The sequence below is a fragment of the Simochromis diagramma genome, unplaced genomic scaffold (assembly GCF_900408965.1).
Source record: "Simochromis diagramma unplaced genomic scaffold, fSimDia1.1 OVJJ01000477.1, whole genome shotgun sequence".
Lineage (NCBI taxonomy): Eukaryota > Metazoa > Chordata > Actinopteri > Cichliformes > Cichlidae > Simochromis > Simochromis diagramma.
This window is the reverse complement of record NW_024387300.1, coordinates 210,699-282,787: the sequence shown is the minus strand read 5'-3', so window position 1 is coordinate 282,787 and position 72,089 is coordinate 210,699. Positions and strand designations below refer to the sequence as shown.

The 72,089-nt window shown below is 40.1% G+C and overlaps 3 protein-coding genes across 6 annotated transcripts; 1 reads left to right on the top strand and 2 right to left on the bottom strand.

Annotated features, from left to right (window-relative positions):
* Positions 1–20,004: 20,004 nt before the first annotated feature.
* On the top strand, positions 20,005–24,636 carry atpaf1 (ATP synthase mitochondrial F1 complex assembly factor 1). Its single transcript, XM_040004091.1, has 9 exons — positions 20,005–20,234; positions 20,849–20,957; positions 21,171–21,233; positions 21,606–21,668; positions 21,763–21,813; positions 23,096–23,143; positions 23,491–23,586; positions 23,904–24,011; positions 24,155–24,636. Exons 1-9 carry the CDS (start codon positions 20,020–20,022, stop codon positions 24,335–24,337), a joined length of 936 nt encoding a protein of 311 aa, XP_039860025.1. The 5' UTR covers positions 20,005–20,019; the 3' UTR covers positions 24,338–24,636.
* A 2,891-nt stretch (positions 24,637–27,527) lies between these two features.
* rhpn1 (rhophilin, Rho GTPase binding protein 1) lies at positions 27,528–45,838 on the bottom strand. Of its 4 annotated transcripts, XR_005691978.1 has the most exons (17): positions 45,371–45,591; positions 45,079–45,178; positions 42,227–42,342; positions 36,903–37,031; positions 36,250–36,325; positions 35,799–35,876; positions 35,502–35,626; positions 34,867–35,033; positions 33,664–33,851; positions 33,425–33,581; positions 32,752–32,877; positions 32,407–32,601; positions 32,247–32,323; positions 32,007–32,153; positions 31,390–31,542; positions 30,605–30,912; positions 27,528–30,396 (listed from the first exon to the last, which is right to left on the bottom strand). XR_005691978.1 is itself a non-coding variant. In XM_040004090.1 (16 exons), the coding sequence occupies exons 2-16, from the start codon at positions 45,166–45,168 to the stop codon at positions 30,700–30,702; spliced, it is 2,037 nt and encodes a 678-aa protein (XP_039860024.1). In that variant the 5' UTR covers positions 45,169–45,178; positions 45,603–45,838; the 3' UTR covers positions 27,528–30,699. The 4 variants fall into 4 exon arrangements, 3 of the variants coding, with proteins under 3 accessions (XP_039860024.1, XP_039860022.1, XP_039860023.1); XM_040004090.1 differs by lacking the exon at positions 45,371–45,591 and adding an exon at positions 45,603–45,838 and having other exon boundaries at positions 27,528–30,912; XM_040004088.1 differs by having other exon boundaries at positions 27,528–30,912.
* Positions 45,839–53,585: 7,747 nt separating this feature from the next.
* LOC120716548 lies at positions 53,586–63,138 on the bottom strand. Its single transcript, XM_040004069.1, has 3 exons — positions 60,761–63,138; positions 58,986–59,039; positions 53,586–54,930 (listed from the first exon to the last, which is right to left on the bottom strand). Exons 1-3 carry the CDS (start codon positions 61,173–61,175, stop codon positions 54,707–54,709), a joined length of 693 nt encoding a protein of 230 aa, XP_039860003.1. The 5' UTR covers positions 61,176–63,138; the 3' UTR covers positions 53,586–54,706.
* Between the last annotated feature and the right edge of the window lie 8,951 nt (positions 63,139–72,089).

Sequence of the window (72,089 nt, the reverse complement as noted above, 5' to 3'; positions counted from 1 at the left end):
TGGCAGCGTGGCGCACAGACAGAGGCGAGGCTGCCGGACACTGGCACCAGGCCCTCTGACCACCAGTAGGTGGGCAGTAGGCAACCAGTAGGTGACCAAGACTGTCGGAGCTCAAACCAGCAACCTTCCGATTACAAGACAAGCTGCCAACTCTTGAGCCACGATCGTCCCCTAGAATTCAAATATGAATGTTATTGTATTTCACTGGTAGTCTAAGTCTGAAAAACCAAACAAACTAATATGTAGTTGTGTGTTTCATAATACATGTATGAAAAATGACCACATGTTAAACATGAGCAAACACAAAAGCTCAGAGTATTTAAAAAACAAAATGAACAAAACAATGGAAAAGGCTCATGGTAGTCAATTACTCTACGTTATCGTGTTTTACTTACACTTTCAGTTGTAGTTGCTGACAATAAATAATATTGATTTGGATAATTAATGATTTTAGTACAAGATACTGATGAGTATAGATACCTATTTCTCAAATATTTTGATTCAATTTTAAACAAAAAATATTAAGTACATGCAAAGAAGGTATTCTGTGAACCACATACTGAATTTTTTTTGTCTGAGATAAATGTAAATAAATACCTTAATTTAACACAAACACATACGTTAAGATTTTAGACATTTATTTCAACTTATCAAACTCAAATAATTACTAAAAGGATATCCATAGATTTTATCAGGCTCATCTAACTTATATTTATAGTGATATTTACTAAGCCTCTGAATTACTTTTTAGAGTGTATGCTTATATTTTGCTCATTCTCTCTCTCTTACCCTCACACTCTCTTCCTGCCTCTCTCTTGCTCTGTATGTCTCAGAGGGTCATTTGCCTGTTCAGATGAGATTATGAGCTATAATGGAGGAGGTGTGGAGTGCTGAGACAAGGAAAAATGGCCTACCGTGCAGATAGGAGATTTGATGGTTAGTCAATAGCTTTTTTTCTGTCATCAGAGAGAGAGGGGAGGAGAGCATGGAGACGAGCATGCATGGACCTTGATTCTGTATAGGAAATGCATTATTTTCTTGAAGACTACCTGAAACGGTCTCAGAAAATCATTTTAGCATGAACTAACCTTGAACATTCCCATACTTATGTAAATGATCATTGTCAGTGGTAATCAATGAATGGAATAGCCTTGAGGTTCTTAAATGTTATTGAGAACATTTTCAATTTAAACAGCATTTCTTTGTCAGGTTGGTTATAAAAGCCTTGTAGACAAGATGAGAGGTCACATTGTTACTCCATCTTTACCTTCTGTAAAGCTGTCTTACAGTTTTACAGTCTATGTGCCAGACTGCTAGTTGGCCACAAACTTTCATGAAGTCTCTGCTGGCTGTCTAACATTGTCTCAGTGACCATAAAGGTCAAATAACTGGTGGTGACACAACGAGGGTGTGAGCTGAGATTAGCTTCCAGCTTCCAGGAGAGCAATTGAAAATCTACCTGGATCAAAGTCCATTTAAAAACCTCCATTTAAAATGAACATCAGCTCTCAAAAAAAAAACAAGTCATGACTTTCTAATGCATTTTTCTGGTATCATTCTTTGAAATATTTATCTGTTAAAAAGGTGTCTAAGACCAGGACTGTGGTAGTGAACTCTTTCTGTCCTCTGGAATATGGACAGGGCATTTTTTAATCAGTCATACTGAGGACACTTGATAATATTGGTGACTGGTTACCTTGGAGGCCTGATCAACACCTTGGACTTTTTTTCATAGTCTTTCAGCATTTGCTGATTTTTTTTTCCTGTCCTGTGGCCACAGGATGCTGCCTTTATGTGTGCCATTGCCATGGACAGGACCATCTGTGGTGTTTAATAATCGATCAAACTTCTAAAGTCAACAATGGAAGTGAAACAAGGACTCTTTCCAACCATAAAGGCAACAAGCTGGAAATGAATTATTGAATTTTTAATTCAATTCATTCTGATTTATATAGCACCAAATCAATTTTATATTGTAGTATAAAGATCCTACAATAATACCAACAATTGAGCATATAAGCAAAGTGAGTTGATGCAACACTCTGCAGACTTTTAAGAGGACTAAGTTGGAAGTTTGGTCCTATTTTAGATGCTAAGAGTGCTGATGAAGAGTAGAATGATAGAAAAGAGTAGCCTCTGTGCCTGCAGAACACACTGAAAGAAAATCACATCACAACAAACTACCCACTATTCAATATCAAATGAAAGGTAAGTTTGCTTTTAGCTCAGTACATGGTATGAGAACACAAGAGCAGATAAAATACACTAGGAAGCATTGCTTGCCTGTGAGGTGTCAGTCCACATCTGGACTGGACTGTGTTGTGAGCTTTACCTTATGACTGTCCTGATAACGCTCGTGTCTGAGTGGAAATGGGAGAGTGACATGAAGCACTTGAAGGACGAAGTCCTCAGTCAGTGACAAAAAGCATGAATGACACCTGACACACGGCTGACCTCAGAGTGCTGTCTGCTTCTAACAGCTGCTCAGAAAAAGACGTGTGATTAACCGGACCTGACACAAACACAAGTGAACACACACCCACACACTCGCACCCAGAGCCATGATAATACAGCTGAGGGATAAATGTGGCTCAATCACACGAATTTCTTTCTGATAACAATGATACCACTGCTGCTGCAACTGACTCTTATAGTCACATTGATTTATGATACTTTTATACTTTCAGTTCACTACATGAGTGTATCAAAAGGATCAAACTATATAAATCTGAGGCAGGGCCAAAATGACACATGACACTCAACTCTTTTGATTCACTAAGCATTAATGCAGTTTTGTATTTAATCTTTATTATTATTAAGCTCTTGCTTCTTAACATGCTTTTTAATGCATGAGTCTAAAATACCCAAATCTGCTCATATTAGAGGAACAGCAACCGCATTGGCTTCATTTCTCAGGAGACTGCTCCTTTAAATATAACTTGCGTGTGTTTTTTTGCTTGTTTGGTTTTTGTTCTTCTTGCATATGTGTTTGACGTGCTTTCTTAACAAACTTGCCTGATGCTTGCAGGCAAACGTATTCTCGCAGCTCTGTACAAAAACTTTTGAGCCGACCTCTAATTTGCCCGGCGACCGCTCTCTCCTGCCCGCTGTGTAGTGCGTGCAGAGTTGTTTGTAAAGTCCTGTGTGAGAATGTGTCTAAAATGCATGTGAATGTGTGCAGTGAGCCAAGTGAATATGCATGGCCGCACCCACTTTAATGCATGAAGCCTATCTGCGGCTCATTCATATTTATCTGCGGCACATGCATGCATGCTGGCCCGCAGCTGTTCCGCTGCAGGTAATCATACACTCACCGTTTCTAATGTGAAGCAGCACGGGAAGTGCCACCGCGTGTTGTGTTTGCAAACAGCTTGCATTCTTACTGTTGATGTTCACTGTGAAGCCACGTCATTTGAGTGTGTGGTGGTTCAGCTGAAAAGTCAAGAGGGAGAAGCAGTAAGACCCTGCCAAAGCTTTCAGAGGTTGCAAACACACACACAGACACACTCAGCTCCTGTCATTGAAGATATTGACTGGGCAATCAAGTGTTATCAAGGATTATCTTAACCTTCGCCCTGCTCCTCCTCTTGACTTCACAAACATACAGGATACTCCATCACAGGGAGAACTATGGGAGATCAAAGCTGGCACTGACATTCTCACACTGTAATATGTAATATTATCTAATCTGAGCTTCATTCCTCAGCTATAAAGACATGGCAGGAGTGGATAAAGTACATCTGCTTATCCATTTATCAGCTTACCCCCCACCCTCCTTATGTCTTACATCCCCCCACCATCTCTTTCTCTCTCACCATGTCTCCCCTGTCCCCCCCTCTATCTCTCTCTGTCTCACTCCGCCTCTGACACCCTGATCAATTCCCCATCAAATCCTAATGCCACGGTTTAACTCAAGTGTGGCATCTTAATTAGAACGATAACTGCACACTGTCAGGGTCATCGACTGGGCCGGCTGCAAACCAATGCTTCTCATCGACAGGCTGCCAGCGCTCAGAGAGGCTCTAAAAGCAGGGGACAGGGGACGTAGAGGGATGGATGGACAGAGAAGACGTACAGGTGGAGATTGGGGGTGAGTAAAAAAGATATAAGAGTCAGTAAGGTATACCTGAGAGCACTCAATGAATGTGAGACTAGAAAAACCTAAAGAACATGTGACTAGAGTTTGGTAACAGTTCAGGAGAGATTAATAATGTTTTAGAAAAACTGTTTTTGTAGGAGATAAAAGGACCAGGAACACTTCTATACGGAGCAATGACGAATTGGATTGGCATCTCAGGTGGTTTCTCTCAAAATGTTGCTGTCATATTAATGCAACTATGGGCAGAAGAGGGAAGGAAGAGGTTTGAACCCTTCTCACTGTCAAAACATTGTTTTCTTTTAATGCATTGCTGTACCAATTTGTGCTAATTATACACTCACCTGCCACCACTGGTTAACTGCTTGTTAACACAAATATGTGATCAGCCAATCACAGAGAGTCTGTGTACTTAGGCATATGGGAATGGTTGAAGTTCAAACCGAGTAGAAAAGAGATAGCGAGATTTTAACTGACTTTGGTTGTTGGTGTCAGAGGGGCTGTTTTGGGTATTTCAAAAACTTGTTGATCTTCTGTGATTTTACTGCACAATCATCTTGGGGGTATACAAAAATGGTTTAAGGAAGAGAAAATGTTCAGTGAGTTCTCTTGACAAAAATGTCTTGTTGATGGCAGAGGATAGAGGAGACTGTTTTAAGCTCAAAGACAGGCAAAAGTAACTTAAATCACACAAACAGCACAACACATCAAGCCTTTAAGCAGACGGGCTACAGCAGGAGACAACCACATCTGGAACCAATTCTGTCAGTGGAGAACTGAGGCCACGATTCACATGGCCTTACCAAACCTGGACACTAGAAGGCTGTGAAGTTGTTGTCAGGTCTGATGAGTCTCAGTTTCTGACTGCTTCTGCAAACATTTTTGGACGAATGGGTCAACCTCAGGAAGTCAGTGATAGGCCATGTAAAATCACAGATCAGGGTCAGCAGATGCTGAGGTGCACAGTGCACAGAGCTTTCTGAGAATCAATTGCTACAACCCTCCAAACGTCATGTGGCCTTCAGATTAGCTAAAGAACAGTGTGCAGAGAGCTTCATGGAATGGGTTTCCATGGCTGAGCAGCTGCATTCAAGCCACCAACTGCAATGCAAAGCTTCAGATGCGGTGGTGTAAAGCAAGTAGCCACTGAATCTAGAGTAGTGGAGACATGTTCTCTGGAGTGACAAATTATGCTTCTCTGACTTGGGCTCTGATGGATGAGTCTGCGTTTGGTGGTTGCCAGGAGAACGGTTCTTATCTGACTGCCTTGTGCCAAATTTAAAGTTTGGGGATTATGGGCTTGTTTGAGTTACAGTGAGATCAGTTTGGAGATGGTCCCTTCCTCTTCTAATATGACTGCACACCAAGGTTCATAAAGACATGGATGAGTGAGTTTGGTGTGGAAGTTGTATGACCTCCACAGACTCCTAAAATCAAACAGATAACTTTGGGGATGAATTAGAGAGGAGACAGTGAGCCAGAACTTCGGGTCCAACATCAGTGTCTGACCTCACAAAAGCACTTCTGGAAGAATTGTGGAAAATTCCCATAAACACACTCCTAAACCTTGTGGAAAGTCTTCCCAGAAGATTTGAAGCTGTTACAGTTGCAAAGGGTGGGCCAATATCATATTTAACACTATGGATTAAGAATGAAATGTCACTCAAGTTTATATTATGCCTGTGAAGGCAGACGAGTGAATACCTTTGGTAACATAATGGATTACAAAAGAAGTTTAAAGTAATTTGATTGAAAAGACTAACTGACGGTATTCAGGAATGTGAGAGAGCTGTGCAAACTGTAAAAAACATAAAATACAAACTGTGTTGATGAGTTATGAGGTTCAGATGAGAAATGCATCAACACAGTAATAAATATCTTTAGTAGAAAAATATGTGTCGAAACTATATTGAAAGTTTACACAAACACAATGAGAAACACCTATGAGGCGGGAATGCACTGGTTATTTGAGAACTTTGTGGTGAGAATGATGTAAAATTATGTCAAAGTGATTGTTAACAGCAGTCACATCAGTAAAATTGTTAGAAGTAAATTAAGTGTCTTGAGGTAACTGTTGTAACTTGGAGTTATATAAATAAAACTGACTTGAATTTTCAACTATTTTTGATTTGGTTTGGAGAAAATGGAATGAAAGAAAGCAAAAAAAAGGAAAAAGAAAGAAAAGGACTGAATGAAGGAAGACAAGCTATCAAGGAAATTGTTGGATGGAAAGGAAAAACAGGCAGAGAAAAGGAAGCGTGGGAATAAGAGGAAGAGAAAGGAATCCTTGGAAAGAAACTAAAAGGAAACAAAAGGAAAGGAAATTTCAACCAAGGGTCTCATTAAAAACTTCTTTATCAAGTAGGGAAAATGGAGCTACAGGAAGAAGGCATCAAGAAAAGAAAATAATTAAAAATGAAAGGAAAGAAAGAATAGCGCTGAAAAATCAGATCAGGGAAAGGAAAAAGGAGAAGATGAGAAAAGGTTAGAAGACTGAAAAAAGAGGCATGAATGAAGAGCTGTAGAAAAATAAGAACAATTAGAAAAATGGAAAGAAGGCTAAAGCAAGAAAGAAAAAACAGAGGTTTCTGGCAGAAATAAAAAGCAAAAATGAGGGATTGGAAACAGAAAATGTGGGCAAGAAAGAAAGGACATTTAAAGAATGAAAATTAAAGATGACACAGGCATCTCAAGGAAGACAACAACAATTAGGAAAGGAGGGTAAAGGAAGAAAGAATCAAGAAAGGAAATTACAAAGGAAGAAATAGGTAGAGAGGAAAAGAGTGTAAGGAATAAAAGGAGGAAGAATGGAAAGACAAAAGAAAAAAGCCTCGCCTATATATTTGCTGTCAAGCAGAGAACTGAAGATCCTTGACTACAGACACTGAACTCGCTTTCACATGGCGATTTGCCCTCTCTGTTTGCTTTTCAGACCAGAAATAAGGAAAGAAAGAGAAGAGAGGGGAAAAAGAGAAGGACAAAACACAGAGATGCTAAGTTTGTCATTGTATGTGACAAATGTAGAAATCAATAAATCATTGTGGGCTGTTGACAGGTTGTGGCAAGGAGGGGCCGCTCATTCCTCATCGACTATTTATGAAACTGTCGCTGCTGTCTGTCTCTCCTTCTCTCAGAGCATGTGTTGCCTGGCTGACTGGTTGGCTGCCAAGCGAAAGTAGTGTCTGAAATATTTAAATGTTTGCGTGCATTTCACACCGGACCTGTGACGCCCACAGAGGGAGCGCCCATATGAGAGGAGGAGGAGGACTGAGACACAGGTTCTGTGTGTCTATCACAGATTCGACCACCAAAACTCATCCTGGCACAAATAAAACCACCTCTCTGTTGTTCCTTGAACTGTTCAAGTTCATGCATGTCTTACAGTGGATAGGACTGTTGCCTCACAATTCCTGGTTCAAACCCTGGCTGCTGCCTTCCTGTGTGGAGTTTGCTTGTTATCTGTGTCCCTGTGTGGACAGTGATAACATGCCAAACTCCTACAGAGGTCTGGAAGTCACTCGAAAAGGGACTAAACTCAGAAAAACAAAAGTAAATATCTACATTCCATAAACAGCAATGTAAAAAGAGAATATAACAACTCAGGCATTGTACTAATTTAATTCACTGCAGTTTTATTTATATAACGTTAAATCATCACAAGTCACTTTATACTGTATGGTAAAGACTCTATAGTAATACAAAGAAAACCTCAACAATCAGATGACCTCATATGACAGTGGGAAGAGAAAACTCCCTCTTAACTGGATGAAGCCTCCAGCAGAACCATGGTCAGCGAGGGGCAGATGACTGGCCCTGGTTGGGGAGGGTGAGGATGGGGCTAAGGGAATGAGACAGGTCAAACAACACAGTGTGGAAGACAAGAGTGAAGAAGAAACACACAATACATCTGTACACAGCCTAGACCTATTGCAACATCACTAAGGGGAAATTCAGAGTTACCTGATCAAGCCTTAACTCTATTGTTTATCATAAAAGAAAGTTTTAAGCCTAATCTTTAAAGTAGAGAGGGTGTATATCTCCCAAACCCAAATTGGGAGCTTCCACAGAAGAGGGGCCTGGAAACTGAAGGCTCTCCCTGCTATTCCACTTTTAAATACCCTACAAAACATGAGCAGGTAGAACATGTCTGCCTGTTTGGTAGGTTTTGTACAGAAGATGTCCTTCCTGCTGTAACCTCAAATGGTTTTGTGTCTTCTCACAAGCTTTCACTTGTAAGGTGGATGTGTAATGTGCAAAAGGAATCGTGCAAATTGTGATCATCTTCAGAGATAAAGAAACCTAATAAATTTATTGCTCGCATGGCTAGTCATACCATCCTTTCTGTTTCTGGAGACGACTCATTAGAGTCGGCATACATACTTAGCATACATGGTAAATGGACAGTACTGATATAGAGATAGATATATATTTCTTCCCAGTTAAGCACACAAAGGCCTTTCTAATGCAAGTCTAATTCACCCAATCACACAAACAAAACTTTTATCTATGCCTAACCACTGTCTAACATTCCCCCCCAACCCCCACCCAGTTGTGGTTAAGGGAGGGAGACAGACTGTGATTGACATGACTTACTGTTGAGTCCATGTATACTTGAATGGAACTAAATGGCCTACAACTCCTCACATACTTTATGTCCTGCTGGACCAAATACTCCAGAGTAACAAATGTAATGATAATAATAATGGATTGGATTTATATAGCGCTTTTCAAGGTACCCAAAGCGCTTTACAACACCACTATTCATTCACTCTCACATTCATACACTGGTGGAGGCAGCTACAGTTGTAGCCACAGCTGCCCTGGGGCAGACTGACTGAAGCGAGGCTGCCATATCGCGCCCTCTGGCCAACACCAGTAGGCAAGTAGGGTAAAGTGTCTTGCCCAAGGACACAACGACCAGGACAGAGAGCCCAGGGATCGAACCAGCGACCTTCCGGTTACAGATGCGATTCCCAACCCCCTGAGCCACGGTCGCCCCGTAGATTGTAGATTGATCCTCAGATCCTGTGTAAGTAAAATTTGCTAAACAAAACTAGAGCGTAGGAAGGCCAGAAAGCAATGAAAGGTGGGCTAATATTCTTAGATTTTAGTCTAAGAAAATTAAAAGTGTAGAGCTACACCAGCTTTACCATCTGAAATTAACTTCTGGGGATAATAATTATAGAGGGCTGAAGCATCAGTTCTCAGAGCTCTGCTGTGACTCTCTCTAAGCAGGCCATGAATGGGCATTAGTTGATTAATGAATTAGACTTTATATCCAAAGGGGTGCTCTCCCAAAGAGTCCAAACTCCCTAACCTACTGTAATCCACCTATTACAGACAGATTATCCTGACTATTACACCAGTGTAGATTTAACAGACCATGAGCTCAAATTACCCAGAGGGGTTGGATGAAAAATTTGTCAGTTTTTACTTCAGGATTATCCGTATTTGAGAGTGATTGCCCTAAACCTTTACTGTGGATGTGTTAAATACCAAGTTCCTTTTACATGCAGTGCCATCCTTATTTTTTAAGCTGTAGTTGCTTTTATATGATCATCATTTATATCATTTATAAATGATACTAATAAAGGTTTTTTTGATTAAATTATTTTCATGTTAGAGCATGCGGATATTTTACACTTTTTTTTTTTACAATACTTTTTACTTTGTCACCAAATATTCCAACTAAGCCAAAGCTGTCAATCATGCGAGCGATGAGCCATAACCTGGTCGGTAAAGGTTCGAAACCGGTCCACCGTATGCCTTTGCAGTGTGTGAAAACTGAGGTGAAATCAGGCGCAGTTTTTGAATCTGTTACTGTGTTTTGCACCAAGGAAGCATTGTGTTGGAGATCGTTAAGAATAGATGTGTTATGAGAGGGGCTGTCCAAATTGGTTATTTCACCTGAGTGTGAGGTGTGAAAGTGTTCCAGCATTCCTACTGACAAAGACATTGTCCACAGCCTGTCATACCACGCTGAAGCAAGACGGTTGAGCCAAAGAGCTTTGCCAGCTTTTATTTTGATTTCCAACCATACAGTAATGACAGTAGACTGGCGGAGAAAAAAATCATTCTGCTGAAATTTCACTGCACATTTTTAAACTAAAAGAAAAAACAATTTTTGTATAAGGCATCATGCAATAGTTTTGCTTGTCTTGCCCACTTGGGAATCAAACTAGCTGAGCTTGACACCCTTGGACTAAACAATCATATTTTTCTTATTGTCTCAGAAAAAAATACAGTGTCCCAAAGTAAAATTATTCCTTTTTTTTTTTAGATTTTAATTATTTAAACAGCCTCTAAAGCCTGCTTAATTTTGAACCCAACTATAGGCCATAGTTAAAACGGTAGTTCGGGGACTGTGACTTTTTTCAACAGTTGGTGCATGTCCCATCTAAGATTAACCAGTTTGCTTTGGGCTATAAAACTGCATCCAGCCTTAGCGTGGTCCAGACGCTGAACATAAAGCTCCAAATTGCCTGAAATGATCAATAACCCTTAATAATGTGTGAATAGGAGCAGACGAAAGGCTATATTACTGCAAGTCTGAAATCAGAGGATGATATCTGCATATTGACACCTGTGGTATTGAAACAAGACGTTAGTCCTCAGTTTCACCAGCTTCTCTCACTCTAAGTCTGAGCTGCTTCTGAAAGTAGTTTAAAGCCACACAAAGCTTTTAATAAAACAACATTTTGCTTCATATTTTTGTGATATGTGGTGTAGTCTTGCTTCACAGTAAGTGTGCACCTGTGAAGTCTGATGTGTGCAGAGAGAGAGAGCAAAAAGTAGATGAGGCACTTTGAGCGCTTGCGGCAATGGTGAGATTTAAACTCATTCTGTCTACGGTTCCATCAGATAACGAGCTGAATCAGCACGCACTGTGGATATGCACGGAGTGGGACACGCACACAGACACACACACACACACATCAGACATTTACGGAGATACAGGAGGAAAAGACAAAGTCTGGCACTGGCTGTTCATGAGCAGGAGTCCTCAGAATCAGAAACTGTCACTTTGTCATTCCTCCACCATTTCTCTTTCCTCAAAGTTTCTCTCTCCTGGTGTCTCAAAGGTCATAAAACAATTAAAGGTAACAAAATTGATTTATTTATCCTTGGTATGTAGTGTACACTACATTTCCTTCCTCACAAAACATTTCCAAAGTCAGATTTAGGAATAAGGTAATCACTGCAGTCTGTATCGTCTTCTTCCTTGCTAGTGGAGGATACAAATGCGGTCGTGTGGAGACAGAGTGGACTGAACTAAAAGCGACCTGTTTATTGACTGTTTGCAGAACTTAAAGGGCAAAAGGGGAAAGTGAAAACTATAAACTACTGAAACATAAAGCTCTGTGAGGGACTAATGGAAGGGCAGCACTATAGACAGATGCAAAAACAAGACACAGCTGAGCTAAACTACAGAGGATGAGACAACAAAAGGAAAACTAAAAGCAAGACACAAGAGACTAAGCATCACGAAGTACTGGGACAAATGACCCGGGGCAATGACAGCAGGATCCCTTGGTTTCTTAATCAGATCAATCACGGTTATTTAGTGTGCTCACATTGATCTACAGAACAGCTAATGGTGGAAAACTTTTACAATGCACCTTTGATAATCTTAGATATGAAAGATTTCTGCCTCAAAATCTATCTGCTCACAATCACTTTTAATAAGATGTTCTTTATTGAGCATTAATTAGTCGTTTTAAAGGTCGTCATCTGCAGGCAATATGCAATTTATTAATGTTTTAAATTAGTTATATATTAGTTAGGAACAGGTCATTTTGTCTCATTCAATGATATTTATGCTATTATGATATTTCAGCACACTATTATTATTATTATTATTATTATTATTATTATTATTATTTACACACATTAAGAACGACAGTCTATCACTTTCCGTCTTCCATCTTCCTCTGTCCTCTTCCACCACTGCTCCTGCCTCCTGCTTTTACTTTCTCTTTTCCTCCTTCTCACCCAGGCTTGTTTTAGGCTCTGTGTTGGATCACTTTCATAGCCCTGCTGTCAGTGCTAACCACACCTTGACCCCACTGACCCCTCTTATATCCTCTGCCTTATCTCTCCCAACCTGCCACAGCACCCTGCACCTCAGCCCTCACCACATACTCTGCTGCTACCTTCTCCCTGTGGAGGATGAGGAGGAGGACGTGGAGGAGGAGGAGGAGGACGTGGAGGAGGAGGATGAAGGAGGCGGTCAGTGACGCACTCCGCTACAGGCCTGTCCCTGCTCATTTCAGGTTAGCCCATCTGCAGTAGCACCAGCCAAAGTGACAGCTGTCAGCGCCACTAAGCGTACTCCACATGCTCCCCCTCCATCCGTCCTTGGAGCTCGGCCAGAACGAGGAGAGGAGAGGAGAGGAGAGGAGGAAAAGAAAGATATTTAAGAAAATGAGAGAACAGGAAAGCAGATATTTTTAATAAGGCGAGAGAACAAACTGAAGAAATAAGTCAAGAAGAAAGAGTAAAATAAAGGTAGAATTAGATTTTAATAAAAAGAAAATCTAAAAAGAAGAAAATGAGAGAAAATGAAAGGAAAAAGAGGGGACAAGAGGAGGAAATAGAAACAGAATGAAGGGCGAGGACGTAAAAAATCAAGGAGAGAAAGAAACAAGAAAAACAAAAGAACAGATGAACGGAGGAAAAAAGAGATGAAAGGGGTAGAAGTAAAAGGAAAGATTGAGGGCTGAAACAAGGGGAATAAGTGAAACTGTTTTTTTTTTTTTTTTAAATTTAATAGAAGCTCAGCAGTTTCTCCAGTCACTGGCCTACAATAATAATAATAATAATAATAATAATAATAATAATAATAATAATAATAATAGAGGTGTAAATGTAAACTGGGCTTCGTCCGTTTCTCATTCACTCTGACCTCTCCAGTCTTGGCTGCTGTTCTTCGGCCTCTTCTGTGGCCTCGCAGCTGCTCCTGTTTAACGTGCGAGCAGCGCCGCCTGCTGGCTGGGAGCGCAGCAGCCTGCCGCAGCTTCTGCTCGGCGCTCCTACGAGCATCAGCGCAGCGCTGTGCTCAGAGCGAGCGCGAAGGCGCGAGAGAAGACAGACTGAACGTCTAGAGGAGACAAACAAAGCCGGACTGTGAGCGTGACTTTTGCTGTTCACGTGTGTGTGTGTGTGTGTGTGTGTGTGTGTGTGTGTGTGTGTGTGTGTGTGTGTGTGTGTGTGTGTGTGTGTGTTTGTTTGTTTGTTTGTTTGTTTGTTTGTTTTAATCGCAAGGGCTGCAAAACTGCCGCAAAGGAGAGCTGGAAATCAGGAGGAGCGGGAAGAGAAAATAAACTTATCTGCATTTTATGGCTGATGTGAATGAAGGTAATATAAGTTCAACATGTCCACGTGCACAAAAAGTAATATTTGCATCGTTCTTGAAAAAGGAAAGCTTCTGACTTAATCTGTGCTGAAATAATTCGATTTTTTTTATCTTCATTTATACACATAATTATGCATGTTTTCATAATTTTGTGCACATATTATTTCTTATGTTCACTTTACTGGATCATCATTATGTCAAATGTCATGTCAGTGAATATAATTACTTATATGACGTCATGTTTAAACTCACTTTCAGAACCAAATAAATGGACAGTGTGTATCCAGCCTTGGTTAGGTAAGTGAAGGACGACAGCATTACAGGTAGGAACAAGAAACCGAACTAAACCTGACAAAATGTTCTGTTAGAATATTGGTGGGAAATCTCTTTTTCAGATCTCTTGTTCTTTAAATGTTCCTCCCATGTCTGTTTCTGTTACACATTTCACGAAAATACGAAATGTTGCATTTCAGGTTTCGAGGTCAACAATGCTACAGTCTGACAGCAAAAACCAGTCAGTGCGACAGAAACGCGACATGAAACTCATGCACTAAGCTCCTCACCTCCAAGCGTGAGTATATTGTTTCCTGTCCTGGAACCTGACTTGAAGTTGTGCAGACTGTGCTTGCAGAGGTCGGAGGTCGAGTTAATGATCTTATGAAGACCTGAGACCCAGAGATAAAACAGCTACCTGCTCTCCTTTGCTTCATTCTAGATACAACCAGTACGACTGAGTGATGCCTGCCACAAGATGTTCTAATAACCGCGTACATGAATAAATAACACACACACACTCACACACAGACACAGGTACAGAGCTATCAGCTGAGCAGCAGCAGAACGGGTGTCTTGATTCCTAGACAGACACACTCATGCACTTTTAATGGGATCCCGCTCTAAAACCATGGGATTCCTCTGCCAAGTGCGACCCTTTTTTTCACTGAGAGTGTGTGTGAGTGAGTGCTTAACCGTGCGTGCGTGTGTGTGTGTGTGTGTGTGTGTGTGTGTGTAGGAGGTGTGGATAAGGGTCATCTCCCGGCCCAGGGGTGCGATTTCAGCTTTCCAGAGGGAGGGTAAGTGAGTAGTCCCAAGACCCTGAAAACCCTAAGGTTTGAAATGAAACCTCATCGCACATGTTGTGCACTCAGCCCGACCGCCAAGAGTGCACGTGAAAATATCACAAATATAACGTGTAGCTGGATCATTTTTAATAATATATGGGGAAAAAATAATCATCCTTTTTGCTGACCTTTCCAGTCTTTCTTTGTTTATTTATTTGCTTGTCTTTTTTGATGCCCATAAATTTAATTCATACTTCCTTACATAAAGAAAGTCTCAGTGAATAACAAAATCACATGTTCAGTATATGTAGATTTTTTTCAGATGATTCCTTAATATTTCTGCTTCATTAAATCAAACAATGATACTTCAGGTTTCACGGGCAACATTTTTAAGCCTGGATTAGCATCTGAGTAAAAAAAGCTAAAAGCAGGAGCTGTACTTCATGCCTGTGATTTAATCCGGGATTAAACGGTTTGATGAATCCCAAATTGATCCCAAATTTGTATAATATCTCCATCTCATCAGCCCCTGACACAGAGGAGTGTTTATCAGGCAACTTCTTCAACACAATTCAATATGCATTAGAGTGTCCTGAAATAAAATTCTCTGAATGAAAGCCTCACAAGTTAAGCATTTTAAGATTTGTTTACCAATTTGTTATTTACAGGAGTGCATGCTTGTTTATGCATTACTGACACTGAGTTGACAGAAAGCTGGAAAAGCTTTCTATTGGATATCTTTCAAGAGGTCAAGCTTAGGCATTCTGCTCTGTGACATCCTGTTGGTGTCCCTGGCAAAACCATCTCTGTCACCTGTCTCATCAGATGACAGAGATGATAAGATTAGAAAGTATCTTATGTGAATGAGGGGATGAGCAGAATATTTTCTGATATATAAAAATGCTCCCAGTGGTCGAGCGCAGCCTCAGAGGTGGGGCGATAATATGACCTGCAAAGATGCATAAGTTCCCACAGTAAATGATTCTTCTACTGTTTAACCCTGAGTCTGCTGAACTGCTCTTCATATAATGAGGAGGCCCCATCTCATCACGTTTTACACAAAACTAGCAGAAAACCCCATGTGAGATGTTTTTGATGTATTTTTGCCTAAAAACCCATGATATAAATGTGTCATATAAAAACACTATTATTTAGTTTCTGCAGTGGTGACATTTATTTTATGACTCACATTTCATGCCTCAGAGTAGTGGCTCATTCCAGGGTATTGGGGAAAATAATCAGTGTCATGTATCATGGACTCCAAGATTCTGCCTGTGAGACCACTTCAGCGTGTGAATCCAGCCCATGATCACTTTGGACACATTGTCTCAGACTCTTGATCTCACATATCCAGCAAAGGCTCAGTCTCAGTGAGGTGCCATATTTGCAAAACTACTAAAATGAACGTGACACCCAGCAACACGTCAAGCAGCTGATGAAGCAATGCCCCCTTTAACTATTTCTTGTTATATGTAGGTTTTTTTTTAAGATCCACTTTAAAAAAAAAAAAAAAAAAAAAGTACATTTGACTTCTGTTATTTATTTATTTTTTGGCTTAATATTATTTTGTTGATGCATTTAAAAAACATTCAAATGTACTCTTGTTTCTCATATATTGTTTTATTGTAATGAGGAAACAATCTGTATTATTAAAAAAAGAAAAACTCAGTTATTGTGCTTTTGATTTAATGATCTAGCTATCACAGAGCAGCATTTTATTAATAATTAGTTTTATAATGACTGAGCCCCCTCGTGAGCTGCTGGAAATAAGGTTCTTTAAAACACTTACATCAATCATGTCATTTGCATTTTTCAATTAGCCTGTTAATAGGTTCATATATACAAAATGGGACAAAATAAATTACTATTGATGGAAATACTGAAGCAAAAAGTCCAACACAGCATGTCGCATGTTCGTTCGACCAGCCGAAAACCTAACTCTTGACAAATCTTTGTGGTATTAAAAAATTACCATTATTTAAAAGGTATATTTTTGCAAACTGTAGACCTGCACACCTGTTTTGTTCCTGTTGCGAGTAAATAAGACTGAATTATCACGTTTGCCTATAATCTCTGTTTCTCAGTGTACCTGTGGTAGTGTCACAGGTTCTGACAGCAGAAAATTGTCTTATATGTCTGTTGCTATATCAAACAACAGATAGTGCCATATCTGACTGAGTGTTTTTGTTTGTTTGTTTTTGCTTTATTATTATTTATATTATTGTCTGGATTTGAAACAAATAATTCCACTTTGGCATCTTTATCCAACCGTTGTTCTGAAGCTCAAAAATGTTGCAACAATGTGTGTGTGTGTGTGTGTTTGTGATTTTCAGAAATACTTCGAGGTTGAATAAAAAATGAAATGATGGAGCAGCTGTTCCATATTTATTACGCAGAAGGCACTTAAAGGTGGAACACCGTGGAGGAAATCTGTGCATGCTGCTGTGTTGAGCACGCAGGAGCAGAGTACCAAATGTTTGTGGTTTTTGCTTTTTCTTTCTTTATTTATTCATTTATTTATTTGTTCTCTGGTGAGCGGGATTACCTCTGAATTATGGAACAGTCCCCTTTCTCTCCTTAAGTAAAAAATAACATCTGTCCGGCAAATGGAGAGCTTAGTGTTTCTCTATAATTAATGGTAAAAGCCTCCAGAGCTGCACATAAAATATACATCTTCCATGCAGGACCCCCATAACAAAGAGAGCAAGAGAGACCAAGAGACGAGGAGGCGGAGGAGAGCAGTAGGTCAGTGAGAAAGGAGGAAGTGCCACTCTCTGTGCATGACAGCACAGTGAGTGACTGTATTTATTCACAGACCTAAAAAATTAAGTCAACACTGCCAAAAACTGCCTTTTCTCCAAGATTTGTTCTTACTTTAAAACCCTTTTATTGTTAAGTCTTTGAATAAAAGCACAGCAGAGAACACTAAAGACTTGCAGGCTGCTTGTTAACGAGGTGAAAATATTCCATGTATAACTCAATATGCAATTTTAGATGGGTTTTTTTTTTATGTGTGTTCCTGACAGTTTGATGCCATCTAGATTGCAGTTTTCATATACAACAGTGCTTGCTCAGTAAAAAAAAAAAATGTAAAAAATAAAAAAAAACTTTTTATTGAAAGAGATCTCATCAATCTCAATTTTACATCTCAAACAATGTTCTGTCACATAAAACATCTCACGTTGCCTTTTTGCAGACTTCCTTCTAGTAACTAATGGCTGCATTTAGAAGCTAGCTTGACTCTGCTTGACTATGTCGTTTTCATTAGAGGCCAGCAGCATTTTCTGGTTGCTTGTGCGTGCTCTTGTGGATAAACCTCTTGTCGGTTTAGCAAAAGAGCAGCTTGTCCTGATTCTGCTTTCACTGTTCTGAGATCAGCTACAGTTTGCATGTGAGAGACTGCACATTGCATGTGTGTGAAAACAGACCTAGCAGCTAAAAAGTAGCCAAGCAAACTTATTCTGTGATTAATCATCTTAATAAATAAGTTTTCTGTAATGACCTTGCCCGAAATGTAGAGTGTAGAGGAATTTTATTACGTTTAGCACAGTTGTTTTGCAAATACACCACCATCAGTATTCTTTAATATTTTTAATCCCACTGCAGATATTGACAGTTAATGTGTCATTCTGTAGATTTAAAATGTTATTGATATGTTTTAATAATCAATTTGTAGGTTTGTTTATCTGAATTCATTAATTCACCACTTTTATACATAATACAGGTCACCCATACCACAAAAATAACATTTTATAGAATTGAATTCATACTGTAGATAAAACAAATTATATAAAACATTTAAAATAAGACCATCCTTACACATTTGCAACAGTAATATTAACCCGTGTAAGACTAATGGGAAACATTTTTCTGCAGAATAAGTACCTTTACCTTTAATGCTTTAAGTTACATGTGCTGGGGTACATGCTGAGGACTTTACATAGACTTGCAACGCTACTTTTACTAAAGGAAAAAAATTAAATCCACCAACACTCTTCATTGACTAATGAAATAATAATAGTGAAGATTTTAATAACAACTATAGAAATAAGAATATTTTACAATTCTTCAGGCAAAGGAGTCTATGCAGAGTGCAGAAAGTTGCAAGATACATAGCATACATAAAATATTGAGAGAAAGCGCAAAGTCATTAAATATTGTGTTTTAATAAGGTATTTAAACAGTGGCAAACATGCATTTTTCTTCTTTTAAAGGAGGTGGTGATCGTTACCTCTGCTTCTTGCCTTTCTGTAAAATCACAACACACCAACAACACATACCAAGTTCACTTCTAGCAGCGCTAAACACATGTGCTGTGTGCATAAACTGTATACATACAGTTTCCCCTAAAGACATTCAGCAACATTGTCTTGGATCAATCAATAAAAACTTATCCTGCAGACAAAAAAATCTTCAGAATTCATCATCTCTTATTTAAATGAGCTAACCTCCTTAATAGTGTTGTCTCTTATATATGTTATGCAGCATCTGCTACACATGAACACATAACCTCACAACCACACATGCCATAATCATCTGCTGTGAACTGCTCCCAACTGCTTTGCTTATTGATTTGTGATTGAAAAATGATTGGCTGTGGAAAGTAAACACAGGAGCACTCAGACAGTCACCATGGAAACACACATCTCATTAAATTTACAGTCAGCATAATACACACACACACACACACACACACACACACACACACACACACACACACACACAAATAGATAATGTGTGTGTGTTGTATTTACAGACAGTGAGAGAAGTCAGAGCTGCAAGTGACTCCTCAGAGTTGGAGCAGTTTATTATATAGCTGATAGTCTTCAGTAAGTGAGGGCATTAATATAACAAAGGCTGCTTTGATGTATAGTGAAAACACTGAAGTTTTTATTGAAAGTAAACAGTGACCTCTACAGGTTACAGTGTGTCAGAACAGGTATCAGGTTCATCTTTCACCACTGCTGTTTGATACATTTGGAGATACATAACGAGAATAATCCTCCAGCTTTTAAGGGAACGGCTGTAACATAAGGATGGAAATTGCAGGCGTCCACTTATCTCTGAGATCATCAGCCTTCATTGCCTTCATCTTATTTTATCTTCCTAATTGTTATACCTATGTATATTTGAAGATGAATTTTAAAAGATTACGTGTTGTAAACTATCATTTTTTCATTTAATTTGACTTAGTTTTACTTTATTATTTAAAGTAAAACTAAGTCAAATTAAATGAAAAAAAATGATAGTTAAAATTACAACTTCGTGTTTATAAAATGTGTAAATACACATTTTATAAACACGAAGTTGTAATTTTCTCTCTCTCTGTAAAAAGTCATATTTTGCTACTACAAAACATGACTTTGTTATTGTGGTGTAAATGGGTAGTCCAAGTACAAACATGTTGAAACAAGTCGATACTTTATTTGCGATAAGTGTTTGTTTTTTTGTTTTTGTTTTTCAGCGGAACCAATATGTAAACCGTTCTCTCCGCCGGAGTATTATAGATGTGGGACGGGAACGATGGAAAGATGGCGGCCGCAATGGTTCAAATGTCATGTTTGTACCGGGGGATGTTAGCGGTCAGGGCCACTGGCATCAGGACGCTGATCCCCGGGCTGGTCCCGGTCCAGTTCCGAGCCTTCTCGGTGCGGAAGGAGCCCGAGCTAGAGGAGAATCCGTACTACAGCAAGTACCAGGACAAGATCCAGAAACTGCGCAGGTCAGCCACCAGCCACACACCACCACAACCCCCTTACAAACGATAGGTTTCCCGTCGTTTACAGTTTCACATTAACGCTGAGGTATACGGAGTATCTCTTCAAAGATTTCACCCACAGTGAAGTTGTCTAATATTATTTATTGATGTTTTTAATATGAATATCTATTGTTAAACTATAATGGGTCGGCGTGTGAAAATGCAGGAGAAATCCAGCATGTAGTATATATGAAATATAAATATTAAAAATATCCATTAAATCTATTTCATAAATGTAATGTGAATCTTTTATCATTTGTTTACTTTGAGAGTTGTTGGAATAGTACCCAGTGGAAGATAGTGAATGAATTTCTGAATTTAACAGTTTACGTGTTTCATTTTGTTATTATTATAAAGCCACGAAAATGGATTATAGTATAACTACAACCAGCCTCCACTGTTACCGTTGACTGATTGGTTGTTTTAATGTTTTCATCAAAAGTTCCTGAAGATAATAATAACTGTGATCAGATGATAATGATGTGTACAGTTACAGTCATGATAGAATAGTGATATTAAACACAGATAGTTAGTTAGTTAGTTTGTTTTTACACTGACTTTGTCTGAATCCTCTGTAGTGCCAAACCGCAGGAGTACAAGACCCGACTGGAGAAAAGGCATGAAGCCAATAAGGAAGTGCTGGGACACTCGAAGCAGGCAGAGTTTGTCCGATTTATGGAGCAGGAGGTGGAGTATCAGCGGGGCTCACAACTGAACAACATGATGAGACAATGGACTAGTTAGAAACTGTTTCGTTTCTAACAACCACTTGTTAACAATTGTGTTGTTGCGTAGACAATTTTATTCAGATGTGTGTAACTGGTTTGTATTAGGATGGTCTGGTTGTAGTTAGTGAATTTCAATGTCTTCCTTTCGTTTTTGCTGTGGGAATCTTTGCAGCTGGAAAAAAGGGACAAGATGGCAGCTGGTGATGCAACATCAGGAGGTTTTACAAAGAATAAGGTGAGCTAAAGATAGAAGAGGTTTAGGCCTCAGTTGGCAGCAGTGGATCTTGAATAGGACACAAATGGAATACTGAGACAGTTCGCCTTCAATTTAAGAGTTATGTCTAACTGCTACAAGCAAAGCATTTTAAAAGCTGCAGCTTTTATTTTGAAGGTGAATTGTCTCTGTTTCTGGTTTACATCGCACTTTCCACTGTTTTACATCACTTGGCATGTAGCGCACAAGTGTCTGCAGGCACATTAGCATCTTCCTTGCAAGCTGTGAGTGACTGCAGTAGCTGGTTAGCAACTTAAGTGATTACAGTGAGGTTCTCAAGTCACTTTCCCCTTCTGCTGTTGTCTCTATCAGACTGTGATGTGTTTTCTTTAGACTTTGGGCTCCATCCTCAACTTGGAGATGATCAAGGACAAGACAGGCGAGGAGATTGCAGAGGTGATTGTGTGGGATTGGCCTGTGCACATCAGCCTCAGACTCTCTGTATAGAAACCTTTTGAAACTGTTTTCACCTTTCCTGTTTTTCTTTCAGCTTTGGATGAAGTATTATTCTACCAAGGATACAGTCAGCGCCATCATCCCAGTGAGCTTAAAACTCTTTATGTTTTTATCTCCTTTGTTTTTTCTTGGATTTAAATGTGAAAATAATATTCATATTTGGTGGCTTTCTGATTGTTTGTTTTTGTCTATTAGTCTTTAGAGTAGATCTGATGGTTCAGTGAGCTTTGATGGAAAGATGTGCTTTTAAACACCGGATGTGGCAGAGAAATCAAGTGACACAACATGCTCATTGGCTAAACAGTTGTGATTAACTAATTGGCCAATGAACATAGCGTAATTTATCTGTCTTTCTGATTCTAATAATGAGCTCAATTTCCAAAATGAACTTTGTGCTTTATTTAGCATAACTTGTAAATAGGAGCTGAGACCACAGACTGACCAAAAAAGTGTTTACTTAGGTCACAGAGTGACAAAGCTGAGGGCCATGTTCTTCCTCACACCCAAACCAAGTAGGAGGAATCACCCCCTGCTGTCCATGCAAGAGAATGCAGGTTTTTGTAAATTTAGCATCGGGTTTAATTTTTATGATGTGATATTTTATACAAATACATTTTTTTTAAACAAAAAAAACCCTCAATGGTACTGCATGAGGTGGTCAGCAGTGATAGAGAAGTATGTGAGTTGTGGTGCAGGACTGGGTGGAGACGAGCGCCAGGGGTGATTTGTGACAGAAGGACATGAGCAAGGGAAGGTTTACAAGATGGTAGTGAGACCAGCTGTGATGGTCGAACTAAAGACAGGAGGCAGAGATGAAAATGTAATATTTTCACTTGGAGTGACCAGGATGGACAAGATTGGAAACAAGTGCATAAGAGGCACAGATCATGTTTGGAGACAAAGCTGAGATGGTTTGGACGTGTGCAGAGCAGGAAGAAAAGAGAGAAGAGTCATGGATGTAATGAAGGATGTTTGGTGAGATGGAGGAAGATGATCTGCTGTCTGACAGGGCAAGATGATATTATATATACAGTCTGTGGTCTCATTGCTATTTAGGTAATGCTAACTCACATATGATGTACAAGCAAAAGGACAAGCTGTGCAGTGATGCAGAGAGTTCCTTTGACATGGTGTCAGTAATAACACAGAAAAAAATAAAGTGCTTGCTTTCCTAGAATGTTTGTTTTTGACTCATCTACACATTTAAATTGCAGATTTTTTTTTCTTTGGGGCTTTTCTGTGCAGTTTGGTATTGACTGATAATAACACTCTAACACTGCAACGATGCCGTTAAGATAACATTTATAGTTGCAGATTAAATTGTGATAAGCACTGATCTAATATTCTCTCCTCTCTTGTATTTGCAGACACAGATCTATGAGATGATTTTCAGCAGATCACAGTCCTGCCCAATGGTAAGATCAATGCTGCAAGCTCTGGAAGCTAAGCCAACGTTATTTCTGAACACTTTAATAACAGCAACACTGACCAAAGTTCGGAGCAAAGGAATAAAAATACTGAAGATAAGAAAAAAAAAGCTGCAGAAAGTGATTGATGGGTATTTCAAAAGCAGCAACAAAGTTTGGCTGAATAGCTGCAAAGTACTAGACTTTAAATTGTCATACCTGTGATTATTCATTAACCATCTGATCATCAAGACTTTCATGATGCTGTTATTCTGTTTTCAGGCAGCCCAATTTTTTTCCCCTCTTTTTCTAAGTCGTCACCTCGGTGACTTTTCTCTGTTTCTCCTTCATCTCAGTTCCTTTACGCTTTGCCTCAGAAAGAGGGTTACGAGTTCTTTGTGGGTCAGTGGTCCCGACACGAGCTCCACTTCACCTCCCTCATCAACGTCCAGGTAAAGTGCTTCAGACTTACAACACCTTGACATGCTTCTGGGAAAGGTCATTACTCTCTGGATTCCGGAGCTTGTGAAACTAGGCTTTACAGAGTCATTCCTTCTGGCACCTTTCCTTTGGTATTTTTAACCATAAAAGATGGAAAGAGAGTCTTTTTTTTGTTTTTTTACATTTTTGAAATTAGCAATTACGTTTTTTTGGAAATGAGTTGATCTTTTCATGCTTGGCTATTTACAGTAACAGCAACTTTGCCCAAACTCTCGTAATTCCACTTTGAGTTTATCACGGTAAATTACCTGATGGTGTCTGTGTGCAGACGCTGGGTGAGAATGCTCCCAGTCAGCTGATCCTATACCACTACCCAGACCTGAAGGAGGAGAAGGGCATCGTGCTCATGACAGCAGAGATGGATCCCAAGTTCATAGTAAGTCCACATACGAGCCTATATGAATAGACTTCAGAGGTTTTATGTTCTTGAGAGATTCACAAATACAGCGATGCAGCGGATGTAGTGTGTCACACCTGATGTGTATTTAAGGCCTCAACATCTGTCCCTCATCTCCACAGACCGTCCAGCAGGCTCAGTGTTTGGCTAACCAGGTGCAGCTCTTCTACGGCGCCCAGAGACGGGAGACTTACCGATTGGTGGAGATGTTTAACCACCACCCTGCAGAATTCAAGCACATGTCAGTCATAGCAGAGCTGGAGCAGAGCGGTTTGGGGCCTGCAAACCCTTCCACGGGTTCCTGAGATGGACTGAAGTTGCCACCAGACAGCCTGCTGAGGAACTGTTGGTCTCCGTGTACAGTCGCAAAGATATCCAAGCTTCTTTGCTCAGCACGTTCCAGTGGGATATAGCTGCTTCTTGCTCTGTGTGTGCAGTCTCCAGCAGCAGCTGTGAATTACAGAAAAAAGAACTTAAAGAAGCACAAACAGCTTCTCTCAATATTTACTACACATCTTGTGTGTTGTCAGTTTGCTTCAATGGGAAAATAATGTTGAAGTGAGCACTTCTATAATAAATAGTTCTCACTTTGTCTTGTTCTTCATATCAGACTGTGATGTAAGCACAAGAACATTGTTCATAGGAATCCAATTAAACCCATATGAAATGCAATAAATCATCTTCAAAACTGTAACCTGTTTAAATAGTCAGCGTTCTAACCAGAAGAAAAACTTTAAACACAATACTGAGGCAAACAGGAAAGTCTTCACAGCCTGGATTGTGACTGACCACTTATTAATGATCAGTGTGGTATCATTCCATACAACTGTTACTGTTCCAACAGGTGTTAAATCAACGGTGTACGTTAGAGTTCACATTAACCAAATATTTATGACTTTTTTTCTTTTTTTTTTTAACAGTGATTTAAACATTTCACATCTGTCCTTCCTTTTGACACATAACACTGATGGATTTATCAGAAACTTCCATAATAACACCCTTAACAACAGTGCAGCAGAGGTGGGCAGTCTCTGCATAAAATGACATAAACATGTATTCTGGGCCTAAAGTGGAACTTTGCAAGTGAGGCACCAAAGGCTCTGGTGCAGAATGTAGAAATAACTGAAAGTAGAAACGAGTCATGTACAAAATTGTTTTAGCTTTACTAGATTTACTTTCTTTACATGTAGGCTGTGGGCAGGTAACCTGTGCTGCTGCTTCTGAGGTTTGGTATGCTTTGTGGATGTACCCAACTTTACCCTGTAGTATAAGAGCAGATATTACATAAGCCTTTGTGGCTGGTTTCAAACCCTCCAGCCAGAATACAGCTGTGTAAAGGTGGAGTTTGATAAGTGATACTAAAGAGAATACTCAGCAGACTGCGCTACACTGCATAGGAACACTTTGTATTTGCTGATATTTATTGAGTTGTATGAAACAATGCATTTGAATGTACAGATTAATTTTAATCGATACAGCTCCAATTCACAACAGTAACTTTAAGGTGCTTTATATTTTAAGGGAAAGACCACCAATCACACGACCCCCTATGAGACTGAAAACAGCTGAATTCAAAGATTAAAAGCTGTAGCTCAATACATCATGATTCTATGATGTGTGCTACTGCATGTGTTACAGTAAATGCAACAGTAAGAATGGCAGCAGGTCATTATTCACTTTTATTGTATTTATTTAAGGAAAAAAGTACTGTGCAAATCCCCAAATGCAGTATTAGGGATGGTCACATATTCAGGCAAAAATACAAATTCATTTCTCTTAAAAACAGTCAATGCCAAGCATTTACTCAAATGCACGCACACACACACACACACACACACGGAAAGCCAGAGAGGACATAACAAAAAAAGTATTTGGGTCTAATCACAATAAAAAGATTTAAAAAGTATTTTCAAAGAGTTCAAATCTATTTTTCTAATGCCATAAACAAAGTTTTTGTAGTGATAGAAACACATAGTCAACAGACATAAATCTATGTCATTGCAAAATAATGCAGTGCATCTGCAGGTTGCAACACCTTAAATTTAAGCTGGGAGCTGTAAACACAATTATGAAGCCAATTTAAGACTTACTTAATAATCGCACAAAAAAGTACAGACAAGGAAAAAAATGAATTTCTATTAACTTAATCTCAACTTTTACTAACTCCAAACGAAACAAGTTAGGCCAGCGCCTCTTCAACAGGCAGCAGTGGCTTCTGGCCCTGGCAGATCCCCAAAGAAAGCAGAATGGATTTGCACGGGGTGGCTGTGATTGTATACCGACTAAATGCTAATGATGCTTTAGGATCGGGGATCGGAAGTTAAATGTAGACAGTGAGAGAAATGAATCTAATATTGAAAGGCTTGTAATGAGTAGTGACACTTTGATGGTACACATTTTAATTCACAGGAATAGGGAGTGACTGAAAATTCAGAAAAGCAGGTTTGGGATGAAATGAACCAAATTTCTAAATCTAGTCATGTTAAGTCAAAGACAGCAGTTGCTTCTGTCTAAGATGGTTATGTCAAACAAGGTTGGGTTGTCTACGTGAATGAAAATGGATCTCTCGATGATTTATGCCTCTGGAAAAGAGCCACTATTACTACCGAACAAATTTGAAAACAGCTGACGTTGGCTAGAAGAAACTTTTCTGACTGAACTTGGGTCGTTTGGTGTAGAACCGCATTCTGCCATAAAACCGCCAAAACTGGCTGGATTGGCATTTGTGCAGTGCTAAGTGTTTTGCTGAAAGTGCAGCTGGCCCTAAAAACTGCCATTGAAGCTGGCAAAGGGTGTCAACGTAATTGTGCTGTTGGGCAACTGTGGAGATGTGTGTGGTCACGTTTCTCAGTGGTTTCTGTCTGAAATGGCTTGATCCCTAAGAAACAGGGTGTTATGGATTTGAAAGCATCAGAAGTTTAACTTATCAACATTGGGTGCAAGTAAACCAAAGCTGTGCAGCAGTGGTTCATCAACAATAGGTAGACTGCTTGAGGAGCAATCTGCATTTCCTGCATATAAATGTGTAATCTGAAGGAAAGGAACAAGATCTCATACTGCAGAAAATCCCATCTGGTTTCCATTTGTAGTCAGAGCACTACTGATCAAACACATCTGACCACATAACTGCATGCAACAATGCTTGCAGAGAACGGAAATGCAATGATAAGACCACTGAGTAATACTTTCTGATAAAGATTTAACTTTCGAGTGAAGGAAGATGGAAGAAAATCGTGGCCTAGATGTACACTGGCCTTGCTTAAGCTGTGAAAACAGAGAGCTGAAATCAGGTGCTGGATTGTAGCAACGTTCTTTCATTTGAACCAGTTTCCTACAGCACCTGAACTGATAAGGGGTGTGAGTATATTTCCCATACATCCATCCATCCATTCACTTCCGCTTATCCTTTTCAGGGTCGCGGGGGGGCGCTGGAGCCTATCCCAGCCGTCATAGGGTGAGAGGCGGGGTACACCCTGGACAGGTCGCAGGGCCAACACACAGGGACAGACAACCATTCGCACTCACATTCACTCGCACATTCACACCTAGTGGCAATTTGGATTATCCAATTAACCTATCCCCACAAGCTGCATGTCTCAGAAGACAGTACATGCTATATTTCATAACATGTAATTGCTAAATTTTATTGGGGCTAAACACAGTACAGGAGAATGCTCAACAAATACAAATTAAGCAGACAAATATAACAAGTAGAATAGGGAAAGTGTATCTGGAAACCTGCTGACAATGTGAACTGAAATGTAATGGAAAAAATAGGATGTAGAGAAGCATATTTGGTAACTCAGTGTCTCAACAGGGAATTAAAAAGTGTTTCAAAAGCAGGATGGAGGAAAGATTATCTGGCAGCCTCGGGTCAGAAACGGGTTATCAAGAATGTTCAAACACAGGATGGAGAAAATGAAACTGTCATCTCAGTTCCAGAAACTGGAGTAGTTGATGTTAGTGAACAGAGGAAAGAAATTAGCATATCTGTGCTAACACAAGTGGAGAAAAGTAAATGTTAAATGGACTGGTTGTTATATAGTGCTTTTCTACTATAGCTGAGCAATCAAAGTGTTTTATACAACGTACCTCGTTCACGTCTATTCATACAAGCAATTTTTTCTATGCTTAAGTGTTTTCTTTCTATCTAACATTCATACTCTGGTGGATGCACGAATCATGGTATCGCATCTCGAATAGTCCTCTTACTGTCAAAAGTGGCACAAAAGTTGCTCATTTTCAAAGGAATGTGAATATCATCATTGTGAAAGAAGTTGTCAGACCTTTTAAAACTATATTTAAGATTTTTTAGATGAAACAAGACCCAGATAAACACTAATTTTTGCTCTTGTCCCCTCATGCTTTCCACACTCATGACTGTGGACCGTCATGTCACAGTGAACACGACAAACTCAAATAACATTCATTTTAAGCTGGAACAAAATGCTACTTCAAGTTGTATCAAAATTTTACAAAAAGTTCAAACAGCATTGATTTAAAGAAAGAAACATTTTCTCAATACAGCTCTTACAACTACAGATGCAACATTGGCTGTTTGTAACATACAGTACAGTGGCTGGACATTGTTAAACACAGTGGACTTTGGTGTAATCACACCTCATGTCATGCTTTTCCTACATGATCGCTCTTTATCACATTTGACATCCAAACACACATCCTCTCAATGTGAGTACATCATAGGCATTATTGTAAAACCTGAAACTACATTTACAAAATATGTGTCACAGTGCATTCAAAATACTAAAACTACATTAGAAAACAGAGCAAAGTTCAAGTGCTTTAGTCACCTAGAAATGATAAAACTAAACATAAAAAAATGATCTAAGGATTAATTCCAACATGACACTTTTAGTAATAAATCCAGGTTGAACTGACTGGCTGAATTAATCCTAATCTATTAAAAACTGAATGTGCTTTCTGTCAGAAGTGAACAGATCAACCGTTGGAGGCCTTCAGTGGTTAATCACAGGTGACTGCTGGTCTATTCGGTCCCATCAAGAATACAGTACAAGAAACTTTGTACTTCCTTGCTAATTCTGCTCTATCTTCTTCAACAATTATTAACCTTTAGAGAAGCTACTTTCAGCTGTATTTACAAGGGATCATCACAGTGGGTAGCACCACATTGGCAGGTTTTTACACCAGATATCTCTTCTGACGCAACCCCAAAGTAATTTGTGTAAACCACTACACTCTGACAGAAGCTGTTTTTTTTCTTTATTCTTACCAAATAACTTTGCCAGCTGTATCAGGCAGAATTGTACAGTGCTTGAACAATGGGCTCTGCTAACACTGTTAACCTTGCATTTATTAACTAGAAGGGGATGTTGATCATAGTTGTTTGCTGAAAGTTCAGTAAAGTTCAGTAAAATGTATGTTTTCAAACAATTCCAAACAATTGAGGAAAACCATGCTTGAATCATCCCACAGTTTTCCTTTTTTCACAGGTAACACACAGCAGTTTGCTTCAGATTTGTTCATACTGCTAGAAATATTCTGATTGATAACACCCACTAACTCTCTCTATGTGAATTTACTGGACAGCCTCCTGAACAAATGTCACACTGTGACATAATCTCCATAGTGGAGAGCCAAGAGGGTAAAAAGCATTACATGTCTGATTTAGTTAATGTCTAGTGTTAGACTTTACATTCTCACGTGCAATTCTTTCTACTGATTTATTAAAAAATCTTATGCCTGCAGGTTGTGTGTGAAAACAGGTATATTATCAAAGTCTATGGCACCCTGTCTCACAGAGGAAACCAAGACAACAAAATGGGCTGTGTGGGTGATCATTTGTTGGTATCAACAAAACAGACCAGAGTCACTTTTAACACTTAAAGTGTGTCCATAAAGAAGGGTACTGTACAGCTGTCAGCTTCAACACAGCAAGCATGTATGTTTGTAAAGCCTTGAAATTAATTAAGAAGAAGCCTCAGTTCTGTTATTTTGCTCCCTTTATACTTTTGTGCTTTTATTTTTGTAGCTACTGCACTTATATGACATAAAGCTCATTGAAATTCTACAAATGTAACTTTGCTAGGCCCTGTGGAAAATTTGCATCTATTTACTCACACACTTACTGACTTTATATACATTGCCACCACATTCTTCCTAAACATGCAATTTAAATTCAAAGTCAGGTTACCCCAGTGTAGGAACTGGGGACACTGTTCAAGGCCTGTACAATGTAGACAGTCCCAAAAAGTGAAGCCATGGTATCTTGGATGTGGCAGTGCCATATTGTGCTGCTCATTTGCAAACAGATCCTTCATAGTAGTGACTTCAGGTGAGAAATTACAGACATATTTCCACTATCGACTCCCCTACTGCGCAGTCTCTGTTAGAAAGATGCCAGGACACAATTCTGTGATACTTCAAATTCACTTTTGTACAATGGGTAAAAGTAATAAACATCATATTTCAATGATTAACTGACGAAGATGTCAGATATGCTGGAGTGTGCAAGAAGAACCTGGCACAGCACTTGTTCCTTGACTATACATGTTTTTTCTTTTCCTTTGTCCCAGCTTTGCATCATCACCTACCTCCTCAACTCAGGAGAGGCTGTTTCTTTGTGTCTGCTGTACTTGCACCGTGTGCTCCGCTGCTATTCCCTGAGTGATTCTTCTGAAGTCGTCTCTTAGTACATGGCCTCAGTGTCTCGGATGCTTCCGAACGACAAACTGAAAGCGCTTCCAAGTCTTTTTGTGATCGTGCTGCCTTCCCTCTTTTTCTTCCTGTTCCAGTTCAGCAAAGAGGCGGAGCTCTGGCCTTTAGCCCCAGACAGCAGACGATGCCGAGTGTTTTCTTTGTCGCTGCACAGCGACAGCATAACTGCCCTCCTCTCTACCTGCTAAGAAACAAAAAAGCATACACACAGGTACACAACCACTGAAACAGCAGCCAAACCCCACAGATATTTCCACAATTTAAGGAATCAAAGAAGAGACTTTCAGTTTTGATTCAAAGGTTTGAAAATAAAGTATTGCATTGCCCTGAGCCTTCAGGCTAATACTAGGTTAGTATAAAGATGGCTCAAATGTAATCAAATGACAAACACTCATATTCCCTTGTTTCAGCATTTTACAGGTGAGGGGTAAAAAGCATCCATCAGAGAGACAGAAGGGTAAATTCTGAAAAAAGGTCACTGAGCATGGCCTTTTCATGCTGCTTATGCTGGAAAAGGGCTAGACATCCATGGAAAACAACAAAAAATAAATGCCACCAAAAAGCTTTGCAACAATTTATTGTTCTCTACGTCTCTACGAAGGAAGTTTATCTGAAATCTACATGCTTATGAATACCCTACATAGCTCATACACATATTTACCTGTGTATCATGTGAGTGTAATGTGACCACACTGATCTCCACCCCTCTGTCACTGCAGCTCTTCAGCATGTGGACCACCTCACCATGTTTGGCCCACTTACAGTCCTTTCCATCTACTGCTACTATGTAGTCTCCTTCCCTCAGTCCAGCCTCCTGAACACATCATGTAACATCATTAGTTCATCTTAATTACATGTTTTGACCTCATTTTTTTCATGCAAGTATGCAGGCCCGCAATATATTCCCACAGGAGACAAAAGAAGGAAGTGTATTGCATTTTGTCTCCTTCATGTCCTTCACAACTCTTTTCTAAATAACAAATGAATGGCTCTTTTTTGCAGTTAACTACTTAATCAAGTTCAATTCAACTGTATTTATGCAGCGCCAAATCACAACAGTCACCTCAAGGCACTTTATATTGTAAGGTAGACCCCATAATAATACAATAAGTAGACAGGAAAGCAGGTCTTAAAATATTTAAATCTTAGAATCAAACTGGAAATCAATTCCTTTTGAGAGGATAAAAATAGAATAGAAATAAGACTACAAGAATACAAGAGAAGATCTTTTCTTCTCACAGAATCTTCTCTAGATGTGCAGGGTACTGTATATCTCACCTCTGCCCAGCCTCCAGGCACCACTCCAGCCACCAGGACAGGAGAGTCTCCTCTGAGCGTGAGCCCCAGTCCTCCTTCTCTCTTATTCAGGCAGATCACACGCATCGGGCCCCAGCGAGCCCTCGCACAGAACACTGACAGTGGACCCTAGAGCATAAGAACAGGAAACAATTTTTAATGGTTACCTAACCTGGGTAGGTATCTGCCAAGTGTGTATTATTTCTTCCCTGTGGGACTTACCAGTCTTTGGAAGATATCAGTAACCTTGACTGTGGAGAAGTTGGGTGGAATGACGTCTGGTTTCTGGTGGGTATGAGCTGGTAAAGAAGCCAGTTAGTCACTATGATTTAATCAAACAGAAAATGTAATCACTGACTTTACGATTATACGTGACACTCACACTGTATCTCTGGGGCCTCTGCAATTTCATCAAAGTCGTCCTCTCGGTCGAGCTCTGAGTATTTGTCCAGGGAACGTTTGTGTGTGACAGAAAGCACATCCTGCAGGATATCCATCTTTCTCAGGATCTTGCACAGACTGTGGACACGCATGGCCTCCTCATGTCTGATTACAGCACGCCGCAGGTGGGCCTTACCTTCATGTAAGCAGAAATTATTATTAAAAAAATAAAGGTTTCAAAGAATGGGAATATAACTATTCAAGTTATAACATGAGCATTTTGGTTCATTTTCAAGATGCTTGCACAACGCAGCTCATAGCAGCTACGTGATGAATACAAACTCACCAAGTTTTCGTCTTTTTTCAGGATCTTGAAGAACCTGGCTGAGTTGTGGCCCAGCAGGAACACTGGCATGGCACTGAAGGAAGGCCTTCTCAGCTTCCTCCTCCTCTTCCTCCCCTCCTGCCAACACTATGGAAAAATATATACAGCTAAGATCTGTTTAGAAATGCTAATTAGGTGAGTATTATCTCTGGAAAAGAATACAATAAAGTTAGGTTTATTGGGTAAATCACTAGAAATGTCAGTTTTCTTCTTCAAAACACAGTGCTTTTGATGCTGCATAGGTGATACACAGGACAGAAGTGTACTCCATAGGTGACAGAGGAAAACAGCTTTGTTGATGAATTTGCCTCATTAGGCATTAACAGACTGCTGACAAGATGACAAGCACAGACAAGATAACGTCTCACACTGCCCACTGGATCAGTCTGACACCACTCTCACACCACCAAGAATGTCAGTCTTTGATAAAAAATATTACATTACAGTCTGTTTATAAATTAGCAGCAAAAAGTGTCTTACGTATGTAACAAGCTTCAACTTGATTCTAAGACTTTTTAAAGACACAAGTGTACTGCTTTAATTCAAAATTAAATATAGCCAAGGCAGAAGGTTATCTACAAAACAAGAAGTATGAACTCTCCCTAATGAACATGTGAGTAAATTTTGTACTTACACATGTGGTCGCAGAGTGCAACAGCAGCGTAGTAGTGGGAGAGAGCGCGGAAGTGTTCAGATTTTACCTGAACCATGGACACCCATGAAAATGGCACGTAGTCCTTCATCAAAGGCTGTGTCATAGTCTGCTGCACTAACAAGTAAACATCTGACACCTACAGAAAACACACATGCATACAGTTAAACATAGGGCATTAAGGGTAATAACACAAACAAAGCACATATGTATTTACTCACCCGTGCAGCCTCCTGTGCCAGCCGGAGCTGGGAGGTAAAGTGCGTGTCCTGTGTGGTCAGGGTGATGCGCTCAAACACACACTCCTGTACCTGGGCAAGCATGAGCCGCACCAACATGCAGAGTGATGGACTACTCATGTCCAGACTTGGAGCGTTGGAAAAATTCTCTTTAAGATAATTAAATGCACCTACACATTAAAAAATAAACAAATTACCAATAAATACATTACCAATTAGCCATGTGAATTCAAACATCCTGATATCAATGTTTATTATATCAAAAGTATATAATAAAAACAACTGAACAAAAGCTTTAAATTTACAGGATTGGGTACCTCAAAATCATCAATAGCTGATTATAAACAACAACAAAATCTGTTATATTAATGGCAATCTTCTTGTTTTGACTGCTCCTTTTAGGGATTGCCACAGTGAATCATCTGCCTCTATCTCGCCCTATCCCTAGCATTGTCTTCTGTCACAGCAACCCTCTGCACGTCCTCCTTTGCTCCTCTGAGGTCTTCTTCTTTTCCTTCTGCCTGGAAGCTTCATCTTCAACATCCTTTACACAATATATCCACTATCCCTCCTCTTTACATGTCGCATTCTTCTCTGTCACTCCTGACTTACTCATGCAATATCACATTTCCTATTCTTGGTACCCTAACACATGCGTTCTCTAGATCCAAAAAGACAACAGTGAAGCTCTTTCTGACCTCCATCAATACTCTCAAAGCAAACATTGCATGTGTAGTTCTTGCCACGAAGCCAGACTGCTGCTCGCTGATCAAACCTCTTCTTAACCTAGCTTCTACAACTCTTTCCCTTAGCTTCATGTATGGCTCACCACCTTTATCCCCCTCTGCTCATGCTTAGCTACAATCTACAGAACACTGCCTTGCAGTCTCCTTTATCTTGCAGTTTTCACATTCGGCATAAGGGTTAGTATGCAGTCATTGTTAACCCAGACCCGACAAATTCAGAATGAAAAATTCATTTTTTATGATCTGCATCTTTGATCTGGTCAAGATTTCACATCAGCTGCACTTCCTGATGCAACCCTCCCTATTTATCTGGACTTGGGACCAGCACTAGGACTATATTGCCTTGTGCTGTTTTGTGTAAAAAACAAGCCCCTCGTATTTGAAGGCTCACAAAACGAGAAATCAAGTATTTTGATGTATGATTTTGCCATTGTGCTACCTGCAGCACGCTGAAAAGCATCTATAGCTCGGTCTATGCCAGCTGTTGCAGAGCGGTCCTGTCGTGCTCCGATCTGCGTGTACAGGGCTCCGATGTTGAACAACACACTTCCCTTCTCGAAGGCCAGCGCACGCTGACACGATGGAACGCCAGTCAAAGAGTCATACCTGATTGACAAACGAAAAGGGAACCACCAATGAGCAAAGCCCCTCCAGAGTTTAAGCTGCTGGAACAAAAGTTTCTTCATCTACTATTAAGCTTAAGTTTTTTTTTTACAGTCATGGAATGAGACACTGCCATCCATGCTCTGCTTCATAATTAGCACCTTCAAGCTCAACTAAAATTTGTAGCCAACCACTTAGAAACATAAATGAGATTTTAATTCTGGAAAAATGGTTTTATGGTCACATTACATAAATCTGTCCCTGGAAAACAACTATTGAATGCTTCGATTTTCTCCTGAAAGAGAGAGCAGCAGTAAGGCACCAGGATGTAGTAACAACACGGTTAAAGTGCACATTTAAAAAACTGTTCCTTTGCCCATTTTTATTTTACTGCATATTGCACATACTGTAAAATGCATGTTAATGATTATGATAACCCTTCAGTATTTAAATTATGCTATCATATAATACCAGTGGAAATGAACACCCAGATTCTTCTGAGCAGAGAAGAAGCGTTGATCCAGGTAGTACAGCTGATTGTAGTACTCCATTAGCAGCTCCAGACCGGCCTGGTTTCGACTGGGTGTACGCATGGCCTGATTGAATAAACAATAAACTAAATGTTAACACTCATTTAATGTCAGCTACAGACAGCCTAAAAGAGACATCAACTTTAAATAAATCAATACTTTTCATTCCACTTGTTTTTCTACCCATGATGAGCAGAATGTTTACTCTGGATCAAACTGTATGGGTGAATTTATTAACCTGTCTAAGTTCCATAAGCTCTTTGATTTCCTTGTCATAGAGAAAGCTGTCCTCCCCGTAGTGCTCACATATGAAGTCCTGTGAAGGCAGACAGAGACACGGTGACAAAAGAATTATCTTCACGTGTCCACATGAAGATGATTTTGGTTATTCTTCCATACTATCTGGAAAAAGGAAAGCAAATAAGCACAAAATATGATATTTCATCAAACTACCCATCTGTGTCAAATGTTTACTAATGAACAAGTAATGAAAAGAAGTCAGGCCAACTAATGTAAATTAGCATAAAAATATAAACACTGCTTGTAAAATAAGCTTAAAAGCATTGATTCAGTAACTTTTATTAGGATACATTTATTGCAATAATCTTTTACTCAAACACAAGTTTTTCTTGAAAAGAACAACAAACTGGATAAATAAAGAGAAGGAGGTAGATAGATGCTGACTTCACCTTGATAGCAACAGTGACATCCACCTCTTTGGTTTCTTTTAAGCCAAGTGGGATCATTGGAACATTGACAGCCTCACTACAAAAAGAAATTAACAGAGGTAGTGTAGGTTTCGACAATGACTGCTGCTGCCATCTGCTTGTTTTCAAAACCAGCGAGCACTATTCTCAGTGCTTCATCCTGCTAATCAGCAAAGCTAAAGCCAAGCAGTAAGCCTGTCACCCCCCACAGTTACCTACTGCCATTCACAATAACAACAAATGTGCACACTGCCACCACAGGGTTATTGACTATACTCTAATCAGGGGATTTTTCCCTCACACGATACAGAGCCGTGGAGGCAAAAATCTTATGGCTGTGACAGAACGCATGACACACATGTGGATGCTTTTTTCCTTTAGTCTGTTTAAATAAATGTGACTGAAACCCAACTTTGACTTAAACCCCATCCTATTATTAAAAAACAAAGATAACATTTCTAAGGACCAACACATAAACTGGTCATCACAAATATCCAAGTACAAGGAGGTTATACACCCAGTGCCAGCGTCACTACAAAAATATAATGGATGCTTGTTTTCCCCAATTATAATGATCATTAGTCTAATAAGCACGGCCTGGAATTAATGGGACAAATACGCATGCATTTGTGCACCTGTCTGTCTGGTAGACGTCCATGCTGCTGTTAAGTTCCTCCAGCTCCTCTTTGAGCAGCTGCAGGTTGGAGTTGACAAAGCTGAGCTCTAGAGCCACCGTCTCCTTCACCTTGTTGTTGGTTGTCGCCCTGCAGAATAAAACACAAAGACGTCCAGGTGTTTTGTTTTGTTTTTCAGTTCTCAATATTTCTTTGTGGGCTTTCTAAAAACAGTACTTGGGCTGATTCCTAATCTGCTTTGTCGTAGAGCCCAGTATCACAATTAGAACAACACAGCTAAAAACTGACTTGCTACTTTCATTCAGTATTAGAGGATGCAGCAAACTTTTCTGAGAACATAAATTCAGGATGGGGTGAAGGCACAAAAAGCCTCTCTTTAATTTATGCAGCTCTCTCCACCTTCTCCTCCCTCTGTCAACCACTATTCATTCACTTTCTCCGGTTCACCCCCCAAAAACAATGAGAGGGTCAATGACTAATGCCAGCTCATACTTCTATGGGGTACACAATGTTCCCGGAAATCTGAAGCATCTCTAGTTTACTATGTTGTTGTTTAGAAAAGTGGTAGAGAATTCCTCCATTATTGGTCCTAAACAGTGCACAAAATTATTGGGACTTTGCAGTCATAAAGACATTCTATCCATGAAGGAGAGAAATGCATCAAAATGGGCACTGTGTCAAATTCACAGAAATGTAGAAGAAATGGTTGAGTTTAGATGAACTGAAAAAATAAAGGCCTGCAACATCAAATTTACTTACATTTCCTCTGGCCCATCTATCCACCCCATCTATTCTGTATCCTGTTTTAGCGGGAAATCTGGTGTCAGTTTTGGAGATGTTTCTACAAAATCCACGTCGCCTTGTTTTCAAGTTATCGATTTCACAAGAAAAGGGTGGAGTGCCCACTCTGGGTCGGGGATGAGTTCCTGCCCCAAGTGGAGGAGTTCAAGTATCTCGGGGTCTTGTTCGCGAGTGATGGGAGAAGGGAGCCGGAGATCGACAGACGGATTGGGGCTGCAGCTGCAGTAATGCGGACGCTGCACCGGTCCGTCGTGGTGAAGAGGGAGCTGAGTGTAAAAGCAAAGCTCTCAATTTACCGGTCGATCTACGTCCCTACCCTCACCTATGGCCACAAGCTGTGGGTAGTGACCGAAAGAACGAGATCGCGGATACAAGCGGCAGAAATGAGCTTCCTCCGAAGGGTGGCTGGCCTCTCCCTTAGAGATAGGGTGAGAAGTTTGGCCATCCGGGAGGGGCTCAGAGTAGAGCAGCTGCTGCTCCACATCGAAAGGAGCCAGCTGAGGTGGTTCGGGCATCTGACAAGGATGCCCCCTGATTATATCTCTCGGCTGGCCTGGGAACGTCTTGGTGTTCCCCCGCATAAGCTGGAGGAGGTGGCTGGGGAGAGGGAGGTCTGGGCCTCTTTGCTTAGGCTGCTGCCCCCGCGACCCGGCCTCAGATAAAGTGGATGAGGATGGATGGATGGATGGATTTCACAAGATTTTCAGAAAACTTACTCCGACTTTGAGAGTGAGGTCACTGAGATTCGAACTCATCCAAGATTTTCAGTAGATGCACCTGTGGTATGAATATGAATACACTGTTGCATTCTGGAGTTATCATATTCAAAAAAAATTCAGAAAACTAAACGTCTGACCTCGACTTTGAGGATTCAAAATCCTCAGATATTTCTAGGAGATACACCGATGATATCAATTTGTAGCTCCTACGTCGCCTTGTTGTTGAGTTATCACATTCACAAGCTTTTCAGAAAACTACCCCTCACCTTTGACCTTTAGGTTGAGGTCACTAAGACTCAAACTCATCCGAGGTTTTTGGTAGATGCACCTATGGCATTTGAAAATCCTAGGTGACTTCCTTCTTGAGTTATCACAAACTTAGGTGTCCAGCCTGCCCAGCTGCCCATCTGCCCACCTGGAGGGATGACTACAACACCCCATCAGCCTTTTATGGCTGAGCGGTAAAGAGCTAAAAAAAACATATGTTTGAGTGTTTATCTTGAAATAGCACTTCATCTTCAGTTGCATATACCTGTTACCAGAACACTCACATCACTTTGAATTTGAAAAATTTGTGGCGTTTTTTCCATGTTATCCTTTAACACATGACCAATCTCAGTTCAAACACACAACTGAAGCTCACTTTTGAGGACTTTTTAAATCAGGTTAAGCTTTCCAGTTAGACCACTTCAGCTTCACCTCTCTCCTCATCTGTCACTGCCTCTCCCAGTCTCACACACACAAACGCCGATATGTAGGATCAAGCCAGGGCCAATCTGATTAGTCAGCATTAAAAAGGCTGCCAAATATCCCCTTCACACACATCCACTTACACACACAACATGCTGCAGCTCCGGAAGGGTAACACAAGTATTTCTTGCTTATGAGATGAAGAATCAGAGAAGTTTAAATGTTAGAAGTTTTTTTTCCTGTGGCCATAACACATTTTAATTATTTTAAAAGCACTAACCAAAGCAGAAACAGAAAACAATGTTCTGATATCATTAAGAACAAACTGATCGACAAAGTCATTAAAAAACTGAACAATAGTCCTTGTCACATGACCTGTAAATAGTGTCTCTGTATGCTTTTACTAACTTGTGTTTAACACCAACCTGCCAGAGGGTCTGCAGATGGAAATTAGCACAAGGCTATAATCTGGCATATTTACATTTGTTTAAATGTTCATTAATATCTATTGCCCCTCTTTCTAAATAAATAAATTAAATAAATTATATAAAGCACCTGTGAGATAAGAAAAATATCTCACATACAGAGATATTTTGCAGATCTCTGGGGTCTGCATGGACCCCTGTCGCTGGGATGATGTTTAAACAACATTACAGCCCCTCAGCTGAGCTCCTACATGCAGCACAAAAAATGACGTCTTTATTAGCCAATCACAAACCCTGATTAGTGACACCCCCTCCCCTGTATTTAATTAGCATCCCAAACCCCCCTACACACAAACACACACAAACATCGACTCCCACACACCAGCACTAATACCATGACACAGTTCCACAACAGTTTCACAACAAGTGAAGTGCAAGTGAAAGCTACATGTTTTTGTGTATGTGTGTGTTCATGTGTATGTGTTCCACTTGACTGGAAAAAGAAGGACAGAAAAAAAAGGTCTGACAGCACCAGACAAATAAGTGGGGGATGAGCTTGCCAGAGCACCGCTGGGAATCTCTGCATGGGAACAGGACGGGGGCAGACACAAAGCTAGCTGATTACAGGCTGACGGGTTGTGTGGGGGTCTTTGTCTATGTGACCAGGGCGTCCCAATAGAACGGGAGAGAGTGCTTGTTTTATATCCAGTAAACTGAGTCATCACCTTTCGGGATAAGAGCCTAAATAGGTCAAATGTGGAGCTAGGGAAACATTGAAAAGACAAATAAAAAGAACTTAACACCCTGTTACACAGTAATTACTTTAAGGACTGTTTCATCATTTAAAACATTTAGAAAACAAAACAGCCACTGCAGTCAGGCCACTCAAACTGGCTTGACTATGAAATAAGAATTTGCAAATAAAACGACAGATAGGTCATCAAAAGAGTAATTTATTAATCTCATACCAGCTGTGGTTTTCTACACTAACTAAACTTATGGGAACATTTTGAAGCATCGTAATAATACAATAAAATAATACATAGTACAGAGTAAATAAAAAAGAAAGAAGAAAGATTTTTTTCAACTTTACCAGTTGTTGCAAAAACAAGTCCTGAGACAACAGTGAGTCTGTCTTAAATTAAAAACATGGTTATTTCGATTAGATTAGATTTTAATGCGGCACCACTGAGGGAGCAGAAAGGAGCTCTTTGCTTTACTTAAGTGGCTCCTCCTACTCCTCCTCCCGAATAGTCCTGGAGCAGCAGCGTGTCCCATGTCTTTCCAGAGACTTTTGCACAGCGGTCTGCTCATACTTTAAACATTCTAAAACTGCCACGGCAGAGGTTTAGAGCAAATGTATCCACATACTTCATGCATATACTCTGAGGCTCTGTACTAATTTACCTCTGAGTGGGCAATAAACATGGAGAACATTGAGAATGAGTTGAGGAGACAGAATATAGAGGAGAGCCATGGAGAGACACTGGACAAGGATGATGCCAATGTCCTCGGAGACAAGACCTTGATGCTATGTGAACATTTCATTTTTAACTTCGTTCACTTTCCTCACCAGTAAAACTCTCTGGTTTGTGTGAATGACAACTGGCTGCTTCAAGACACAGGGCCAGCAGTTCAGAGAGTTGGGAGATTAGCTTCAGTGGTGCTCATGCTGCCAAAGTATGCAGTGTTCACTCACTGTTTTGTTTGAAAAAAGCATTAATACAAAAAAAGCAAAAATTTGCACAACAGGGAGGAGATAAACCAGCACAAGCACATAAACAGCCATATTCACACACAGTGAACACAAACAGAGCTGTAAAACTGGGTGGTGCTGGTGTGTGTGTTTCTTTAGGATGGGAGTGATCTCTGACCTTTTCCCATCAACCGACTGAACCAAAAATGTGAGGCAACTAACAAAGACGACAACACAGATGGCACCTGAATGGTATTTCTCACAAAATCAAACAGAAAAAGTTGCTGTGTGATGAGTGAATATACATTATATTTAAAGCAACTGTGATACAGCTCACAAACACAAAGCTTCACAATTTTTTACCCATGGGATTGGAAAAGCAGCTCAACACTACAGCACTGCATCACTTATTTCCAAGAAGATTCGTGTCCATTTTTGCCTCTCCAAACTGTGAAACAGACACGCATGCAGATGTTGCATTACTAGAAGGAGGAAATAATCTATTTAAAGCCACGAAGTCGGTAGTGAGAAAAATGTATGAAGTACATTCCAGGGTCCTTAATCATCAAAATTGATTAAGCTAGGCAGCTAATATGTATATACATATAACTGTTAATGTTAATAATGTCTGTTTAAATGCTTTTCCACGATTATGTTCATGTTGGCTTGAAATAAAATATCTTCCTCTGCCGTTACTGCAACTTCTGTGCGCGTGTACGTGAAATGGACACCGTGGACTGGTGTGTCTATTTCAAGTTCTATTGTGATATCGGGTTGCAACCACCCTACCTATGGGAGTAAGCTAAAGTTCCTGGAGAGAACATGCAAACTCCACACACACGATAGATTCAAACTCAGGTCCTTCTTGTTGTGAGGCAGCAGTGCTAACCACTGCACCACCGTGCTGCCCTCGTGTAACATTACAACAGAAAAGTAATTAAAAATAAAATAAAAATTGTGCATGCAATGTTCTGATCCGTCGCAATGTCTCACCTGAACAGGTTCTCCGCTCCAGTTCTCATACGCATCTCCTTGTTGATCTGCTGGTTGATGCGAGCCCGTCGATGCTGCAGCTTACTGCGCTGAGTCTGAGCCAAAGGATCACAGCCCTGCAGATGAAATAAAGAAATGGAGGAGGTAAAAGAATTACTGAATGACCAACTACAAAAGTTGCATTTCCCACAGAATTAGACTATCTTAATTAATCTACTCACCGGCAAGAAAGCAAACCCTTTTCCAAGCAATAGCGTAAATGATGCTGTATGTTATAAGGGTGTAAAGGTTATGGGGTTATCATTTTTATCAGTAACTCGGTTTCCCTGGGTCTTTCCATTATGTGTTATGAATAAATCTTCTATTTTTTTGGTACCAGTACTGGTTTTATTTTTGTTATATTTATCCGCGACACCTTAAAGGCCGGTCCATGAAAATATTGTCGGACATAAACCGGTCCGTGGTGCAAAAAAGTTGGGGACTGCTGCTCTAAGCACAACACAGATACTTCCAGACACCAGTTTAAAACTATCCAGTGGACTACAGGATGAGAAACTCAAGCAGCTGACTAATATCAAAGATAGCCACAAAAGAAACTGGCAAGTGGACCAGACTGTAAGGAAACACGATGGTAAGGGCATGTGAACTTCCACTAATATCGTTATCAAGTCCCTGTATGAGAAACACTGGAGTCTGGAGAGGAAGCTGAATGATATCGAGCCTTAGAGAAACACAAAGTGGAAGGGTCAGGGCTGGTTGAGTTAATGAATTTGCAAAACCGGAGCAAACTGATGTAGTACCAGTAAATCCATCACGGAAGCTGCTGAAAAACCTAAAACTTAAAAAAAAGATAGCTACACTAGACTACCAAATATACTTGGTGGCTGTTAATATATTTTGGCAGTCTGCCCAAGAAAACACAGAACAGCTGTGCAAATGTGACAACATTACTTCATGCTGTATGATCTGAGTAAGAAGTACTGGAAGCAGCTGGCAGACTTACAACCAGCTAACTAATGTTTTCCCTGATGGAAATTATCCTGTCCAAAAACACACACTAAAAAAAAAGAAACCGTAAGAGACACAGCCACAGTGGGGATAAGATTTGATATATCGAAAATAAATCTCAAACAGACTGCGGCGCAGTGAGAAATTACTTTTTTTAAGCCTTCCTGTTTTCACATGACACTAACCCCAGTTTTACCATGGCACCATGGCATGTCATTACTGCCAGTGGAGAGCAGTCTGAAAGAATTACTTCACACTATAAACCCAGTATAGCATAGAGATGATGGACGTGACAACACGTGAAGGTCATTGTGACTGCTTAACATGATAATACTGTGCCACAACAAAGCAGAGGACATACATTCTCTCAGACGATAAAAAACTTTAACAGGATCTGTACATGTGTTTGAAGATTTAACAGCTTTTTAAAATCTTGCTGCAACAGAGGCAATTTGCTCACAATACTTTAAGAACTGCCTCACAGCTGGTAATTTGTGTGCTCACTAAAACCAGACATGTGTCATACAGTACAGCACACTTTCACACTCTGAGGTAAACAAATGTACAGTTACATGACAGATGGCGGAGCTGTACTGTAAACAAGCTGAATACTCCCTTTTTCTTATGCCCTACTGCTCCTTCCATCTTCTTCTCTATCCCTCTTCCAGGAATCTCAACAGTATATAGTTGTTATGTTTGTCTCTCTCTTTTTCTTCATATATCTCTTTACCTCCCAGTAAAGGAGTTTGTTTAACATGCGCACATCAAGTAACCCTCCAGTGAACTGAACTGATCTCCCACGGCAGGGCAGGTTACAAAGACTGAAAATCGTACTTCTGATTGCTTTGGTCACTAACAGACTGGTGCACGGAAGATGCTGACTGTCTGTAAACACTTGCTGTTTACTCTCCAAGCGTTAGAGAAACTTGTGAAAATGTGAAAAACTGCCAACAGGAGGCAAAGAACATTTGCCTTCAACGGTGAAACTTCTGCCTCACTGCTGAAAGAAACACATTTTTAAAAACTGCAAATTTTTTGGAAGGCAAATGCTCACTCATTTTGCTTCTTGCTTTTCACAGACAACTTGGCAAGTAGTTTGGAATTATTTGCAGACATGTCACAATCCTCCAGGTACACTAGTCGCAACCGTGGCACCCAGCTAATGACTAAAGCAACCACCAAGAGGTTTTTGGTAGAACACACTATTATATACATACAGTAAGCAAAGTAACTACACACTGCTGTTAATACAGCATGCATAGATTATATATCATCTATTATTTTTTTATTGGTAAAAGTGATAACTAACAGTTTGGTAAATGTATATTCTGTGATTTACTTATTTGTTACATTTTATTTAACAATGTCAAGAAAGCAATGTTTCAGGGGATCCTGATGTCACACAGTCTCATAAAAATAAATAAATTACAGACTAATAATTTAACAGTGGTATACGATCAGCACTCTGTGAACATCTACAGGAAGCCAAGGTATATGTATATATAGAGCTAGATCAGTTCAGCCCTTCTCTGATGTATTGGGATGGTCACTATGTCAGAACTCAGAAAATGTGGTCAGCGAAAACATGTGCTCTTTTTCCCAATAATGTGGGTATTATCCCTGCTGCTAACTTTCTTTGTTCCCTAAGTTAAAGTTTACATTTGCCAATTTACATGATTATCGATGACATTCAGGTTTCATGTTCTTTAGTTTTAATTACAGGTCCAATAAGATCCCCAAGTGAAGCCACACAGCATCATCTCGTGGACTGTATTCTAATTTTACTTATCCAGTATTTTTTTTTTTTTTTTTTTGAAATGAATGTAAGAGTGTGGGTGTCTGACCTTGCGGATGCTCCCACTGTGGCTGCCATCTGTGGGTAAAGTCGACGGGAATTCGTCGTCGTCGTCAGAGGGACCGTCTGACAGGGACATCTCAAACTCTCTGCAAAGATTCATGTCAGCATTTTTATTACACTCAGGCACGTTTAGACGCACTTCTCATACACCACCGCACTCTTGGAACACGACTCGTTTAGCTTAACTCGCCATTTTAAAACGTAAGTTTTATCCCAACGTAAACAAAACAAAAATATCCTCCCCAAAAAGCGTTAATTTGGCTAACATTAATCCTTGCCTTATCGCTGGCTCCTCCATCGTCAAGCTACAATACCGGCGACCAAAAAGTCTCTACATGTCTCCCAACTTTCCCACCACTTTGTGAATTTCCAAGTAAGCGTACTACTCCAAAAACAGTCAACCGCAGATTAACTTTTTTACTCCTGAAAACAACTAAGCTTTCGCTTTAATGTACAACGTCGTCCACACGACTCTTCCCGACTTGTGTGCAGCTGGGAGCGCTTACTCACAGAGGCGGGCCGCGAATGTAGAAGGTAGCCAATCATGTTGCAGCTTCTAAGACGGGCAATACATGAAACAAATCACAAGGGAGGTTGGGACGGAACAACGATCCGAGGTGACCAATTGCGAGTCGCTCGTGGCATCTCCCATACTCCGCGAGTCGTTGCTATGGTAACGGCAGGGCTTTGGCTTCTGTGTGTGGGCCTCGGAAAGATTACAGAAGCTCCGCCTCAACCTAGGACTGAAAACAAATTTCCACATTAGATCACTTATTCTGTTATTCATTGCTCTGTTCTGCTGTTGTCATATGGCAGCGTTTTTTTGCCTTTTTAAAAACTATTTAACTTAGAATGTATGTAAAGTTCATCAACAGGAAACACTAATAAACAGGTTACAACATAGGTTACAACAAGGTTGCAAATAAAAAAAATATTGAATATGATGTAATAAGTTGGGTTTTATTCTGTAAATGGTGATAGAGTTTTTGTTTTATACGCTAAGTCTATATCTGAAGAAGCCACGGCAGAGAAGAAGTGGGTAAAAAGCTCAATACTTGCATGTAACAAAACATGCAGGAAGGAAGGTAAGGCAGTGCTAAGGTGGCTTAAACATGCATCCCTCCTAATGGTCAGCAGGGGGCAAATCCTCTCGATGGGTAGTAGTCTACGGGAAACCGAGGCTTTTCAGCACTTTCCTGGTGGGTTTATGGCCTTGAGGGGCCTTTACCCTTCACAGATTTGCCGTAAGGCAAAATAAATTTTTCTTAAAACCATCGTCCAGCGGATGTCTTTTTAAAAGATTGTTACCAACCAAAGTGTATCAGTGAAATAGGCTTTTTAAATATAACTGTTCTGTCTGTTATTGGTTTATACGAAAATGAAAGAACAAACATAATTTTAATAATAATGCTTAATAATAATAATGGTAATAATAGTAATAGTAATAATTGTAATAATAATGCTTTTAATAAGCAGTAACACATGAAAGGCAATCTTGTTTGTTTATTAGTCACGAGAGGATGTCACATAAAAACAGATGAAAGGGGCAAAATTATGTGCCATAGTCAGAGGTTAAAGTGGGCATGTTTTTATTTATTTGTTTTGTTTGTTTGTTTTGCTACTACATTGGAATGACTGTGGGTGTCCATAAGTTGTGGTACTTCAGCATCTAGCTAGCCATGCAGAAGAAGAGTGAGCATAAGTGTGTAATTTTTTTGTGTCAGGACATTTTGAATGCAAAGGTCCAGCTGCTGTATTTCACAGGGAGAGAAAAGAAATAGAGTTAAGTTTACTTAGACATGGAGCGAGGTAAGAAAGCCAGAACTAGAAAGGAAGAAGAGAGGTTAGACTTAAAGGTAAGGACTGCTCAGTGGTGTTTGATAAACTGGAAATGTAAAGCTTATATTTAAGTACTCATGTATTTAAATACTGGGTCTGTATATGTGCGATTGTGTTTTTCAAGTTGTGAAACATGCTGCAAAAAAACAAACAAAAACAGCATGGATTTAAACCAAAGAACAGTGTGTGACTAGCGCACAGTGGCTGTAGTCATGGTCAGAGTTTGTTACATAAAGGGTAGCAGAGATGAATTTGAAGTTAAGCTGATGATGTTCAAATTCATTCACTGAATTCCACATTCATACCAGCTGTATAGTGCACAAATGAAATGCAGAATCAGGGACAGTACCTACAACACAAAGGCAAAAGCAAAAAACACACACACATAAGCAAAACAATGACATGCTAGATGCATTTTATTTATTTATTTTAGCTATAACACTGGTCAGCAGATAACTTTTTATATGAGTACATAAGACATTAAGACATTCTTCCTGAACCAAGAGAGCTCCAGCTCCAGTAACATTTACATCAACCTCCAGTGGTGCTGTAAAATCTGTAGCTGAGAGCATTGGGGCAACAGAATAGAGCTTTTACAGTGTGAAAAGACTATGCACACTTTGCTTCTCAAATCCAACCCTCTGGCTTTTTGTGGGACAATGTGAAAGAGCTATAGTGGTTATATTGCCATTTACTGGATATACTTGACCCCAATCAAATTGTTTGCCTTGACAGGTGATGGTAGTCTCCATAGCTCATATTTGAAAGGCTCTTGTAAACAGTAGACAATATATGCACATGAGAATTCAAGAAAGTATAGAGAACTACCACTTCATCAATGGATATGATGCAGCTTTAAGAAACTTTTTAACAAAAAGGGGAAAATGATTGGTGTGAGGAAGAAGCTACGTATATACAACAAACTCCAATAAATAACCAAAAAAACCAACAGATTTTCCATTAATTGTGGTGAATTGTTATTACGTGGAATGAAATAAAAACCTAAATAAATATAAATAAAAATAAATAATCTAAATCAAAAGCTCTAATACAATAGATGGTTACTTTTTTTGAGTATTCCACTGTCTGTCTTTGATTTTTTTGATTAATAAGATTTTCCCTTCTCCTTGCTTTGTACCACTTTGGTCACTTGGGGGCAGTTTTGTCCCCTTTTAGCCAGTAAAATACCATCCTGCAAACACTTCTCTTTTCTGTGCGCTCTGTGATTATTTGTATGGAGGTATCTATGGTTCAAACTATGTACATTTTTACAGTTACTACACTGTGGTGGGGTTGGGGGCTGGTGATGTTGTTGCATTCAGTAAATCCAAATGCCAACACATAAAGGTAGTAATTTCTGTCCACCTGTGGATCCAGAACACAACCTGCCATCTGTAGATTTGACCTTTTATGCTCAGTTTGCACCTTTTTACTCTTTGAATAGCTGCCAATTCAAATTTAGAAATGCTTCAAACCACTGTGATGAAGCTCATTCATGTACACTGTTCTTTACAAAGTTTGTAGAAATAACATTTTTTCTGCTCACAATGGCCAAGTAATATAGGAACGTCTGTGACATTTTCACACTGTCAATAATTTAGTGTTGTTCTCTCCTTCACAGCAAACAATGAGGAGGACCTGCTGTCAATGGGAAAAATGTCTTCGTCCTCACATGCAGGGAGGAAATGGACATTCTGTGAAGGCCGAAATGGATTAGGGCAGAACAACTGTCATTTCAGACACCACCTTGAGGTGGCTGTCGTTGTGAATAAGAGGTATATGAATAAAGCTAAATGGAATTGAGCTGAAAAGAAAATAAGGTACTGTGCAAATGTTCCACCAGACTTTTTGGACATTTTTAAGTGGTCTTGAGCAGTAGTTCAACAGGCTTCCTGAAGGTCTTTTTTTGGACTTTAGCTGCTTTTTCATTCACTATTAGTCGGGTCCTTGTACCTTATTATTTTTGTTTGTATGTTTGTTTGTTCTCTGCATCACTCAAGCATAAAAAGATACCTAACTTAAGTGATGGACCAGTGATGTGTCCACACATAACAGACAACTTAGAAAAGAACATTTTAAATTGTAGCTTTAAGCAATTTGTTAGCAGTGACCTGCTGCAAAAATAAACTTTTGTTCTCATTTCTTTAGTTAAATGCCACCAATAACACAGATGGGCATAAAATAGTAATTTTGCACCAGCAACATGTTTCCAAAAGAGCTATGAACCAAAAACTTGGCATATACTTGGTTGGTGTACAGGGTGTCACTGAGGAAACTGGAAAAGTGGAGGGCAAAAGAAAAAGCGGCAACCCTTAAAAATAATCTACAGCAGATGAACAGTATCAGAAGACATGTCCTTAAGCAATAGGGAAAAAATCCAGAAAAGACCTGAGACAGGACCTGAGAAATGCTTTTGACAATTCAGCCAATCCATCTACAGTACTGTTCGTCAAAGCCTCACTAGAAGTGGTCTTAATGGAAGGATAGTGGAATATAAGAATCAGTCCATTATCTGTAAAAAAAATTTTTTTAAAAATGGTGGTGGCTCTGTCATTGTTTGGTGCTGCATTTTAGCCAGTGGCGTTGAGGAGCTTAATGGAGTTACGAATGCAGAAAAGTACCATCAGATTAGGATCCACCATGTATTGCCAACTAGAAAGGCTTCCCTTTTCAGTGTGACAGTGATTCAAAACACAGTGCCAATGAGGTACAAACATGCCTGGATGGAATAATATACACTGTGAGTTGTGGACTGCTCTCCCCACAGCCCTGGACATAAGCATTACTGAAGCAGTGTGGGATCACCTTGACAAAGAACAGAAGAAACAAGCAGCCAATATCCAAAGTAGAGCTGTGAATTTCATTCAAAAAGCCCAGAGCACTGTTCTTGATGATGCCTTAAAGAAATTACAAGAAAGCTTACCTGAAAGAGTTCCTGTTGTGTTGAAGTATAAAGGTGGTCATACCAGATATTGACTCTCTAGGCCATTAGAATCTGACAAACTCTGGTTTTGCCAGTTATACTGTATTTCCATTTTTCTTTGCGCATAAATTACTGCACCTATTTCCCATTTTTATGGCAAAATTTAAACCACTGAGGGGTGACTCAAGAATTGTACAAGGTACTGCATACAAACTTTAGTCTTCTCTAAGGAAAGGGACACTAAAGGTAGCACACTCAGGGGTGCTGGTTGTGAGGTTGAAAGCACTTCACTGGGAAGTGGTACTAATGAAGCAAGGTGACAGCTCTTAAGACAAAGCCACTGAGGTGACAGGAGGTCTCACAGAGCAAGCCAGGGGGCAGTTTTTTGTAACAGATGGTTACCTGAGCGGGCAGGGTGCCTGGCAGGCCTTGCTGCCCTTTCATTAGCTTGCGTGTCATCCAGTCTTTTAATGGGGTGGCCCCTGACAACAGCTACACTCAACAGCATTATGAGTACAAAGCTGGATTGTCCTCTGCACACATGAAGACAGTAACACTTCAAACTTAGGAGGTGTTTTGGGGTGATGAAAAATTCAGACCGGGGTAGTCTGTGATGTGTGAGCTGTCAAATCAGATCAAATAATTAGCTCCTTTTAGAAGAAGATATTTTTTAAATCTTGTCTAGCAATAAATGTGTGAATTTAAATAATACAATAAAGAGACACTGATTTTCTATCTGATGTTTTAAGGGGGGGGGGGGGGGGGGGGGCTTCTAGAAAAATTATTTATTTCAGGTATAACATGAGCAACAGAATATGTAGCAGCAATTAGCAGGCTGCTGATATAAGCATATATATATATACATAGATGTAGATATAGATAGATAGATAGATAGATAGATAGATAGATAGATAGATAGATAGATAGATAGATAGATAGATAGATAGATAGATAGATAGATAGATAGATAGATAGATAGATATGCAATCCCTGAGCATCTGGCAGCACATATAAACCAGCTGCTAGTTGACGAGAGACACCTGGAAGGGCTAACCAAAGGCCGGACAGTCCTGATTCTCAAGGACCCCCAGAAGAGACCAGTCCCATCCAACTACTGGCCAATAACATGCCTCAGTACCACGTGGAAGCTCCTCTCAGGCATCATAGCGGCTAAGATGAACAGGCACATGGCTCAGTGAGTGGGGAACAGGTCGGGATTGGCAAGAATACCAGAGGCACAAAACACCAGCTACTGGTAGACCGAGCAGTCAGTCGAGACTGCAAGACTAGTTTGGTGTTGTGACAACAAACATCCATGAGTACATCAAGAAGATGTCCCCAACTAACTGCATGCTCAGTGAATACCTCAGGCAGCAGAAATCCAAGAACGAGGAGGATAAGGAAGAACCATCATGGAAGGACAGGCCTCTGCACGGTATGTACCACAGGCAGATAGAGGAGGTGGGTGATATCCAGATATCCTATCAGTGGCTGGACAAAGCTGGACTGAAAGACAGCACAGAGGCAGTAATCATAGCATCACATGAACAAGCTCTGAGCACAAGATCCATAGAGGCTGGGGTCTATTCACACCACACAAGAGCAGGCTGTGTGAAGATGCCACCGAGACAATCCAGCACATAACAGCAGGGCATACATGGAACGCCATAACCAACTGGCCAGCATAGTACACAGAAACATCTGTGCCGAGTATGGACTGTCCCGAGGTCATTAGGTTTTAAGTTATAGAATTCCACTGGTAGGTTAACCTAACAGTGGATGACAGATGACACAAACTGATTTTTTTTTTTTAACATTTCACACGTGTGTCCTGTTCTTAAGGATTAATGAACCAATTGGCATGTGCCAGCTAACATTTATCAGGCAAAATTAGCGTCCCACAAAAAGGAAGGTAAGGGTATAAGTGTTGTTGTCATTTGCTAATTTCATATGGGCTTTTTGTATAGTGTATTTAGTTGTTAACTTCTGTCCACTGGCATTCATTAAGAACTAGATTTTGCACCAACTTAGTAGAAATAACAGGAAGTGGAATGGATGTCTCAGAGTGGCTCTGCTTGAACTGAATGTTAATGTCTGCAGTGTGAGTATGTTATCTATAATGATTGTTGATTGTTATGGTAAAATATACCACATAGCACAATACATAATACATAGGATAGTGCACCTTCAAATGAAGGCAATGATTATGGGCAATAACGTTTTCAGCACATTTTATCTGTTCAGTACGTGTAAAGATCAGTTTGGATAAACCAACCACTTAATGGTTAAAAGAATGAAACAGGGATCTCAAAACATTCTGAAACTGTGAAATTTCATGCCCCAATGGCCTTTGTTCCCATTTGTATTGTATCATACACGTGAGCAGCATGCTGGGCTCATTAGTATTTCCATAGCATCCTCACAGCACAGCAGTTAAAGAACTGAGTTATTGAGGGAGGGCTGGATTAAGAAAAATACACCCCTGTTGATGGGGTATGCTCATCACTCTGCCAGGCACAGATGTAGGATTTTGAAAGTCATAGTATAGGTGCATGTACTATGAATCTTGGATGAGTTTGAATCTCAATGACTTTGAAGGTCAAGGTCAGAAGCCAAGTTTTCTGAAAATCCATTGAATACAATAACTCAAGAAAGAAGTCACCTAGGATTTTCAAATTGATTTCATATGTGAATCTACTAGGAGACTGAGGATACGCACTGGTGGCTACCTATATTTTGTAAAAAAAATAAATAAATAAAAAAAATCTTTAAAACTATGCATTAATTATATTTATTTGGCCTTTGATTCAAGAAACACGCTTTACTGCTTTGGGACAGGACTATTGAAATAATATTTATATTCTGTTGTCTCTTTACCCAGAGACTGCCCTTTCTGAGTATTTCAATGAAAGTGAAAAAAATCTAACACCATAAAATAGACTGAAAGAAATAAAGGTTGAACAGTAAAACATGAAGGATTTTTAATTTAAATGCCAGTATGGACATATTCTAGTATGGGCATGCAGTCCACAGACTACTATAAGGATAACACCTACATTAAGCACTGCCTGAGTATCCAAAGTCTTACATGTTTTATCCCTCTGTGCCATCCAGCTCCATTCATCTAGACTTGTCTGTAGAACCAACTATGGAGTCGTGCTCCATAGACAAGAGAATATTTTTGGTAACACAATACACAGAAAAAAGATATAATGACTTTTCAAAATACCTGTAAATAGCGGAAGGAGTGATTTCAGTAGAAAAGATGGTAGGAAGTTTGTTTTTAAATGACATTGTAAGATTTATATGGGATTTATATATTATTTATGTCATTGTTTGTCCTCTAGAATGCTGATTTTTTTTGCGGAATCCGCCCACTCTTTTTTTGCATTAATCATTGCCTAACTGCAAATTTTCTAAAGTCACCACTGTGTTTTATGTTGAAGAGAGGACACAGTCATATATTTCTGTAAATTTGGATTAATTTGACATATGAGTTGATGTATATGGATGTTCACTCATAATATGATACTTGTCTTTGTTACATAACAAAAATATTTTTTTTCTCTATTAAAATATTAAAGAAGCACAAAACCCAAAACAAATACTTTTACCAATGAGTATTTATTTAATGATCTGAAAGGAATACAGCGATTAACAGCATGGTAAAAAATGAAAGAGCATGGGTTTTTTATTTGTTTGTTTGCTTTATTGCTTTTTTTGGGGGGGGGGGGGTCTTGGTTTTTTTGCAGACTGTTTTCCAAACTTTTACACTCACAGATCAGTGTGATTAACATGTTTGAGGAACAAGACTCTTAAAAAACAAGTCTTGCAGATTGGGGAAGGGACAAACTAAGATCTTGTTGATGTGAACCAGACGCCTGTTCCTCGAACCTTTTATTCAAACCTATTATAAATGAGAGAGAAAATTGGAGTTCTGACATCAGTACTTTCAGGTAGAACAGACCCTTCAAAGATACTGTTTATAGTAGATCCATGTGTGCAGAGGATAAGGACCACATGCAAAGGAGAAATAAGCCCCATTATTTGTATCTGTGAGCAGTGTCATCAGCAGCAGTATGTAGCCCTTAACAGTGAGGTAATAAAGGTAAACAAAGGCTTTGACAAAAGCCATTCCATGTGACATAATATAATATTAAAAGCAATGCACATTTTTTGAGAGTTGACAGCAGGTATAATCAGAGCTCTTGAAGGTGACTTAGCACTTGTTTCCTCTTACATCAAGCTAATACCACGAAACTACCAAATGATTTTATTTAATCTTTAGGGATAGACTTGCCTTTGGTAATTACAGTATCATCATATAGAAAGAGATACAAATTTATATTGATTATGCAAAACCTCATCTCGCAGCCTCAGCGAAAATGACAAAAGTGTTAATCTAACTGTTCTCATGAGGGTGAAGTTTTTCACTTTGCTATCAGAAATGTTACAATAAGCACTGACCACCATGTCTTGTATATCTAGAGCGATTAAATATTGTTTGCATTGGTGTTTTCATTTTAAATGGATGAGGGGTAACTTGGAGAAATAAAAGGGTTGGCACGATGAGGACTAAGCATGAAAAAATAACAGTTGTCTCTCCGGCTGCTTGTCCAAACAAGCTGTAGCTGCCCTCATCTGTCATTTCAGCCAAAAAGAATCAAGTCACATACAAACATCAGCATCTCATGCCTCCAAGTACCTTCTGGCCCAACATTACACAGCCACCTGCAGGTGAAGAAACAGTGGATAAAGCTTCCATTTGTGTCAGACTTGTAAATCCACTTTAACACAAAAAGCAAGCAAAGATGCTGCTTGATTTCTCTCAGTGAAGATCAGAAGGTTGCAGTTAAGTCCCAGAGGGAGTGTTTGGAGGTTGCTGCTGTAGTGTCTCATCTATGGTGACCACTACCTCCTCCTGTCTGTTGGAGCTCAGATGGTTGGTGTGGTTCAGGGATATGTAGCTCATTTCCACCAGCGGGGGCCTCTCACTCATCTCATTCATGGTGTTGGTGATTGAGTTAACCTCGGTCTTGTTGCGGTTGGCAGCACGGCGAGAGCCAAACACCCAGTCTGAAATAGAGACAGTCATAGTGTTGCTTTGATAGGCATCAGTTCAAAGCAGATACCTGTACTACAAGGAAGGATTAGGGATCTTACTGATCTAACTTCAGGTAATATTTTCAGCATTTTTCAAATTGGCTCACTTGTACTTGTTAGTACGTCATACTGTCACTTAGGCTACTGACCTAACATTCCCTGAAGAAGATAATGTTCACATGCAAAACCACCACCTACTGAACAATCCCTTCAATCACCACTATTCCTGGAAGATCCATGAATTAATTGAGCACACAGTAAGAGAATCTAAAAAATATGCCCAGTTCCCGAACATAATCTCTTTGCAAGCCAAAAAAAAGCTCAGAATTACAATTAACTAAATACAAATAAAAGATAAATACTCAGTTAAAAAATGTATACTAACCTTTCAATATAAACATTCTCTGTTTTTTTTTTTTGTTTGTTTTAATAAACCTCTTGTGTCTGGCAGTTTTAGCAAGCAGAATCGTGGTCTTAATGGCCTGCTGTGGCATACACATTTGCTTTGCCAAGAGGAGGTCTATAGGCTCTCTACAGGCTTCTCTTCTAAGTCTTTTCCTTTTTCTCTTTCTTTTATTATTCACATTAGTATCTGTGTCGTCATACAAGGTTGGAGCAAATGGGGAGAAGTGACAGGTTAGAAAAAGAAAGGGGAGGCAAAAAAGAGAAGGAATAAGAGGAAAAGATAAAGAAAAGGGACAGAAAGAGGTGGGACCTCAAGAGAGTCGTGTAAAAACAAGCTCAACAAAGTGAAGCAACGCTGTGAAGAAGAGCAGACCAAAATTCCCCTACAATGATGTGAGAGATGGAAGTTAATATTGCTAAAGGTGGTTCTACAAGCCACAGATGCATCGGGTATACTTTATATCAATGGTTGTTTTTTACAGACCCTTACACAAACTTTCTTGGATGTAATTAGAATATATTAATCAACATAATATCATAATAATTTTCCTAAGCTAAGTGTTAAATAATTCCCACTCTTATGCCTAACCACCTACCATTCCTTAAGTCCTTTACCCTTCAAGGTGAGTTTATTCAATCTGACACTTCAATGTTAGCAATAAAAACTCACAAGGTCTTTCATTTTCATTTTCAGGTAGTTTATTTCCTCGACCCATCCCCAAATTCCAACCTCAAATTGCTATCCCCTCCCCACGGCTTGCTGTGTGTCATCCCACTTAAATAATCCTGGAAATACAGCTGTGTTTATTATTGTAATTTCAAAACCCAATTTCAGGAATTTCACAGGAAGAGGTGTGAAACTTGAACTCTCCGTGTAAGTGAAGCTAATAAGCACTTTTCGTGCCACGGTTAGTTTATGATAAACCATCATAGATGATGCCTTGTGGAAGGGAAGCATAAACTGCAAACCCATACATTCTGCAACGGGGCAAAAACAAGCATGCTGAGCATTTATAATGTGCACTGAACAAGGCTGTAAACTTCATCTAACAAAAAGTCGTGATGGGTTCAGCCTCTGTAATTCCATTAGAGGCAAAGCACCATAAAATTGTTTCTGGGGGTAGATGTCTACTGCACAGCAGCCCCATCATGTGTGGTGGAGCCTTTTTGAATTGGAACCCATCAATCATTGTTCTGTCAGATTAGGATCTGAGATTATAGCTGACAGTCGTGAGTGTGAGGAACAGAAAGAAGGCAGGGCGGGATTCCTCAGACCCATAGATTCCCCTCTTAAATCATGCATTTCAGACTCTGCTGCAAAGTGACAGAGAAAAAACTGAAAGTGAGCCAACAGCATGCTACACTAAAAATTCACATTTAGATTCATCTGATCTGATCATCAATAAATTCTAAGCCTATTTTTGAACTGATGCAGTTTAGGTGTTATTTGGAAGCCCTGCATTTTTAGCAGCCAGCAGGGTAGCTGTGGACCAGTTGGTAGAGTGGGTCATCTACCAATCAGGTCAGTGGATCTATCCCCAGCTCCTCCTATCCATATGTCAAAGAATTTGCACAAATGATACTGAAACCTCCATCCTGCATCCATCGGAATATGTGGTTAGATAAAAGTGTTTTAGCATGATATACATCATCACTTTAAATCCCAGCTGAGCAGAGATGTGGAACTGTAGAAAGGAGACTTCAGAGTGTCATGAACCTGAGAAGAGGAATACAGATACTGTAAAGTATGTTTCTTTGAGTCAAATCTCGACTGATGGAGCTCTAGAGACAGGTTTTATCACAGGAGAGGAAATATTTATTTCATATTTTTAAGACATTTCCCTCTCTTTATTGAGTTGTCATGTTCAAGCTTGTGAATCAAGTTGTGTGAGACTTGTAGACAAAAAAAATGACCTTTTGGCCTTGTAAATATTATCTTGATTATATATTGAAATTCAACAAGACCTTTACTATTTTCATGCATTTTCCATTAAAAAGTCAACTTTTATTTAATGGGTTACTTTTGTTTGTAATTTGAAAATGCAAATTTAACCCATCATACTATGTACTATTAACTGCTGAAATGTCAGACAACTAAAACACGACAAAGTAAGTGAAATGTATTTGAATTCTCAAAAGTGAACCAGAGACAGTATAAAATATGGACGTAGCTTCCAGGTCAGAAAAATAAAGCCACAAGCAGGAGTGCTTTAAACCTTCATTTTATCCTAAAACCACCACATGGGGAATTTTGGGGCATTCTGAATAAAACATTAAATATGTTTTATAAATCTTGGTCATACCATGGAGAAATATCTGTAGCTCATTGACTAACCTGGTATCAATCACAAGTCACTAGTCAGTAAGAATGTGACTTCACAATCAAAATTTGTGTGCAGCATGTCTTTAAGCAAAGATTGAATAAAAACCCATAGTGTACACTACAGCTCATAGCATAACAGCAAATATTTGAACACTTCAGAAAAGAGTCTGTCATCTTGACTAAGATTTTAGTGTAGTCATTAAACTAAGGATTAAATCTTTTTCATAGTGAGTAATCCAAACCCCACAGCATCTTAAATGTTCTCTTGATTAAATTCTAGTGTGTTTTGTAGGCTTCTTAATGCTTATCTTATATGATGGTGTTTATCTCTGCTCATGACCCTCAATATGCACTTTTATTGAGAGCAATTTAATGCTCATCCTAAATGTTCCCGTTAAATTTGAATTTTCAATTCAATTTTTCAATTCAATTCCTGAATTGTTTTTATGCTCTGTAGCTGTTTTTATGTTCTGTAGCTAGCCACCAGGTAGCACACATTTTATATTAGCTAGCCCAACATCACTAACCCACCATTTTTTATTTTTTTGGTGCTGGTGTGCTTGCTAGCACCAAAAGATGTCATATTAAAAAAAGTAAGACTGATGCACAATGACGAGTTTTTAACAAGACATTGACAGCTAAGTACTTATTTACTGAAGTCAGGGGTAAAGCCATGTGAACACATTTAACAATTTACAATTTGAAACACCATTCTGAAACTAAATACGCAGAGAAATACATGAACTTTACTGATGGAGAGCAGGTATCACTGCTTCTGCTAGCTACAAAAGCATAAAATACTCTTTTTTTTTTTTACCAAGCTTTTACCAAGCTGGACTCTACCATACTAATATGAAAAAGCATTTAAAATGTGCGCTTCTCCAGGCAAATTTGCAAATCTGGAGCTTTAGTTGAAAAAAAAAAAAGAGAACAAATTTGACATTCCTCCTTGACTCTGGACAAGAGCTGTGCTGTCCGTGGAACAGGTAATTGCATGCTATGATAGGCTTGATGTGAAATGGGACAAATTTGAGAGCATCTGTGAGGCTTTGTAGTCTTTTTAACCTTCCTGTGGTGAGAAGGAAAATGTCTGCACAACACAGATTCTCCACATTTACACCTCAGCAAAATACCCAGGAGGCCAAACACTCTGTTTGTGTTAGTGCATGTGTGTCAGTTTGAATGTTCATGTGAAGGTGAACAGTTCAGGTGAGGTGAAGGAGACAGAGAGGAGGGGCAGCGTGTCTCTGTGGCAAATCTAAGTGCTGCAGCGTGTGACCCATGTGGACATTTTTTTTACCTGGTTCACTGGTGTCTGTACCGTCACCTTCCCCAACAATCGACCTGCCTCCACCTGCAAACAGTGAGCAACAGAACAAATGTGTAAGATTTGGCGCACACTACCTTCTGAGTGTTATGAAATGATAAAGACAGAAATCATATGAACACAACAGGTATAATAAAAGGTAATAAAAACATACCAACATGGCCACTGTGGTGCTGAAGACCAGTACAGTTCTGCTGTACTACTGAGTATAATTCGTGACACTTAAAATGCATACAAAGGATGCAAAGAAAAAAGTGATAAATGTTGAATAATACCTGTTTTATTTGTGATGGGAAATACCAGAACAAAAAGTACATAAAAATAGTAATATATGGTGATGCATGTTTTGTGTTGTGACAAAAGAAAGTGATAGCTATAGTGTATAGATATGAATTTAATATACATTTGCAAACTATTTTCCTTACAGCAAGACAAATTATCACAAGAAAAGAGTAGTTGTGTTCATTTTTCTAGAAGAAATATTACCATATTAATGAAAGAAATTAAGCATACACGCTTAACCCAAAAGTCAAAGGTTTTCGATACATATTATTGTTAATATTATAATTATGTTAACATTCAGATTATGAAAGAAATAATATCCAGATTATATCATAAATAATTTTTATATGCTGTTTTTAAATTATGACTTCATTAGTTAATGGAAATAAAGCTACCCAAACTACCTGGCCCTAGGAACTGTACACAGACATTAAATCATGAATTAACTGTGATTATTCAGATTTTTTTGGAAGCTGAGTTCAGCTTCACTAGCCATACCCAGGCCAAATATAAATATATATATATATATATATATATATATATATATATATATATATATATATATATATATATATATATATGTGTGTGTGTGTGTGTGTGTGTGTGTGTGTGTGTGTGTGTGTGTGTGTGTTTTATACTCCCCTTAGGGCCCCCCTATTGCTGCTTGATTAATATCCTCCTCTGTCCTGATCACTTAGTTACTAAGTGCATTTTGCTTTAAACAATTTAATGGAAGAAGCTGACTATCAGATCAAGACAGCACTGAGTGTCTGTGCCCTAAAAATAGACTCATTGTTTCATTCTTTCATATATTATGTATCAGTCACAGGAAGCTCCTCAAAAATAGAAAAAAAAAAAAAAAAAAAAAACAGCAGCTTTGAGTTGTCAGACAGTGGTTTGTCCTCCACAAGGTCAATGGCTAGGAGAGCAGAGCTACTGTACATCTGCATTACAATCATTTAGGATTTTTTGTTTTTGGGGGGTTGGGGTGTGTGTGTGTGTGTGTGTGTGTGTGTGTGTGTGTGTGTGTGTGTGTGTGTGTGTGTGTGTGTGTGTGTGTGTCGGGGGGTGCTCTCACTAAAGCTCTTGTAGATATTCCTTTAATAAACAATGTTGCTTTTGCTATTTCAGGTAGTCCCCAAGTCACTTCCTTCATGCATTCCTTAAGATATTTTGATTCTTCTGCGCTGCTGTGTCACTTTCAAGCAGCAGTTCTTCTAGAATAAGGAAAAGTGACTCTCAAAGGGGGCTCAAGGGACAGTCCTTTAACGGCTTCTAGTGGTCTTACTGACATTTAGAGATAATTTAGTCTCACTTATTTATTTATTTATTTTTACAAATTCATGTAATGATATTACACATGAACGTTTTTACCACCTTTCCATGCTTTACGCTCTTTATAGTAAACCCATTGGCACTGAATGTACACTCAACACACACATATAAGCACAGTAGGTGCCACATACCGACGAAGTCATTCACCACATCTTTGACCAGGTGTCCAACTATCGCATACGCCACTGCCACTACTACCAGCGCTGCCATGACCAGATAGAGCACCGCTTTGGGAAGAGGCATGGGATCTCTCTCCGGTGTCCGATAGTCCGTGTACAGCAGGTCACTCTCCGAGTACGAGTACTGAAAGACGTGCTCCATGCCCGAGGTATGGTTGGAGTCGATAGGGGGATTACTCGCGCTCATGGCGCCGTCCGGCTGCAAGGATGTCACCACAGTGGTCGTCACAGCCTCCGCCTTGTCGATGTTGACCATCGACAAAGCGGAGGCTGTAGTTTTATTCATCAAAGGCAATATCTGAGACAGAAAGTAGCTCCAGTCCTTTATGGCACTCGTATTGCATGAAAACATCGTTTCCACCGTCATACCACACCACAAGAGGGTCACCAAGGCGCAAAAAATCCACTGAACGCGGACCGATCCAGTTTCCCTTTAAAGTAACGTTTGTATATATATTTTTTAATTCCAACAGGTACCCTCAGATGCCAAAGTCTCACTCCGACAGTAGCTCATCGGTGCCTTTGAAAACTTGCCCCGCTCTCAATGATGAAAGGCAAAACGCGTCACCGTAGCCTTACCGCGCGGCTATTACGCACGAAAGAAGGAATTTAGTGCATCCGATCTTTGGTTTATTTGCTAAAGTAAAACAAAAAGAGTGCAGTAGCAGAGCGCACCAGCCTGCAGAGTCATCGTCAAGTAAAGGAACAGAGTGTCCGCAGTCAGCAATCCACGTCCCTGTGGCTCTCACGTGCGCAGATGGTGACAGTTACACACTAAAAGCCCGTCCTGCTCCTGCGTTATGTACGGCAAGGACGACTGCACGGTGCCAGCAGGACACTTCTTCACCTCTCTCGGATCTGAAATAAACAGTAGCCCTACGGCTGGTGTCAGAGCACTTGTCCGTTCTTCCTCCAGACTCCGGATGGAGCGATTCTCTACAGAAGCCACAACTAGAAGTAAGTTCATATCAGTTTCCTTATTCTTCCTCAATCTGGCGTTTCAGATCTTTGTTCACTACTAGGTTTAACTCAGTATTCAACAAATCCAGTGATAACTGCTGATGTTAGTAAGATGTGAGAACTATTCCTTCATGTATTTCTTATTTCAGAAAGAAGAAAAGGGGCTTGTATAGCCCCTGGGCAAGTGGATGATTAACTACCATTGTACCGGTATTACCATTCATGGTAGATAGCAACCAGAAACAATAAACATGGTCTATCTTTGTTTTGAGGATGAAGGATTTGTTGTCAAATTAGTTTAAGTCATATTAATTTACATGAGATGGAAGTGGGAGACAGGAATTATGTTCACCATCTATATTTAGCTTGTTAGCATATTAATATTTACTGATTAAAGACAGGAGAGTTAGGGCAAATGAAAATATACTTGATCTGCTTATACCCTAAATGAAAGCATTTAACAATACTTCCGATTGATATAGGGTTGATTACAAGTCATTGTGATAGCAAAATGCAAATCTGGACTAAATTTGATTGCAGTCTATTCAAAAAAGTAAGAAACATTTCACACAAAATTAAAACATGGTGGCACAGGGAAAGTTAGGGTGTCATTAAAGCCTTTGTAAATCATATTAAAGTTTATTTAGGACAGATAGCATGTAAGTCTATAACAATATACTGCCTATAACCAGAAGCAAATGTAGAGAAGTTCAAGAATGATAACACTCCAGTGACACAGATACTGTCATTCCCATTCAGGAAGAGAGAAATACATTCCCAGAAATAATGCACTATTTTCAGAGTGAGTGGAGGATGCGCTATAATACAAACTAAAAAACATAATCATTCACTAGAGAAACTGAAGTAGATTCATTGAACATTACTGAAGTTACTAGCTATTTCTTCACTTAGTATCCAAATTTAATCCAACTATGTGCCCCGCTGCTCCCCCCAAATTGTGTCACATCAGTGCAACAGAAATTTACATGGTGGGACCTTCTCCTGTACCCCTGACAACTTGCTGGTTTATAAAGGCACTATGGCATCATAGCCTATGTCACACCATGATTTGTTTGCTGCAAAGTTCTTCCTCACACAGAGACAGTGAAAAGTCAGCACTGGCACCCTAAGCTGGTATAATGCAAAAATTTAAAAAAAAACAAAGGACAACAACTGCATCTGTAACTTGAACACTGTCTTCCGTTTTAAACACTATGGACTCTAGCACTGAAAACTCCTGTTCTCATGTTTGGCATTCACCAGTGTTCATTCTGGACATGAAGGCAGGGTTGACCTGACATACATAGAGGTTGATGTTTTGCTCTCTACTCATGTGTAAGGCCTGTGATGAAACTGTACATGTGGAAATTCTGTGAAGTGATCTAAAAAAAAAAAAAGCAGATGTGCTGAAAGCGGTCCGGGGGTGTACAGGAAAACTACTTTATTAAAAAGATCTGGCATATTTAAACCATGAAAGGTTTTTCTATGAACAGAGTTGCAGAACCTTGTTATCATACCTCTGTATCTGTTCTAGACCAAGCTGATGACTTTGTGTACCTGTAATTATATAATATATTGTGTATCACAACAGTTACATACATACAGGTATCAAATACATCAGTTGTCATGCTACTGCAACATTTTAACAAACTGGATATAGTCAAACAACAGTGCTGTTGTTTGGAACCAGAAGGGAACAATGTAATACTGTGAGCATCAATTATCTCTGTGATGTTCCTTATACCTCTGAGGCCCGTGTATTTGTCCCTTCCTTCTCTTTTCCTGGGAAGATGTAACAGACTCAATTAAGATCACATCAGTTCTTCAGAGATCAGCTCAGATGAAATGTATTGGACTCACTGACCCTTAAATCAATCATGGTGTCCAGTGAGGCACTGACGAAGCCACTGTGGCCTTCAAAGGTTCAGCTGTCACAAATGAGCGTGACATTTCCTTTAAGATTTTTAACATCAAGCATCATCAGTCTCAGAAAGTAGGTCATTTGCTTTTAGCTTTGCTTGTAGTGAAGCTTTTAAATGTGATGTGTGCAATGTAGAATCAAGCAAGTCAATATAATAACAAAATAATAGAAAACTAGAGCAAAGATGCATTTTAAAATACCATGAACCAAGATCACACAAGATAAATTTTTTTTATCTTAGATTCCTGCTGTTATTGGCCATCTCCAGGGCTCAATGAACAATGTGGAAGTGACAAAAACTGCATTTTCTCATCCACTTAAGAGTGTAACTGCTTTGACTAACAAGTGTCCCAACACAAGCAATCACTAGCTACTTTTAAGTGCAGTGCACACATTTTCAATGGGGTTTGAGTTGGGGCTTCGAGAAGGCCATTCCAGAGGTTTAGTGTTAGACTGCTTCATCCATTCCAAAACTAGCTATTTGTGTTTGGGATCATTTTCCTGGTGGAACACACAAATGTGTCCAGGTTTTAACTATTTAGCTGTTGATTTGAGGTGAAGTTGAACATTTCTTTCCTCATTAAATTCTATTCACAATCTCTCAGTATCATATCAGCAAGACAGCCACAGAGCATTAAAGTACCACCACCATACTTGATAGCTGACATTAACAAGATCTTTGCCAAATCAAACATGTGGATAATTAAGAATGAGATTTCCAAACTAGACCCTATTGACCAACAGGATATGGTGGAAAGTGTGATACTGTTGACTGAAAGTGAAAGAAGAGGTAAGGGGGAAGGTGGTTTAGGAGGCAGCGAGAGAGAAGAAAAAGCAAGAATGTCAATGTAAGAGTAGGGACTGTACATAGGGACTATGACTGGTAAAGAGAGAGAGAGAGATATTGTGCACAGAGGAGTCCAGGTGGAAGGGAAACAAAGCCAACAGCAAATTGTTCTACCACTGGTACAGTGGTACACTGTCTTAGTAAAGTAAAACTCCCTGTGGACAGTGACACTGGGTTTCCAACAGTTTCCAATTCATGCCAGGCTCGAGCATTGATGGTTCCTGGGTGGTTCCTAGATGTCTTAACTAATTTACTGTCATCTGAGGGTGACAGTTTGGGTCTTCTTTCAGACCTTTTAAATGTACGCATCAGAATAACTTATATTTATGAACAGTTGTTTAAACTAATGACCTTTGAATCTGCTGTTGTTTTGCTACAAGAGAACTTCCCAACTTCTGTAAATCCAAGATGCTCACTGATGACAAATTAAAGTCATTGGTCTTGTCAAGTTAAAAGATACTGTAGAACCAATTATTAAAATTACTTATTAAAAGATTTAAGTGCATGTATGTATTATTTTGACCCTGTACAGATTAGCAAAAATCCAAAAATAAATTCAGACTTGACCACCCAGTCTGTGCTTTTTAAAGTCAGTAAAGGTGTATGCTTTACAATGACTATCCTGAAATAAACAAAACAACAACAATTAAACAAAAAAAACTGATTAAAAGTCCAAATTCTTTATGATATTCATGCCCTTGATCTGTGTATGCAACTTTTGATCATAACTGTATGCATCTCCGTGCATTCAGCTTATCTGCCAAATATGGTCACTAACTGGTTGCAAAATCTTGCATGGACATTAATTAACATCAAAATGTAAAGTTCAAATTTGGTGGGTTTGGTCACCCAATTTTTTTGTTTTCAGTTTATAGGTGAAGCCTGAACTGATCAGCTTGGGCTATTTGGGACTAGGCAAAGTAATAATGGTTTCAAAATGTTACAATTTTTCATGGATGAAAGACTTTTTGTTATGGAGCTTTGTCAGGCATCGATTGATAAACATTACAGTCGAGATAAAATAAAGTGTCATTGTTGGGCTGACACTGAGTAGTCCACCTGTTTTAGGGCCTAACATTGTTCAGACTATGAACATTGTGAAGACTATGAACAGTATTCCTGAGGGATTTTCAGTATGAATATAATGCCATTTTTAAATTCATCAGCCCAACTCAGAATCTCTGACACCGTCTCACCCTCTCAACACACACACACACACACACACACACACACACACACACACACACACACACACACACACACACACACACATACAAATCTATACCTATATCTATCTAGATAGATGTAATTATATATATTTATATATAAAATCTGAGTTATGGCTAACTTAGAGAAAAGAAATACATAAATAAAATCCCTGTTTATGTTGTGACTTGATCAGTAACATTTTTACTGAGTCTTCAGCTTGGGAGAATCAGAGTGCAGAGATGTAGCAAATATAATTTTCTGCAAAAATAAAGCAAATAGATTATGAAAATGAGAGCAGTATAGATGCAGAGACACAAATGCCCATTCCAAACCCTGAAAAATGGACAGAATAAAGAAAGCTTGCCCATGGATATAAATACAAGTGAGGCAAGTGTTGACCAAGTAGCAATGTCTCAGGCAATGCCTCATTGCAGTTTCTGTAATGGCTAAGTGAAGCCATTTTGAAAAGCAAGTCAAGCTCTATAGATTTTCAAATTAAAATGTCTACTTAAATGCATTAAAAAGCATGTTCACAGCCTTGTACAAAAAAAGGTTTTGTTTCGATGCTTAGTTTCCCCTCTTTTCAGTTCCATTAAATTTTATTTATATGGCACCAAATCACAACAGCAGCACTTTATATTGTAAAGACCACAATACTACACAGCGAAAACACCAACAATCAGATGATCCTCTATGAGCAACAGTGGGAAGGAAAACCTCCCTTTTAATAGGAAGAAACCTTCAGTAGAAACAGGCTGAAGGAGGGGCAGCCATCTGCTGTAACTGGTTGGGGTTGAAGGGAGGAAGACAGGACAAAAGACACGCTGTGGAAGAGAGTCAGAGATTAATAATAACTAATGATTAAATTCCATCCATCCATCCATTTTCTTCCGCTTATCCGGGGCCGGATCGCGGGGGCAGCAGCCTAAGTAGAGAAGCCCAGACCTCCCGCTCCCCAGCCACCTCCTCCAGTTTATACCGGGGGAACACCAAGGCGTTCCCAGGCCAGCCGAGAGATATAATCTCTCCAGCGTGTCCTGGGTCTGCCCCGGGGCCTCCTCCCGGTGGGACATGCCCGGAAAACCTCGCCCAGGAGGCGCCCAAGAAGCATCCTTGTCAGATGCCTCAACTGGCTCCTTTTGATGTGGAGGAGCAGCGTCTCTACTCTGACCCCTCCCAAATGGCCGAACCTTTCACCCTATCTCTAAGGGAGAGGCCAGCCACACTTCAGAGGAAGCCCATTTCCACTGCTTGTATTCGCAATCTCATTCTTTTGGTCACTACCCACAACTCATGACCATAGGTGAGGGTAGGAGCGTAGATCGGCCGGTAAATTGAAAGCTTCGCTTTTACACTCAGCTCTCTCTTCACCACAACAGACCGGTACGGCGTCTGCATCACTGCAGCCGCTGCACCAATCTGTCTGTCGATCTCCCGCTCCCTTCTCCCATCACTCGTGAACAAACCCCTGAGATACTTAAACTCCTCCACTTGGGGGCTGGGTCTCGTCCCTGATCCGGAGTGAGCACCCCACCCTTTTCTGGCCTCAGATTTGGAGGTGTTGATTCTCATTCCCACCGCTTCACACTCGGCTGCAAACCGTTCCTAGGCCATCACTTGATGAAGCCAACATCATCTGTAAAAAGCAGAGATGAGATCCTGAGACCACTGAAGTGAAGGCCGTCCACCACTTGGCTACGCCTAGAAATTCTGTCCATAAAAATTATGAACAGAATCGGTGACAAAAGGCAGCCCTGGCGAAGCCCATCACTCACCAGGAACAAGTCCAACTTATTGCTGGCTATGCGTACCAAGGTTCGACTAACTGACGGACTCTCCTCTCCAGCACCCTGGCATAGACTTTCCCAGGAAATGCTGAGGAGTGTGATTCCCCTGTAGTTGGAACACACCCTCCGGTTCCCTTTCTTAAAGATGGGGGTCTGCCAGTCCAGGGGTACTGCCCCTGATCTCCACGCAACATTCCAGAGATGTGTCAACCGAGACAGCCCTACAACGTCCATCCGTTCAGGAACTCGGGGCGGACCTCGTCCACCTCAGGGGCTCTGCCTCCAAGGAGTTGTTTAACTGCCTCAGTGAACTCGCCCCCAGAGATTTGCGGGTCATCCCCTTGGTCCCCAGACTCTGCCTCCGCCACGGAAGATGTGCCAGTGGGATTGAGGAGATCCTCAAAGTATTCCTTCCATCGCCTGACAATTTTCTCAGTCGAAGTCAGCAGCACTCCACACAGTGCAGGTAGAACACCACTTTCCCCTCCTGAGTCGCCTGACAATTTGCCAGAATCTCTTCGAGGCAGTCCGAAAGTCTTTTTCCATGGCCTCTCCGAACTCTTCCCACACCAGAGTTTTTGCTTCCACCACCGCCCGCGCCGCATTCGGCTTGGCCTGTCCATACCTATCAGCTGCCTCCCACAGGCTAACCAAGCCCGGGAGGATTCCTTCTTCAGCTTGGTGGCTCCCCTCACCTCTGGTGTCCACCATTTGGTTCAGGGATTACCACCACGACAGGCACCAACTACCTTGCGGCCACAGCTCAGTGCAGCGGCTTCGGCAATGGAGGTGCTGAACATGGTCCATTCGGACTCAATGTCCCCAGTCTCCCTCGGAATGCTGCTGAAGCTCTGCCGGAGGTGTGAGTTGAAGATCTCGTGGACCGGGACCTCTGCTAGAAGTTCCTAGCACACCCACACTGGACATTTGGGCATGCCAGGTCTGTCCAGCGTCCTCCCTTGCCACCTGATCCAACTCACCCCCAGATGGTGATCAGTTGACAGCTCAGCCCCTTTCTTTATCCGAGTGTCCAAAACACATGGCCTCAGGTCTGGTGATACGATTACAAAAGTGATCATCGACCTGTGGCCTAGAGTGTCCTAATGCCACGTGCACTTATGGACACTCTTATGTTCAAACATGGTGTTCGTTATGGCCAAACTGTGGTTTGCACAGATGTCCAATAACAAAAAAACGCTCGGGTTCAGATCCGGGAGGCCGTTCCTCCCAATCACGTCCTTCCAGGTCTCACTGTCATTGCCTACGTGAGCATTGAAGTCTCCCAGAAGGACAACAGAGTCCCCAGGGGGATCACCCTCCAGTGCCCCACCCAGGGGCTCCAAGAAGGCTGGGTACTCTGAACTGCCACTCGACGCATAAGCACAGATGACAGTCAGGACCCATTCCCTGACCCGAAGGCGAAGGGAACAAACCCTCTCGTCCACTGTGAGAAACCCAATCATGCCAGCAGCAAGCCGAGGGCCTCTCAACAGGGGCAACTCCAGACTGGGACAGAGTGCAGCCCCTCTTCAGGAGACTGGTTCCAGAGCCCAGGCCATGCGTTGAGGTGAGCCCGACTATATCTAGTCGGTACTTCTCAACCTCATGCACTAGCTCAAGCTCCTTCCCTACCAGAGAGGTGACATTCCATGTCCCAATTGCCAGTCTTGGTAGCCGGGAATCAGTCCGCCAGTGAAGGAAACGGTTTCCAGGGCCTAATCCGTGGATCGACTTCCTTCGAGGCGTGGACGTCTATCAGCAGAGAATGTACCTTCACCTATCAGCAGAGAATGTCCCTTAGTCTGTAACACAGTCAAATATATTCTCAAGTAATATTCAAGCATGCCATTCAGCGTGTTAGTACGAGCTCGGGAGCAGCTTGGGAGAACAAGAAAACAGAGACTGCTTCAGGTTGTCTTCCCAAAGTGACTCAACTTTATTCACAAGTACAACAGTTTATATAGAGGGTAAAATTCATGAGACAGCAGATTATCAGTTTAAACCAGTACAGACCAAGATAAGGGAGCGTCTTCCTGCCCTTGGGTGAAGAAGCATCCTTTGTATAGTTTATTAGTTCAGATACAGTTGTGATTATCTCAGCGACATATTTTCAAGGCACGAAATAAAGAGTTCTTTCATTAGTGAATTCTGAAACAAACCATTTGGCCTTCAACAGGCGTCTCCTAAGAGATTTAGAAACTATGTAGCTGAGGGAGTGATCTCTGTGGTATTTCAACCTTGTACCAGCCTGTGATTCTCACACATCAATTCTTGGGTCAAAGAGAAAAATAACTAAAACAAAGGGGCCTTATTGAATGACAGAGTTTTCCTGTATAATGTCACTATAAAACAATATCCAGTAAATGCTCCCATGGTACTAAAATACCTAACAGCCAGGACCTCCACTCCTGGCCGCCGCCCGACTCACATTGCACCCGACCCCTACAGTGCCTCCTGCGGGTGGTGGGCCTGCAGGAAGATGGGCCCATGTCCCTTTTTCGGGCTGTGCCCGGCCGGGCCCCACGGACTAAGGCCCGGCCACCAGACGCTTGCCCTTGGGCACCCTCCCCGGGCCTGGCTCCAGGCGGGGCCCCAGTAACCCTATCCTGGGCAGGGTGAACTGTTCCCTCGATAGTTTTTTCATAGGGGTCTTGTGAATCGCTCTTTGTCTGGTCCCTCATCCAGGACCAATTTGCCATGGGAGACCCTACCAGGGGGCAAAAGTCATGTCATGGGAAGCCCTTCATAAAAACTGAGTTTCTTTTTATAATACATTTATTTAGATTCTGATCACAGTATCTAGATAGCCGTGCAAATATAGTCCCTAGCAACATGAAGTACTCTACCCTATTGTAAAACGAAACAATATTGAGGATTTGTTTAACGATAATGAATGCATCTATATACCCAACACAGATATTGACATTAATATTCTTAACATGCTTCACCAAGAGTTTGTAGCATTTGGACTTGTAGCAAAGAGATTCACAACCAGTCTACACGTGCTCTATTTGCCACTATTACTGTTGGAAAACAAAAGCTGCTTATTTAAAGCTAAATAAGAGTAACTTGTAAAGTAAGAGAAGCTAGAGTTAGTATAATGCTTACCATCACAATATCACACCACAGATATTTTTAGCTTGGTTTTCTTGGGTTTGGTAAAAAAAACAAAAAAAAACCAAAACATAACTACATAAATTAGGGTTTGGGTTAAAAAGAGAACATTCATTATAATGCTTAGAATAATAAGCACTTGGTTACACAGTGGGGGGGAAAAAAACGAAAACTGGAAACTAAGAGTGGCACCGATGTCTAATGACAACCACATTTTCAACTAACTGAGACCAGTTCTGATGAGGCTTCAGAGAGCAGTGGAGGGACCAACTGAAGAGCAAGCTGCATCTGTCAGGTCCTGTTTCAGGCCTTTACTGTTGTTGTTGTTTTTTTTTTCAATTTCTTCAGGGCATGACATTACAGTACTATGTCACATCTACTGTAGTTTATCCAAGGGTCCCCAGGCCATGCCCCCCAATGCTACCCAAGCCTAGCTTGGATATGAGCAGCAGACATAATTTAAGCCATACATTATATTATCTGTGATCAATTCATTTTTTATTGTTTTCCTCTATAAGATTTGTGAGTTTTAGCAATGGTGCCTATGTGCACGAAAATCTCGGGCTGATAGCTGTTACATACATTTCATCAATGAAAAATGAAACAGAGGTTATTATTTACTGGAATCAAGCCTACCTTTAGATTATATAAACATTCATCCATAACTGAGCCAAAATCACAGGCAACCGTGTCAAATGTTTATGACACATAGATTATGGAATATGATTGTATGTTTATCTTAATAAAAAATAAATAAAAATCACAGCTTCCTTTTTCAAACAAGTCAGTCACAACAATATGTGAACGAACTGCCTCGTTAAGTTGCTCAGGCATGGATCTATCTTGTTTGAATATTTACTTACAACACATTTGCTCCTGAAGATATTTTCAGTCTGACAATCCAGTGGGACTATGAGGATGGATTATGTAAAATATAAATCTCCTAAATATATTGCTAATTTGCCCTAAGGGCTTGGTGGTAGGTTACCAGGTGCTCAGGTGAAATAAACACACTGCAGATAGATTTAAGGAACATAAATAGAGCTGAGCCTGTGTCTCTTGAAGGGTTGAAAACCATGATTAGTAGGTGATGATTTGTCACTAGATGCCTTTGAATTCAGAACATTTCTGCTAGGGTAATACCGACTAAGGTTTCCATTTGACGTTTTTCAAACTGAGTCATTCTTTGAACCACCTGACAAACATTTAGGTTCACTGTGAGGTCTTGCACGGGTAAGACACTCATTAGATCACTGCCTCACACTTTTGTTCAGACCATTTTACTTCAACAGCTGAGTCAGCAAACACACAAAGAGGAATGGCTACAGCCATGCTGCAGATGTGAGTCACTAGGGATGAAAAGCCACACCTGTGATTTCAGATGTGGAAATGCGTGCAAAATTACGTACACCAACAGAAACACATCTAACTGCAATTTGTTTT

Coding starts and splice junctions, on each gene's coding strand:
- atpaf1 (XM_040004091.1), top strand. CDS start 20,020: ATGTGGGACGGGAACGATGGAAAGATGGCGGCCGCAATGGTTCAAATG. Junction 21,669..21,762: donor CAGGCGAGGAGATTGCAGAG/GTGATTGTGTGG, acceptor TTTTTCTTTCAG/CTTTGGATGAAGTATTATTC. Junction 23,587..23,903: donor CCTCCCTCATCAACGTCCAG/GTAAAGTGCTTC, acceptor GTCTGTGTGCAG/ACGCTGGGTGAGAATGCTCC.
- rhpn1 (XM_040004088.1), bottom strand. CDS start 45,390: ATGGAGGAGCCAGCGATAAG. Junction 32,878..33,424: donor TGCACTCTGCGACCACATGT/GTAAGTACAAAA, acceptor ATTTTTCCATAG/TGTTGGCAGGAGGGGAGGAA. Junction 32,154..32,246: donor CTGATATCTTCCAAAGACTG/GTAAGTCCCACA, acceptor CTTATGCTCTAG/GGTCCACTGTCAGTGTTCTG.
- LOC120716548 (XM_040004069.1), bottom strand. CDS start 61,175: ATGACGGTGGAAACGATGTTTTCATGCAATACGAGTGCCATAAAGGAC. Junction 59,040..60,760: donor TGTGGTGAATGACTTCGTCG/GTATGTGGCACC, acceptor CACTGTTTGCAG/GTGGAGGCAGGTCGATTGTT. Junction 54,931..58,985: donor TACAGACACCAGTGAACCAG/GTAAAAAAAATG, acceptor TCTCTATTTCAG/ACTGGGTGTTTGGCTCTCGC.